This window comes from Panthera leo, chromosome D1 (genome assembly GCF_018350215.1).
Source record: "Panthera leo isolate Ple1 chromosome D1, P.leo_Ple1_pat1.1, whole genome shotgun sequence".
NCBI lineage: Eukaryota > Metazoa > Chordata > Mammalia > Carnivora > Felidae > Panthera > Panthera leo.
In genome coordinates, this window is record NC_056688.1 from 12,705,492 (window position 1) to 12,777,580 (window position 72,089).

Consider the following 72,089-nt stretch of genomic DNA (forward strand, 5'->3'; position numbering starts at 1 on the left):
CTCTTTGACCTTGGCCACAGCAACTTCTTACTCAACACGTCTCTGGAGGCAAGGAAAACAAAAGAAAAAATCAACTATTGGGACCTCATCAAGATAAAAAGCTTCTGCACAGCAAAGGAAAAAATCAGCAAAACTAAAAGTCAACCCACAGAATGGGGGAAGATACTTGCAAACGGCATATCAGATAAAGGGTTAGTATCCAAAATCTATAAAGAACTGATCAAACTCAACACGCAAAAAACAAACATTCCAGTGAAGAAATGGACAAAATACATGAATAGACACTTCTCCAAAGAAGACATCCAGATGGCCAACTGACACATAAAAAAAAATGCTCAACATCAATCATCAGGGAAATACAAATCAAAACCACAATGAGATTTCACCTTACACCTGTCAGAAAGGCTAAAATTAACAACTCAGTCAACAACAGATATTGTTGAGGGTGTGGAGAAAAACGATCTCTTTTGCACTGCTGGTGGGAATGCAAACTGGTACAGTCACTCTGGAAAACAGTATGGAAATTCATCAAAAAATTAAAAGTAGAACTACCCTATGACATAGCAATTGCACTACTAGGTATTCGTCTAATGGATACAGGTGTGCTGTTTCAAAGGGACACAGGCACCCCAATGTTTATAGTAGCATTATCAACAATAGCCAAAGAATACAAACAGCCCAAATGTCCATGAACTGATGAATGGATAATGATGTGGTATATTATATATATACATACATACATATACATATATATGTACACATGCATGTATGTGTGTATATATGTATAGATACATATATATGCATAGATATGGATACATATACATGTATATGTATGTGTGTATATGTATACATATACACGCATATATATGTATACATACACACATACATACAATGTAGTATTACTCAGCAATCAAGAAGAATGAAATCTTGGGGCTCTTGGGTGGCTCAGTTGGTTAGGCATCCAACTTCGGCTCAGGTCATGATTTCCCGGTTTGTGAGTTCAAGCCATGCATTGGGCTCTGTGCTGACAGCTCAGAGCCTGTAGCCTGCTTCAGATTCTGTGTCTCCCTGTCCCCGCCCCTCTCCCAATCGCACTCTGTCTCTCTCTCTCTCTCTCTCTCAAAAATAAACAAAATTAAAAAAAAAAAGAATGAAATCTTGTCATTTGCAACAATGTGGATGGAACTAGAGGGTGTTATGCTAAGCGAAATTAGCCACAGAAAGGCAAATATCATATCACTTCATTCATATGAATAATTTAATATACAAAACAGATAAACATAGGGAAAGGGCAACAAAAATAACATAAAAACAAGGAGGGGACAAAATTCTTAAAGAGAACAAACTGAGGGTTGCTGGAAGGGTTGTGGGTGGGGGATGGGCTAAATGGGTGAGGAGCATTAAGGAAGACACTTGGGATAAGCACTGGGTGTTATACATAGGGAATGAATCACTGGAATCTACTTCTGAAATCATTGCACTATATGCTAGCTAACTTGGATATAAAAGGAAGGAGGAAGGAAGGAAGGAAGGAAGGAAGGATAGAAGGAAGGATAGAAGGAAGGAAGGAAGGAAGGAAGGAAGGAAGGAAGGAAGGAAGGATAGATTGCTGTGGGTAGTATTGACATTTTAACAATATTTGTTCTTCAAATCCATGAGCATGGGGTGTGTTTCCAATTCTTTATGTCGTCTTCAATTTCTTTTATAAGTTTTCTATAGTTTTCAGCATAGAGATCTTTTACCTTTTTCGTTATGTTTATTCCTAGGTATTTTATGGTTCTTGGTGCAATTTTAAATGGGATCTTGCACTGTGGTGGGAATGCAATCTAGCAGCTACTATGGAAAACAGTATGGAGGTTCCTCAAAATATTAAAAATAGAATTACCCTATGACCCATCAACAGCACTACTAGGAATTTATCCAAAGGAGATGGAGTGCTGATTCACAGGGGCACATATATCCTATGTTTACAGCAGCACTATCAATAATAACAAAATTATGGAAAGGGCCCAAATGTCTATCAACCGATGAATGGATAAAGAATATGTGTTTTATATATACAATGGAATACTACTCGGCAATGATAAAGAATGAAATCTTGCCATTTACAACAATGTGGATGGAAATGGAGGGTATTATGCCAAGTGAAGTCAGTCAGAGAAAGACAGATACTGTATGTTCTCACTCCTACGTAGAACTTGAGGAACCTAACAGAAACCATGGGGGGAAGGGGAGGGGAAAAATAGTTTCAAACAGAGAAGGAGGCAAACCGTAAGCGATTCTTAAACACAGAAAACAAACTGAGGGTTGATAGGGGTGTGCGGGGGGAGGGGAAAATGGTTGTTGGGCACTGAGGAGGGCACTTGTTGGGATGAGCACAGGGTGTTGTATGTAAGCGATGAATCATGGCAATCTCTCAAAGCCTAGAGCATATTGTACACACTATGTTAGTTAACTTGACAATAAACTGTATTTAAAAATAAACTTTTAAAAGTTAAAAATTTAAAAAGTAAACAGGTAACAGGCAACAATACTGTTATTTACCTAAGCCTTTCTAAAAGCCAACTAATTAGTTACGATGTCACCTTCAGGTCTTTTATCCAGATATCTACAGACTTCTCGTGGGTTTTCATCACAAAACAGTGTTGAGTGCCTTGTTAAGGGATAAAGAGATTATCATTATTCTGATACTCCTGTGTACTCATTCAATTATGTCAAAAGACACACTGTGTTCTGATGTAGTTCAGGCTCTTACAAAAGTGTACCGATAACTTGGTTACATATCCTCCTTTCTGAGATAGACAAAATTAACTTCTTTGCATTGTTTTCAAATGCTTTTTGGAGATACCAACACACAAGTCATTTTAGTGATTAACAGTTGACTCTGTCCCTTCTCAAATTTGACTCACATCATTTCTACAGCTGTGGAACAATTCCTTTGATGACTATAATAAATCAAAGATATCCTTTCCGGGGCGCCTGGGTGGCTCAGTCGGTTAAGCGTCCGACTTCAGCTCAGGTCACGATCTCACGGTCCGTGAGTTCGAGCCCCGCGTCAGGCTCTGGGCTGATGGCTCGGAGCCTGGAGCCTGCTTCTAATTCTGTGTCTCCCTCTCTCTCTGCCCCTCCCCCGTTCATGCTCTGTCTCTCTCTGTCTCAAAAATAAATAAACATTAAAAAAATTAAAAAAAAAAAAAACAAAAAAAAAAAACCAAAGATATCCTTTCCAATAATTTGCTGTCTCATAATCCTGATAAGATTGTTAATCTTCATTACTGCCTGTCTTCACTCTTGCATCTAGGGGTTGATTATGACAAACTTGAATTGTACATTAATCCATCTCTAGTTTGTTTCAAGCTTATTAACTGAAATTTATAAACCAATTTCTGTTTATATGCCCCTAGAACAGTAACCTTACACTGGACTGTCTCAGAGGCTTAAGGTACATAGCAACTGGTGACACATAAAAGACTGGGTAAGTAAAATAAATAAATAAAAATGCAAATACCATAAAACTCAGTAACTTCAATGAAAATGAGAACGCTAATTAAAAAAGTATATGCACTCCTATGTTTATTGCGCCCATATAATTTATTTATTTATTTTTAAAATTTTTTTAATGTTTATTTACTTTTGAGACAGAGAGAGACAGAGCATGAGCAGGGGAGGGGCAGAGAAAGAGGGAGACACAGAATCTGAAACAGGCTCCAGGCTCTGAGCTGTCAGCACAGAGCCCGACACGGGGCTCGAACCCACGAACCGTGAGATCATGACCTGAGCCGAAGTCGGACGCTTAACCGACCGAGCCACCCAGGCGCCCCAACGCCCATATTATTTATAATAGTCAAGATAAGGAAGCAACCCAAGTGTCCATGGATAGATGAATGAAGATGTGATACACACTTACGCAGGCATACGTGTGTACGTACACACACACACACACACACACACACACGAATATTATTTGACCATAAAAAGAAGGATATCTTGCCTTTTGTAACAATATGGATGGATCTCGGGTGGTATAATGCTAAGTGACATAAGACAAAGACAAATACCATATGATTTCACTCACATGTATGATTTATGAAACAAAAAAAGAAGAGAGAAAAAATATACTCTTGAATACAAAGAACAAACTGGTGGTTGTCAGAAGAAATTTGAGAGTCTGAGTGAAATAATTATCAAGAGTACAATTATCTTGAGGGGCACTGAGAAGTGTATAGAATTGCTGCATCATTATACTGTATACTTGAAACTAATGTAATACTATGTACCAATTATACTTCAATAAAAAAACAATTAAAAACCCAGAAAACAATTAACAAGATGGCAAGAAGTACATACTTAACAATAATTATTGTAAGTATAAATGGACTAAATACTCTAATCAAAGACATACAGTGAATAAATGGATAAAAACAAGTCCTTTCTATATGCTGCCTACAAGAGGCTCCCTTCAGACCTAAAGACACATATAACTAAAAGTGAAGAGATGGGAAAAAAATTTCATGCAAATTGAAGCAAAAAAAAAAAAAAAAAAGCTGGAGGAGCAATACTTCTATCAGAAAAAAATAGATTAAAAAAAAGAGGCTGTGTAAGTGATGAATCTCTGAATTCTACTCCTGTAACCAAATTTACACTATATGTTAATTAACTAGAATTTAAATAAAAACTTGAAATGTGAAAAAGAGACTATAACAAGAAACAAAAAGGGCATCACATAATGATAAAGGGAACCATCCCACAAGAGAATAAAGCAATTATAAATACCTATGCACCCAACTTTAGAGTACCTAACTATAAAGTAGATATTAACAAAGGGAAAAATTAACAGTAATACAATGAAGAAGGGGACTTTAACACTTTACTTACATCAATGGATAGATCATCAAGAAAATCAATAAAGAAACAGTGAGTTGAACACCACACTAGATTAGATGAATTTAACAGACATATGTAGAACATTAAATATAAAATACATACTCTTTTCAAATGTACATAAAACATTCTCTAGGATAGATCACAAGTTAGGCCAGAAAAAGTCTCAATACATTTAATAAAACTGAAATTATATCAAGAAGATTTCCTGACCACAATGGTAAGAAACTAAAACTTACAAGAAAAAGATTCTGGAAAAAACACAATCACACAGAGGCTAGAAAACATGCTACTAAACCATCAGTGGGTCAAATAAAGAAAAAACTAAAAAATACCTTGAGATAAATAAAATAAAAATACAATGGTTCAAAATCTTTGGTACAAAGCAAAAGCAGTTCTAAGTTTTAAGAAATACCTGCCTATCTTGAAAAACAAAAATCTCAAACCATCTAATGTTACACTTAAAGGAACTAGAAAAAGAAGAATAAACAAAGCCCAAATATAGTTCAAGGAAAGAAATAACAAAGATCAGAGTGGAAATAAAGTACACACACACACGGGAAAGATCAATAAAACAAAGAGCTGGCTCTTTGAAGATAAAATTGATAAGCTTTTAACCAGAATCATCAAGAAAAGAGGACTTGAAATAAAAAAGTGGAAATTCTACAATTAACACCACAGAAATACACAAGATTATGAGGCAACTACAAAAAATTATATACCAACAAATTAGATAACCTAGAAGAAGATAAATTTCTAGAAACATACAGTCTTCTACAACTAGGAAAAAATAGAAAATCTAAACAGACTGAAACTAGTAATGAAATTGAATTGGTGAGTAAAAACTCCCAACAAATCTAAGTCCAAGACCAAATGGCTTCACAGGTGAATTCTACCAAATATTTGAGGAATTAACACATATTCTTCTCAAATTATTTCACAAAGAGAAGAGGAAAGAAACTTCCAGATTCATTCTACAAGGCCAGCATTACCCTAATACCAAAAACTGAAAAAGGCCTTATGCAAAACGGTGGGGCCAGAGGGAAATTACAGGCTAATGTCCCTGATGAACATAAATGAAAAAGCCTTCAATAAAGTAGTAGCAAACTGAATTCAAAAGTACATTAAAAGGATTGTTCACCAAAATCAATAAACATTTATTTCAGGGATCCAAGGATGGTTTAGTATTCCCAAATCAATCAATATACCAATACTGTGGCATGATGTATCACAGTAACCAAATGAAGGATAAAAATTATCTTCATCGATACAGACAAAGCACTTGACCGAATCAACATTCATTCATGATAAAAACTCTCAACCAACGTGGGTCTAGAGGAGATGTATCTTATCACAATAAAGGCCATATATAAAAAAAAACCCACAGCTAATATCAATAATGAAAAGCCAAAAGCTTTTTCTGTAAGATCAGGAACAAGACAAGGAAGTCCACTCTAGTGACTTTTACTCAACACAGTACTGGGAGTTCTAGCCACAGCAAAAAGGCAAGAAAAAGAAATAATGGTCATCCAAATTGGTAAGGAAGATGTAAAACTATTGCTATTTGCAGAGAATATGACACTATATACAGAAAAACCTAAAGAGTCACAAAAATTATAATAAATTCAGTAAAGTTGCAGGACACAGAAGTTGTTTTCTATACATTATGCCAGGAAGAGAAATTAAGAAAATAATTCCATTTACAAATGCATAAAGAATAGCTAAAAAGAAATTCTCCAGGAAGGTAAAAAATATATATGTATGTATACTGAACACTATAAGACATTGATGAGTGAAATTAAAGACCCCGTGAATAAATGCAAAGATATACCATGCTCATGGATTTGAAGAATAATTATTTTTTAAATATCCATACTACTAAAAGCAATGTATAGATTCAATGCAATCTCTATAAAAATACCAATAGTATTTTTCACAGAATTAGAGTAATCGAATTTATATGAAACCACAAAAGACCATCTTTTGCACAGCAAAGGAAGTCATCAGCAAAATGAAAGGACAGCTTCATGGAATGGAAAAAGATATTTTCAAACGATCTACCTCATAAAGGGTTAATATTCAAAACACAGAGTTCCAGGTGTAGGAATACCCTGAGTTATCTGAATACCCTTGAATAATCTCTTCCATGGATAAGCCAAATCTACATCTATATACAGAGTGATCCTGCTGAAGAAGAACTGAAGGCTTATTGAGCAGCTCATGCCCAACAAAAGATGAAGAGACCACACAGAAAATGGCAAAAGAGACAGATGCATGGTAACAAAGGGAACTTCCACCTCTGATGCTACTAACTGCAGTGAGGAAGAGTAGGACTAAGGGTCTCTGAGCAGATACATATATCCTGGACACAGAAAAATAAAAAGCTGCAGTTTAAAAAAGCAACTAAAATATAAAGGAAAGGAATATAAAGACAGAACCATGCCATATGTCAGGAAAGCTGCTGGAACTCTCTCCAAGTCAGAGCAGCTGGTGAACACCATTGTTTACGTTACCCTCTTCACCTTAATAGTGAAGATACAAGCAGGGTCCCAGTGCCATAGCTGGCTGCTTCCTCAGTGAGCCCTGGTCCCTTAGCCCGTATCAGCTCTGGAGGCCATGAGGCATATAGAAAAGGCCATGATTTAAAAGAGCAAATAGAATATAAAAGATTCAGCCCTAGAACTCTAATAAATGGTAGGGAAACTGCTGAAATTCTGTTCAAATAGGGGGGCTGGTGAGCACTATAGTTATGTTCCCCTTCTACCATGATAGCATGGACAGCAACAGGAGTTAGATGACCTACTTGGCCTCCCACCTCAGTGAGCCCTATTCCCCTAGCCCATCACAATCCCAGAAGTCCCACCAAGGCAGCCCAGCATGGTACACAATGGGACATCCCAGATCAGCTCTCAGTACATTTCCAGCCATCTTGCCAAGGTAACAAGGTGCACGACACACTATAACACTTCAGGCCCACACCATTTTGGCTTCAGACAACTTGCCAGGGCATCCTCAGTGCAGAATGCCCTGGTACTTCCTAGTTTATGTTTGTTTACTTTGACTCCAAACCACTCACCAGAGCATCCCCTGCAAAGCAACCCAAGGATCACCTTGGCCTATACCCACTTCAGCTTCAGGTATTTTGCCAAGATGCTTTCTAAAAAGAGCCCTGAGAATCCTGGTTTGTACCCACTTTAGTTAGCTTCAGCTGTCCTGCCAGGGAGCTCTCTATGTGAAAGCCTTGGGACTGCCTGAGCCTGTGTCCACTTCAGCTCTGGCCATCCCACCAGGGCAGCCCCTGCATGGAGTGATTCTGGCTGGTAGCCCAAATCAGCCACAGCTGCAGCCAGCAAACCAAAGTTGCAAGGCACACATGGACAACCATACATAAGAACACTCCTTCAAGTTTAAGTAGCTATTCCGTCTAATTCATATATAAACCAACACAGAACACAGACAAATGAGACAGAAGACTATGCTCCAAATGAAAGAACAAGGCAAAATCTCAGAAAAAAAAAAGAATAAATTTAATGGAGGTAAGCAATCTACCTGATATAAAGTTCAAAGTAATGGTCATAAAGATGATAACTGGACTGGAGGTAAGAGTGTATGAACTCAGTGAGTACTTTAAGAAAAAATATAGAAAAGAACCAATCAGACTGAAGTATACAATAACTGAAATTAATACCACACTAGAGGGAATCAATACCAGATTACAGAATGTAGAATGGCTCAGTGGTCTGGAAGACAGGGTAATGAAAAGCACCCAAGGTGAACAGCAAAATAAAAAAAAAAAAATTAAATGAGGATAGGTTACAGGATCTCTTGGATAACATTACGTGAACAAACATGGACGTTCATGAAGGAGAAAAGAGAGAAATGGGTTAGGAAACTTACCTGAAGAAATAATAGAAGAAAATTTTTCTAATGTGGGGAAGGAAACAGAATTCCAAACAAGATGAACCCAAGGAAGACCATGCTGAGACACATAGTAATTAAAATGTCAAAAATTAAAGATAAAGGTATTTGGGTAATGATTGCCTCAAAATGAATTTGGAAGTTTTTCTTCCATTTCTATTTTTTTTTTTTTTTGGAATAATTTGAGAAGAATAGGTATTAACCCTTCCTTAAATGTTTGGTAAAATTCACCAAACATAGCTTCACCCATGAAGCTATTTGGCCCTGAACTTTGTTTCTTGGGAGATTTTTGATTACTGATTCAATTTCTTTGCTTGTTATCAGTATGTTCAAGTTTTCTATTTTTTCCTGTTTCAGTTTTGGTAGTTTATATGTTCCTAGGAATTTATCCATTTCTTCCAGCTTGTTCAATCTGTTGGCATACAGATTTTTCATAATATTCTCATAATTGTTTTTATTTCTGTGATGTTGGTTGTTATTTCTCCTCATTTGTGATTTTATTTGAGTCTTTTTTTCTTTTTGTTAAGTCTGGCTAGGGGTTTACAGCATGGTTCTGGAACAAATATAGACAGATCAAGGGAACAGAATAGAGAACCTAGAAATAAACCTACAACTATATGGTCAAGTAATCTCTGACAAATCAAGAAGATATCGAATGGAAAAAAAAAAAAGTCTCTTCAACAAATGGTGCTGGGAAAGCTGGACAGCAACATGTAAAAGACTGGAACTAAACCACTGACTTACACTATAAACAAAAATAAATTCAAAATTGATCAAAGACCCGAATGAGAGACAGAATACCATTACAATCCTAAAAGAAAACAAAGGCAGTGACCACATTGACATTGGCTGTACCAACTTTTTACTAGATAGTCTCTGGAGGCCAGGTAAACAAAAGCAAAAATAAACTATTGGGACTTAAGATAAAAAAGCTCTGTGCAGCAAAGAAACAATAAAACCAAAAGGTCAACTGCAGGATAGGCGAATATATTTGCAAATAACATAATGGATAAAGAGTTAGTATCCAAAGTATATAAAGAACTTATCAAACTCAACACCCAAAAAACAAATAATCCAGTTAAGAAATAGGCAGAAAACATGAATTAACATTTTTCCAAAGATGACATACAGAAGCTAACAGACACATGAAATGGTGTTCAACATCCATCATTTTCAGGGAAATACAAATCAAAACTACAATGAGCTATCACTTTACCTCTGTCAGAATGGCTAAACACAGCAAACATGCTATGCAAGAATGTGGAGAAAGGGGAACCCTCTTATACTGTTGGTGGGAATGCAAACTGGTGCAGCCACTCTGGAATTGAGGTTCCTCAAAAAATTAAAGATAGAACTACGCTATGACCCAGCAATTGCACTACTAGGTAATTATCCAAGGCACACAGGTATGTGGTTTCTAAGGGGCACATGCACTCCAATGTTTATAGCAGCACTATCCACAATAGCCAAAGTATGGAAAGAGCCCAAATGTCCATCGATGGATGAATGGATAAACAAGATGTGGTATGTATGTATATATATATATATATATATATATATACACACACACACACACACATATATATATATATATATATACATATATACACACATACATACATACAATGGAGTATTTCTTGGAAATCAAAAAGAATGAAATCTTGCCATTTGCAACTATGTGGATGAAACTGGAGGGTGTTATGCTAAGTGAAATTAGTCAGAGAAAGACAAAAAAAATCATATGACTTCACTCATCTGAGGACTTTAAGAGACAAAACAGATGAACATAAGGAAAGGGAAACGAAAATAATATAAAACTAATTTGGATGTAAATTAAAAAAAATAAAATAAAATAGAGACTGAAAAACCAATGTAAAAGATCAATGAAACCAAGAGCGGGTTCTTTGGAAAGAGAAATAAGGTTGACAAACTTTTAGAGTCATCAAGGAAAAAAATATAGGACCCAAATAAAATCAGAATTTAAAGAGAAGTAACAACAGATATTACAGATACACAAAGAATTAGAAGAGACTACTTGAAAAATCACATGCCAACAAAGTGCACAAAGTAGAAGAAATAAATTCCTCAAAATGTATAATTTTCCAAACCTGAGTCAGAAAGAAAGAAAAATATGAAATCAATTACCAGTAATGAAATGGAATCAGTAATTAAAACCTCACAGTGATTCCAGGACCAGATGAGTTCACAGATAAATTCTACCAAACATTTAAAAAAAGAGGGATTGCTTGGGTGGCTCAGTTGGTTAAGCATCCAACTTTGGCTTGGGTCATGATCTCACAGTTCCTGAATTCAAACCCTACCTTGAGTTCTGCGCTGACAGCGTGGAGCCTGGAGCCCACTTTGAGTTCACTGTACCCCTGTAACTCTGCCATTCCCCCACTCATGCTCTGTCTCTCTCTCTTTCAAAAATAAAATAAACTTTAAAAGAGTTAATACCTATTCCTTAGACTATTCCAAAAATAAATAAATGAGAAAGGAAAACTTCTAACTGCATTTTACAAGGCCAGCATTTCCCCGATGCCTATGTTAGACACACTATTAAAAAAAAAAAAAGTACTGGCCAATATCTCTGATGAACAGGATGCAAAAATTCTCAACAAAATATCAGCACACTGCATTCAACAATACACTATAAAGATCATTCACAGCAATCAAGTGGGATTTGTTCTGGGGATGCAAGGGTGGTTCAACATCCACAGATCAATTAACATGATAAAACACATTAACAAAATGAAGGATAAAAATCATCTGATGATCTCAATAGATTTAGAAAAAGCACTTGAAAAAATTCATCAGTAGTCATGATAAAATTCTCAATAACGTGGGTTTTAGAGAAAATATATCTCAACATAATAATGGCCATGAATGACAAACCCACAGCTAACATCAAACTTAACGGTGAAAAATAGAGCTCTTCCTGTAAGATTAGGAAGACAGCAAGGATGTCAACTTCTGCCAGTTTTACTCAACATAGTAATAGAAGTCCTAGTCACAGCAATCAGGGAAAAGAAGTAACAGGCGTCCAAATTAGTATAGCAGAAGTAAAACTGTCATTATTTCCAGATGACAGGATACAATACATACAAAACCCTTAAGACTCTATCAAATAAACGATTAAAGTCATAAATGAATTCAGTAAAGTTGCAGGATACAAAATATTCAGAAAATGTATCTTATTCCTATATACTAATAACACATCAGAAATAGAAATTAAGAAAATAATCCTATTTACAAGTATATGAAAAAGAATTAAATTCTAGCAATAAATTTAACCAAGGAGATGACGGACCTATACTCTGAATGCTATAATGATGGAAGCTTCACTCATGAAAGAAATTAAAGAAGACACAAGTGGAAAGATAGTCCAAGCTAAGGAATTGGAAAAATATTGTTAAAATATCTATACTTCCAAAAGCAATCTACACTTTCAATGGAATCCTTATCAAAATATCAATAGCATTTTTCACAGAACTAGAAGAAATAGTATTAAGTTTGTGTGGATCCACCAAAGCCCTGAATAGCCAGAGCAATCTTGAGAAAGAAGAATGAAGCTGCAGGTATCACAATCCCAGATTTCAAGATATGCTAGACAGCTGTGAAAATCACAACACCTTAGTACTAAACCAAAATAGACACACAGATCAATGGAACAAAGTAAAGAGGCAAAAATAAACCCACACTTATTGGTCAATTAATCTACAACCAAGGAGGCAAGGATATACACGGGGAGAAAACAATCTCTTCAATAAATAGTACTGGAAAACTGGGCAGCTATAAGCTAAAGAAATGAAACTGGACCACTCTCATGTCATACACTAAAATAAACTCAAAGTGGATTAAAGACCTAAATGTGAGACCTGAAACCATAAAATTCCTAGAAGAAATAATAGGCATTAATCTCTGACATCAGCTTGAGCAACATTTTCCTAGCTGTGTCTCCTCAGGCAATGGAAAGAAAAACAAAAATAAACTATTGGGACTACAACAAAATAAAAAGGGTTTATAGAGCAAAGGAAACTATGAACAAAACTGAATGGGAGAGGATATCTCTAAATGATACATCCAGTAAGGAGTTAATATCCAAAATACACAAAATTATACAACTCCATCTAACCCCCCCCCCCCAAATAAAAAATGGGCAGATGACCGGAGTAGGTATTTTTTCAAAGAGGACACACAGATGGCCAGCAGACATATGAAAAGATGCTCAACATCACACATTATCAGGCAAATCCAAGTCAAAATCACAATGAAATATCACCTTGCACTCATCAAAATGGCTAGAATAAAAAAGATATGAAGTAGTGTGTTGGTGAGGATATGGAAAAAATGTATCCCTTGTGAGCTGTTGCTGGGAATGCAAACTGGTACAGCCACTGTGGAAAACAGTATGGAGGTTTCTCAAAAAATTAATGGTATCTTCCATGAATTTCTGTTTATAATGCAAGGAAAAGGTTGTCTGTTTAATTCTGAGTATTATCATTAGCAAGAAGTCTGAGCTTCTGGTGACCTGATAAACCTAACAGTAAGATTTTTAGCATCAAGAAATTTTTGGATCATGTTTACATTAGCTAGAATAGGAAAAAAACTTAGATTTCTGTTGCCCACAATTTTCTACATAATAGAAAAGGTGCTCACACTAAGAATCAAGAACAAACATGGTCTCATAACAACATTCTGTTTACAAATTTGATTCCTGGTATTAACATATTTAAAGTGGGTTTTCTATTATCATTTTAGGAAACTTATATTTGATGGAGGGGGATATGTGAGATAGCTTTTACATGTGTCGTCACTGTATAAATGAAATTTATCTCTTTTTTAAAAATTAAAACACAGTTCAAAACAATAGAAATACTTTATGATTTACTAATTCCACTACTGGGTTTTACCCAAAGAAAACCAAAACTCTAATTAAAGAAGATACATGCATCCCTATGTTTAATGTAGCATTATTTACAATACTCAAGATACGGAAGCAACTTAAGTGTACATCAACAAATTAATGAATAAAGATGTGGTATATTATAAGTGAAATATTTAGCCATTAAAAAAGAATGAAGTCTTTCCAGTCATGAAAACACAGAGGGACCTAGAAGATATTATAATTAGTAAAATGTTAGAGAAAGACATACAATTTTACTTATATGCAGAATATAAAAAACAAGTCAACAAACAAAACAAAAATAACCCAGAAATGGACATAAATACAGAAAACTGGTGGTTGCCAGAAGGAAGGGGGTGAAGGATGGACAAAATAGGTGAAGGATATGAAGAGGTAAAAACTTTCATTTATGAAATCAGTCATGAAGATGAAAAGTATGGCATAGTTAATACAGTTATTAATATTGTAATAAATTTGTATGGTGACATATGATAACCATACTTACTGTGGTGAGCATTTTGTAATGTATAGAATTGTTGTATTACTATGCTATACACCTGAAATATAGTATTGTTCAACTCGAATAAAAAATCACTTATTAAATGCTAAGAGCAATTTGTAAATTAAACTTAAGAACTTATTCTGTATGTGGATAAAATGATAGTTTATTCTTATGCCTTTATAAATGAGTATTCATCTTTTATGATTCATTCTCAAGTACACATAGATTAAACAATATGATTTTTTGGAAATAACCCAGTAAGAAGAGAATGGGAGGTGAATAGCAGTATAAATGAGCTAGGATTGGTCACCATACGACAACTAACTGGACAAAGTAGAAGAAATGGATAAATCCCTCAAAACATACAACTTCCCAAACCGGAGTCAGAAAGAAATAGAAGAATCTTAAATCAATTGCTAGCAATGAAATGGAATCAATAATTAAAAACTTACAACAATTCCAGGACTAGATGAGTTCACAGATACATTCTACCAAACGTTTAAAAAACAGTTAATACCCTTTCTTCTCAAACTATTCCAAAAAATAGAAGAGAAAGGAAAACTTCTAAATACATCCTACAAGGCCAGCGTTACCTTGATACCCAAGCCAGACAAACACTACAAAAAAAGAAAACTACAGGGTATTGTCTCTGATGAACAAGATGCAAAAATTCTTCACAAAATATTAGCAAACTGCATTCAACAATGCACTGCAAGGATCATTCATGGTGATCAAGTGGAATTTATTATGGGGATGCAGAAACACATTTCTGAAGCTAAGTGATGAGTACATTGCAGGAGTAAGAGTTGCTTACACTACTCTCTGCTTCTGTATGCTTTTAAAATCCATAATCAAAAGCTAAAATATCTTAAAAATGATAACATATGGCTTAAAATGTGTAATGCCACTAGATTGTACACTTTTTTGTATGTATGTTTTAACACAAAGAAAAATGGCCCAAAGGAAAAAAAATTTAAGAAGATGATCCAGTGATTTGCTATTTATAAGGCATATGCGGAATTGAATAGATGCATTCTATTTTTTTTATTTCAACACCAAGGTCTCCTGTGTAAAGAAGCCTGCTTTAACAGTGAGGAAATGGAACCTTGTCTAATGCATTATCACACAGGTAGTAATTGGTGATACCAGGAATCAAAACTCAGTGTTTTTACTGGAGCATATAATCACTATATCTGTGATGAAGGAAAAAAAATCCTGTTTTCTTGGAATAGCAGATGTCTTAAACTGTCTATTCTGAGTCCTTGGCAATCTCATTCTCAATAATACTGAGTTGGATTTTGAAGTTTCAGGTATGACCACTGGCTAATGGAAGAGATCCCAACTCTTCAACTTCAGAGTTTGTCCCATGTATCATTTAGGACCCAGTGTTAGGAAAGGGGTCCTGAAGCCAAGAATTTTAACAAGCTCAGGAATATATGTTAGCCCTTAGTAATCAGATGAACATTCTGATCTTGAAGTTGTGTGTCAAGAATAAGTTACAATTCTTTTTCAAAAACACTAGCGAAAATATATATGCATCCCTATGTTTATTGTAGCATTATTTACAACAGTCAAGATATGGAAGCAGCCCAAATGTCCATCAATAGATGGATAAAGAAGATGTGGTGTGTGTGTGTGCGCGCCATATGCCAAATATATGCCATACAAATAGTATGTGTGTATTATATAAAGGAATATTGCTCAGCCACAGAAAGGAATGAGATCTTGCCATTTGCAATGGCATGAATGGGTCTAGGGGGCATAATGCTAAATGAAATAAGTTAGACAAAGACACATACCGTATGCTTTCATTTGTACGTGGGATTTAAAAAACACAACAAATGAGCAAACAAAAGAGACAAAAAAAAATGAACTTTTTAATACAAAGAAAAAACTGGTAATTGCCAGAGGGGAGATGGGGGTGAGGTAAAGAGTGAAATAAAAGGGATTAAGGTTACACTTATGGTGATGATCACTGAGTATAGAATTATTAAATTATATTGTACTTTTGAAATTAGTTTAACACTGTATGTTATCCTTCAATTAAAAAAAAAGTTACCATTCTTCAAAACCAACCAGAATGTCTTTATCACCTGTTAGCCTAGACTCTTCTTTAATTTGGTTATTACTTGTATCTTTTTAATGTAAGAACATTAGGATATTCGCTAGTATTTTTTTCATGTTTATTTTTTTTGAGAGAGAGAGAGAGAGCTGGGGAGGGACATGGAGAGAAAGAGAGAGAAAATCCCAGGCAGGCTCCACTCTGTCAGCACAGAGCCAGAAGCGGGGCTCCATCTCACGAACCATGAGATCATGACCTGAGCCAGAATCCAGAGTCCAACATTTAACTGAGTCAACCAGGTGCCCCAGAGGATATTTATTACTATAAAAGGATCAGGGAGCAGAACTGCCTAGTTCTGCCTAGTTATAATCAATGACTGTCCGTGTCAGATACAAGGAAACCAAGATAGCTGACTGTCTTTATTAAGTTTGCTCCTCAGAGCTTCTCCAATCCTTTCAAAATTTTTAGATTAACCCCTCATTTTTGAACACTAATAGCCTTCTTGCCTCAAGAAATTGTTCTTAAAGCAAGGTTGACAGTTCTGGACTTATGGACACACAGTTTACAGTGCGGAAGTTACAGCTACACAGTTCACAGATACAGTGAAATTAAGATTTTTTAAAAAGAAAAATCCCATGGCAAATATAGATTTCCCTACCTAAAAGATGGTTTTTTCCTCCCCTCTGATCATCTCCTTGTAGTCTTTTTAGAATCAAAGGGCATCAGTCCTGTACAGTCATTCTTTCAAGGAAAAAAAAGTTTTGATAAATTGTTTACCTACTATATAATTCTCATTTAAAGTCTATAATTCTATAGTTTATGGTACATTATATTATTAATTATAAAAATTATGGTTATAGAAGCCCCTGGGTGACTCAGTCAGTTAAGCATCTGACTCTTGGTTTAGGCTCAAGTCATGATCTTGCAGTTGTGAGACTGAACCCTGCATCATACTCTGCTCTGGGCATGAAGTCTGCTTAAGATTCTCTTTCTCCCACTGCCTCCCCCCACCTCAAAAATATTATGGTTATAGATAACATAAAACTTTTCTCTTTTAACCATTGAAGTGTATAAAACAATGGCATTAATTACATTGACAGTATTATGCAACCATCACCACTATCCTTTTCATCACTCCACATGGAGACTCCCATGACCACTAAACTATAACTTCCATTCCCCCACCCCCTTGAAGCCATTCTTAACTGTCCCAGGCCAAGTTTGCTACAATCTTTTAGGTACCCATGAAATTTTGCTTATGTATCTTTCAAGTTACTCACTTTTTTGTAATAAGTATACATGTTTGTTCTTCTCATGAGATTGGCTTCCCTGAGGGTATAATCATATCAGCTAAAAACAACAATTGTAGGTCCCTTTCATAATTAGTAATAATTAAGATTATTATAAAGATCAGTAAGAGAGCAGAGAGTATCTTTATCATAATAACCAGTAGAGTTTCTATCCAATTGGCTGAATCTAGGTACACAAAAGAATAAAAAATCCAATGACAGAAGATATTTAAAAAATAAAATTAAATATTCAGAAATAAAAGTGTGGTGAACAGTCTAAATTTAGAAGCAATAGAAATAGGTCACAAAGGAATTCTTCACTGCTTTAACTCTAAATATTAAATATTTCTAAAATGTTGAATTAATAAAATATTTTCTGCAAAATTGAGAGACTGAGTGTTAAGATGTTTGTTATATAAGAATTGTCAACTAAGAAAGTGAAAACATTGACATCAAAATTAAAACAATGGGCAAAGGAAATAGATGATTTAGCTGAAATACCCTGGTACTAAAAGTCATTTAAAATAGGAAGTCTCCATTTTCGTCTGTAATATTGGCAAATATTTTTAATAGCATTTTATAATTTAACCAAAATACTTAAATTGAGAACAGTTATCCAAGTGCAATCTTGGTGATCATTCATTCAGCTATTCATTCACCAATCAGAAGATGGATTTTCTAAGGATCTTTCTTTCAGGCAACTATCTAATTAGTAGCATATAATATAGGAGGTGTTTTAATTTTGGCATAATTAAATATCTTATTTCAGAAGGATCTTTAACAATTATGACAGAGGAAATAGTGTAACTAGGCTTCAAGCCTTTCTGTATAAATATTAAACAGCAGTTTAATTTAATTTGTAGATCTTGTTTCTTAAGTTCCACACAGGAGTGCAATGACATGGTGTTCGTCCTTTTCTGACTGACTTATTTTATTTAGCATTATACCCTCTAGGTCCATCGATACTGTTTTAAATGGCAAGATCTCATTCTTTTTTATGGCTCAGTAATATTCCATTGTGTATATGTACCACGTCTTCTTTATCCAATCATTTATCAATGGACACTTGAATTGATGCCATATATTAGCTAATATAAGTAATGTTGCAATGAATATAGGAGTACAAAGATCTTTTTGCAGTACTGTTTTTATTTTGTTTGGGTAAATACCTAGTAATGGAATTACTGGATCCTATGGTAATTTTTTTTATTTTCTTGGAGAAACCTCCATATTGTTTTCTACAGCAGCTGTACCAATTGGCATCCCCACTAACAGCACATGATATGTCCTCATCAACACTTGTTATTTCCTGTATTTTTCATTTTAGCCATTCTGACAGGGTGTAAGGTGTTATGTGGAATTTAAAAGCAAAGACCAAAAACCAGATGGTTAAACACAGAGAACAAACCGGTGGTTTCCAGGAGGAAAGGGGATAGGAGGATAGGTAAGATAGATACAAGAGATTAAGAATGAACTTATTTTGATAAGCAAGGAGAAATGTATAGCATTTTTGAATCATTATATTGTACACCTGAAACACTGTGTGTTCTACTTCAATAAAGACAATAAACACATTTTCGGCTGAACAAAAAAAAAGGCAATTTAAAAAAATAAAGGAAAAAACAGGCCAATTAACAAACAGGAGATTTCCAACTTTGGCTTCACCTGTATCATTTTAGGCCATGGCTAAATGTACCTCCATGGGGTTAGGAGACGCCTGGGACCGTAACAGATGAACAGACTTTAATATATATGCTGCCAAAGGGAGCACAAGATGAACAGAATTTAAACTGGTGATGACATTCTCTTTAGTTACTTTGTTGTCCAAGTGAACACAATGACATTCAGTGTCAGTTAAACGAATATTTTTTATTAAATATTTGTCTTAGTATTCTTGTTGAGGAACACTATATGCAACTTTTGTGCTTTGTGTGTTGAGAAGCTGGAATGGTGTACCAAAATGAGAACATGTAGATTATGACCCGATGAATGAGGGGGCACATGCCACACACGTTGGATCAGCAGGTAGTTCCCTCAGCATCCGAATTCCAAGTTTTTGGGGGGAGTAATAAGATCCACAGAGTCCTTTTGATTAAAGGTGCAGTTTCAATATACTCACACAAAGGAAGTAGAGTTACAGGATTTATTCTTACAGAGAGCTCCCAATTTACAGTGGTTAGATTTATGATTCTTTGACTTTATGATGGTGTAAAAGCAGTAAGCCTTCAGCAGAAACCATACTTTGGATTTTGAACTTGAAGCTTTTCCCAAGGCTAGGAATAAATAGTACAACACACTCTTGAGACCCTCTGCAGCAAGAGTGAACCACAGCCTACGGGCAGCCATGGGATCATGGGAGTCAACAACCCACACACTGACAATCATTCCATACATACAAGCATTCTGTTGTTCACTTTCAGTACAGTATGCAATTAAGTTACCTGAGATATTCAACATTCTTATAAAATAGGCTTTGGATTAGATGATTTTGCCCCACTGTAGGATAATAGAAGTGGTTCACATTTAGGGTGGGGTGGGTAAAGTAAGCTATGTTTTGTAGGTTACATGTATTAAATGCCTTTTTGTCTTATGGTATTTATTATTTTTTAAAATATTTTTTTTTATTTTGAGAGAGCACGCAGACAAGTGTGGAAAAGCGGGGAAGGGGTGGACAGAGACGGAGAGAGAGAATCCCAAGCAAACTCTGTACTGCCAGTTCACAGACTGATCTCATCAACAGTGAGATCATGACCTGGGCTGCAATTAAGAGTTGGATGTTTAACTGACTGAGTCACCCAGGTGCCCTGGCTTATGGTATTTTTTTCTAACTTAAAATGGACTTATTGGGATATACACCCTATTATTAACTCAAGGAAAATCTGTACTTAGAAATCCCAGAAGGGAAGAGGGGTAATTGAGGGGGTGGGGAGTCCTCCATCAAGTAACCAGCAAGCGGGAGATAGGAAAGCAGGGTAGCAAGCACCTATTACTTATAAAGTGGTTGGGGTGGAGATTACTGACTTTTCATGGGCTCAAGCCTAAGTGGTTATTTTACTTTTTTAAGTTTATTTATTTTTGAAAGCAAGAGAGAGAGAGAAGGAGAGAGAGAATCTCTGTGCTGTCAGCACAAAGCCCGATGCAGGACTTCATCTCACAAACCATGAGATCATGACCTGAGGTGAAATCAAGAGTTGGATGCTTAAACGACTGAGCCGCCCAGCCGCCCCTCTAAGTGGTTATTTTAAAAGGTGTCCAGGAAAAGTAAAAGGTGAACCTGGGGCAGGCACCCCAAACTCAAGTCCTTATCTAAAAGTCCAGACTCGTATAGAGCAGGGTTATACTGTAAAATGTCTGAATAGCAACTCAGAAGAACAAAGTTATTTTCCTCAAAAGTTATTTTCCTCATCACAGTTTGCTACAAAGACCAATGAGACACCTGTGTATTGTAACAGTCTTCCATACTGCTGGTGGCACTGTAAACTCTTACCTCGAGAGTATGTTTGACAGTCAAGAAGAATAAAAACACATACGTGCTTTGGCTGATTATTTAATTCAATAATATATAATCTGGTACTTCCACCCCTAGGTATTGATCATTAAAAGTCACGTAAAATAGCTATACTCCCGTTGTCCAATATCATTGGCTCCACAAGCCATTTCACATCCTCCTGTAGACTATTATGTGATTATAAATGATCACGAAAACTGATTAACTGTATTAAAATGTTTATACTGGGGTGCCTGTGTGGTTCAGTTCCTTAAGCATCTGACTTCGGCTCAGGTCATGATGTCATAGTTCATGGGTTCGAATCCCAGGTCAGGCTCTGTGCTGACAGCTCAGAACCTGAAGCCTGCTTCTGATTATGTGTCTCCCTCACTCTCTCTGCCCCTCCTCACTCATGCTGTCTCTCCCTCTCTCAAAAATAAATAAATATTAACAAATTTAAAAACTGTTTATAATGGTATTACTGCAAAAGGTACTAGTACTAATTTTAACGTGATTAGTAAACAAAATACATACATGAAAGAAAAAAGGAAAAGGCGACAATAAATAAAAAATACCATAAAAACAGCAAAGCGTAGGCAGGATCGTGTTTTTAAAAGTTTGCTGTTTTCCGTATTGTCTATAACATGGCTATGTGATTTTTATAAAGAAGAAGTAAGTGAGGATACGGCAAAGGGGCACACTTCAAAATTCAATCACAAAATGATATATACTTATTTTATGTAGTTAATTTCTAAGCCAATGACTTCCAAAAAATCATCTGTTGGTAACAGAGGAAGTCACATTTCATGGAAATTGATTCTTAGGATTCCAAAATTGAAAACCGTTAGAATCCGTTTTTGGTATGTGTTTACGCCAACTGAAATGTGTATAAGCCGGGCCATAATAATTTATATTGAAAGCAAACTATATTGTTTGTTGATAGTACCTTCCTTTTCCCTCAATACTTCAGTTCTTGTTCAGTTTGAGAAGCCCTATTGCCCTGAATCAATGGAACATCTTAATAAAGACCTTACATCTTGAAGTACCACTGGATCCAGCAGTTTGACGAACAGACTGAGTTGAGAATAAAGGGAATCATGGAGAAAGTAAACCAGCTGATCTGACCCAGACGTTTCACCCACATGAACACCACCACCAGGGCTGCACATGGCACAGCCACCATCCTCCAACCTCGAGACACCTATTGCAGGAGGAAGCAGCTAGATATCCTACTGGAGGCAAGGGACCAGTTGGGACACAGGAAGATGTATGGTGGGGATTTCCTGAGGGCCAGGATGTCCTCCCCAGCCCTGAAGGTAGGCGCTTCAGAACAGGTGACAGACTTCAACAACAGCACCTACCTTGTCAGCTGCATTTTGTTTAGGGAGGGCTGGGTCTCTGTCTCTCCTGCTCATCCACCCCAGGGAAGGGATGTCTGCTCTCTGGAGGGCAAGGAACCAATGACCGAATGATCGCCACAGGCCAGTTTGACAACGGCACCTCCTAGTCTTCGCTCTGTGTGGTCTGAACCTGAACTCGACTGCTCAACTGTGTAAAGACCTGGACTACCAAGACCAAGAGGCCTTCTACCGCATGAAGCCTCCACATATTCCCTGTAGGTATGACTCACATGACCACCAGCGAGGGAAATATTTGCTATCTTAGAAAGGAAGAACCAAGTCTTTTCCACAGGTAACAGGCCTTCACATTCAATAGGCAATACAAAGAGGTAGGCTTAGGTTCAGACCAACCCTGCCTAGAAACTTTTCCTAATCAAGCTCCCTAACACCAAATAAATGTTGATTTGGTTATAATCCTATCGGAGTCGGTTCAGCTGCTGGTATACTCACAGGCCCCATACAGGTCATCTCTACACCTGTGGTTTTAAGGAGTATAACCGATGAAGCACTTTACATATCCCGATTGTTATCCATTGGTTTGTAATACTTCCAGAGTTGGTAAGAGACCAACTTTTTAAGAGACCAGTATTTTCTGTAACATATTCTATAGAACAACAATCCTACAGAATATTAGATGCCATGTCAAAAAAAAGGGGGGGGGGTGATGAATAATATCATTGGTCTACTTCACCCTGTACACTAAATAAATCACCAAATTCTATGCACTGTACCTCCCACAGAGTTACTGAACCCAGTCATCACTCCATTGCTGTTGCCTCTGTGGAGAAACTATCATTGTACCTCAATTAGATTATTCCACCCATCCCCAGAGCTGGTTTCCTTGTCCACAGTCTTGTTTCCTTCAATCTACTGTATCCAAACTAAGGTTTCTAAAATCTGGATGACTTTTACTTTTCCTTGCTTAAATTCCTGTATGTGACCCCATTGCTCTAAGGGTAAAATCCATACTCTGTAATGTTTACAAGGACTTGCCTAGCTCTAAACCTTGTTGTCTCACCCTTATGCTGCCTTGCTCTGTCAGACAAGCTAAACGTTCATTTCACAAATGGACCATGTGCTCCTTCAACTCTGTAATTTTACAAGTCTTGGTTTAAATAGTACTCTTCCACCTTTGGATAAAGTGCTATTCGCATATTCTTTCAGTACATTCTGATTTTTTTTCCAATGATAACACTCATTATACTGTTAAATTTCACACATATTTTTATATCTTCTGCTACATTGTAAGTTCTGTGAAGCAATAACCATAATTTTTTTGCCATTTATTTATTCAATTTTTAAATAGTTAGGATTTTCTATGTTCCAGACATAACTCTGGGTTGTGGGGAATAAGTTTAGGAATTCCCTGAGTTTGCACCAATGGGTTAACAAGGTTTAGGATGAAAGAATCCAAGATTAGGTAAACAGGGCACCCCAGTATAGAAGTATAGGAGTAGGAACCCACAGGATGAATGCATCCAAGATTAGGTAATAGACTGCTGGTGAAATTGCCTGGAGCAGAGGTAATTAGCAAAAGAAAGGTGCCATGTTGACCCTGGGGTAGCATGCTCTGTCTTATCCCCTAGGCAAGTTGAGATAAACAGACTCACTCAGCACCTGATACTCACACCAGGATTTTGTTTTGTATTGACCCAAACCCCTAACACTGCATATCTTTGAAAGCCCCTTTCTTTCACACACATGAATTCATGATTACTGTTTCATTGTCTCTTTCTGCACACCCATCACGTTTGTAAGCCTTCTGATCCTAATAAAAACTGAGCAAGGACCCTTACTCGGGGCTCTTATCTCCTCCCAGACATTATTAGCCTCTCTCACATTTAATTTTGCATCTGCTTTCTTGCTGGACAAGAGAGAACTCCAGACTCATTCTGTAACACTGGGTATTTGGAATTCTATATTCTAGTGGAGTAAAAAAACGGCAAACAACAAGTTGTAACAAAGTCACTAGAATAAGGATTGTTAATGAAATGGTGAGTGCTATTTTAGAAGAGGCAGGTGAGACCTGTTTTGAATACCAACCTGAGAACAGGTGAGTTGAGCAACACCTTGAATGAAGTGAGGAAGTGAGCCAGATGAATTTTGGGGGAAATACCATTCCCAAGAGAGAGTATATGAACTGAGGTGAGAACATGCTGGAATGTTTCAGAAATGGTGAGGGGAACCACTGAGGCTCGAATGCAATGGATGAAGGAGCAAGGAAGTCAGATGGGTAGGCAGAGCTTAGAGGCCATCTATATATGATAGGAAGCCATTAAGAGCCACCACTTTGTCTCCTAGCCCAGTGATGCCTAACACGTGGAAGGTTCTCAACTGCGGAACGGAAAATAAGTGAAATACAATCAGGAAAATAATTAAATAGGTTTATTTTCAGCTGGCTTATTCAGTAACTTTAGTATGTATCCCTTCAAGTGGGGATGGAAGACAGGGGTTCAAAATTATTTGACCATGGAACAGTTATACCATTTTAAGAGACTTTGGCTCCATAGTTTGGTAATTGCTGCTATAGAAAGGCCTTGTTTTGTGATGTGGGTTCAAAAAAGCAAGTGGAATAATATAGTATCCTGAAAATTTAAGTTCAAATACATTTCAAACATTATGACGACACCAGGGCAGGGGGCAGGGCACAACTGACCCTAGGTTTCTACAAAATGTCCCTTTCACGCTCTGTCACCTTCACTTTTTTGTTTTCCTGATAAAGGTATGGAACAATTCCTTTATCCTATGGCTCAGACAAAAGAGGCTGGGCTTTTCCAAAAAACTATTTTAACTAATACCTAAAGGAGGTATACTCATGAAGATGTAGAGCCCTTTTCATTTTGAAGGCCATGTTTTAACTCTACAGGCAGAGTCTTCCTGTGCTGATTCCATTTTCCCTGTTGGCCACATACAGCTCCCTCTTGAGATGGTCTTCAACGCAGCCTGTGTTGGGGGAGCTCTCCCTACACACTTTCTTCCTTGTTCTCAGGAAACCCTAAATTCCTGGTCTAGCTAACGTACATGTATTTTTGGCCCTATCATGCTTCCAAAGTGGACTATATTTATGACAATTTGCCTGACCCTGTTTTACTTTCCAACACACACATTTACTTCTGGATTCCAAGCTTCATTAAAAAATGTCTTTTTTTCTCCTCTTGCATGGAAGTAGACATACATTTCCTCACAGGTGAATAGTCAGTTTCACAGTTGATTCCATATCCAAGAACTCTTGCAGATTATTCTAATACAAAACTCTAAGCCCCATTCTTAGGCCCAAGTCAGGTGCTAGGACATTTCTTCCCACAAGTCCAAGGACTAAATTGGTTTCTTTCATTTGTAACATAGTAAATACAGTTTCTCCCTCATATTCTCTCATCCCTAGCTACCCAATCAGATGCTACCTCCTCAAATACTCACTTCTTCCAAGTTAAAAAAATATTTTTAATTTTAGTATTTTTTTTGATAATCATGGTGGGAAAATAAGCAAGTGGTTGCCACCTGAGAAGACTTCATACAGGAAACACAGTTGTTAAGAAATCTTTCAGTTTCTGTCATGGTCTGTTACAGACTCCCTTCTGAAACGTAATATGCATGTGTGTGTGAGTGTGTGTGAATGTGTGTGCGCGCATATGTATATATACACGTGTGTGTATGTATATGTGTGTGTGTATATATATACACACACATATATAATGTGTGTGTGTATATATATATATACACACACATTTATATACATACACATACATGCACACTTAATACTAAGACAAGACACATTGACATGAACGTCATACTGTGTTTTTAATTCTACTTTTTTATATATTTATAAATGTTTATTTTTGAGAGAGCAAGAGAGAGCAAGCACACACAAGCAGGGGAGGGGCAGAGAGACAGGGAGACAGAGAATCCCAAGTAGGCTCTGCACTGTCAGCACAGAGCCTGACAGTGGGCTCATACTCACTAACCGTGAGATCATGACCTGAGCCTAAGTTAGATGTCTAACCAACTGAGCCAACCAGGGGCCCCCTTTTAATCCTATTTTTAATGTCCCAAAGTTTGGCTTTGGTAATCCAATTCAAAAGGTTGTCTCTTGACAACTTCAACTTTACCTTAAATAGATGTGGGAGAATAAATATTTCAAATTTCAGAAATCCAGGTTCTGCAACGAGACAAATTTTAACCTTGTGCCAAAGATAGGTCTGACAGGATCCTCAGTAAAAATAATCTGGAGTGACTATTATGCTTATTTAACATATGTGGAAATTTCCACCCAAATATATTAAATAGCTTGGCCAAAGTAAGTTACACCTAGCAAGATGCAGTCAGAACCTGTATCCCAATCTACTTTATGCGAAAGTCAAGAGGCTATATATAACACTGTCTCCCATGACTCCACCACTCCCGACAGCTGTTACTGTCCAAATACCCTGACCCCTCACCTCTGCAACCCTATGATGCCCGTGATGAAGGATTATTCTCATTTGACTCCAAAATTCAGACAATCTTTTTCAATTTTGGAAAATACTTCCTTTGTCCTTCCTGGAGGTCTCTGTGGATCTGGCCCCTGAAGTCCTTCCTTTCCCAAGATGGATACTATGTTGATGGAATGAATTCAGTTGACCAGATATACTCACCAACTTAATTTGTAAGACCTATATACCTCGAGGTGAAGTTCACTGTGCTAGGCCACTAAAACATTATAATGAATAAGACTGACCCAAATGCTACTCTCAAGGAGATGACAAAGTACAGAAAATAACCTCTGGGGATCTTGTGAAGGTCAAAAGTGCATGAATAGGAGGCTGGACAAATGGATTTTCATAGAAGGTTGTAAGCCAGTCAAGGAGCTTGGTTCTTATCCTGTAGGTTGATGATGGAAAGTCATGGAAGTATTTTGTCTAGGGGAAAACAGGCAGCACAGAGGATGTTTTAGTTGGGATAAACCAAAGGAGCAGAAATACACATATACCTTGTAGAATAGTTACCATAATCAAGTTGAATAACATATCCATCACCTCACATAGTTTGCATTTTTGTGTGTGTTTTATTTTGTCTTTTTAAGTAATCTCTGCACTCAATGTGGGGCTTATAATCTTGAGACCAAGAGATGCATGCTCTACTGACTGAGCCAGCCAGGTGCTCGTGTGTGTGTGTGTGTGTGTGTGTGTGTGTGTGTGTGTGTGTGTTGTGTAAGGACACTTAAGATCTGCTTTCACAGCCAATTTTAAACCTACATTAACTATAGTTATCATGCTGTACATTAGATCCCCAGACCTTAGTCATCTTATAACTGAAAGTTTATACCCCTTAACCAACATCTCCCCATTTCTCCCACCCCCAAACTCTGAAAACTACCATTCTACTGTTTCTATGAATTTGACTTGTTTAGATTTCATATATAAGTGAAATTTATCTTTCTGTATCTGACTTATTTTACTTAGCATGTCCTCCAGGTTTATCCATGTTATTGCAAATGGCAAGCTATTTTTCTCTTTTAAGTCTGAATGATATTGCATTGTATATTTAGACTACATCTGTATTCATTCATCCATCAATGGACACTTAGGTTCTTTCCATAGCGTGGCTACTGTGAATTAATGAGGCTATGAATATGGGGTGTAGGTATCTCTTCAAGTGCCCCAGAACTATTGAATCAGAAGCCCTGGGGATACAGTTCAGTAAGCGGAGTTATAATAAGCTCTCCAGATAATCCTGATGTACACTCAAGTTTGAGAAGTACTGCCATAGGAAAATGTTGATGAAGGCCTGAATTACCACAGGTGGTAAAGATGCAAAGGCTGGCTTGCAGTAGAAAATCATTTAGAAGATAAAACCAAAGATATATGTTTTATGAATTCCACATGGCCCTCTTTCTGGATCTTTGGATCCCTTCCCTTACCAGGAGAATGATTTTCCAGAATCCTAACCCATTTACTTTCTCAGAATATCTTAAATATATCAAAGTAAAGGAAAATAAAGCATTTGTAGAGAGTGAAGAGTGGCTCAATCTCTCTCAGCTAGTGATTCATTTTTTACTTTAATATCTGGGCAGATATCTGGCTAATTTATTTTCCCATTTTTTTGAAGATCAAACATGGGGGTTGAAATGATAAAGAACTTTACCTACATTGAAGTCTTACCACATAATAGTAAGTCTATTGTGCTATTGCTTGCCGTGTTCACAATTTATCCATTTAAATGACTTACTTTGAGAAATTTCTTAGACATTAACTATTTCAAACTTTCATTTCCTCGGACAAAGAGTATCAATCATCTTGGGTTTTACAGGGGGGACTTTATTATTCTTAGAAATTATTTTCATATCAATTTAAATCAATTTTAATACTAAGTCAGATCTAAATGCCTAACCAACTCTTAATTTCAGCTGCCTGCTCTCAAAATGTACATGTTATTTTTATTCTTAAAAATCCAATAATTAGGTAATGTGAAAATGTCTCAGATAAGCTACAGAGTTAGATAATTTCTTTGGTGGTTTCTCATATCTGTTTCAGCCAAACCATCTTAATTAAAGTTCTATGAACTAGCAATTTCTGTGGATATTTTCATTTTATCACAGGAAATTCAGTGGTCAATACACAGCCATCTAACTCATAAAAGCAATGGTTTTGCTATACCGGAATTTAAGTGAATTTCAGAAAAGCAAATGACTTCTGTTATAACAATCAATGCTGTATGCATTTGCACACTGCCCATTTTTCATATATTCAGTAAAAGTTTATGGAGGGCCTACTGTAGGCAAAGTACTTTGCTAAACCTTGTGGAGAACATATAAATAAATCATGAACCCACTGAAAGCTCAGTCTATGGAAAAGACAGATCCCTTATCTCTGCCATGGCAACCATCATTCATACCAACTATTACACCAAAAAAAGTTGTTAGACTTGAAGCAACTGGAGGCCTTTTAACACCTCTGTGGTTTCCCTATTTCCTGGACCATAATTTTTAATACAATTACGTGGTTCCTTAGATGATAACGCCAGATTGTTATTTTTAGATCCATTTATAAATCTGATATAATTCAATATACATAAATTTAATTGTCTTAACATATACCACAAATCCCAACAATGTAGAGAGATGACAAAGAAGGTATATTGTTTAAGCGGCAAAATATATAAATGACCTCCATCTTGAAAGAGAGAAGACAGTGGATTAGGAAAATCCTGAGCTCACCTCATCCCATGGACACTATGAGGCAACAACTATACATATTGCAACTAACTCCAAAAACAATCTGAAGTCCAGGAGAACATATCTTCCAGAGCTAGTTGTAGAGAGAAGGCCACATCAAAAAGGGTAGAAAGGGTACAGCTGGAAACCAAAACCCTGGTATAGTATAACTGACCACAAATGGGAGGGACATAACATGTATAGAGGAACAAGAGAATCAGACTCCATGGCAGACATCCCCGGTCCCGGGGACCTGCACTGAGAAGACCAGTCCCCATAGTATCTGGTTTTGAAAATCAGCAGGGTTAACTCCAGGAGAGCCAGTGGGCAAAAGGAAACTGAGTCCCATCCCTTCAAGAGCTAGCCACTAAATAACTCAGCCTGAGACATAGTACAGGAGCAGCAATTTGAAAAGTGTATGGAGTATATGTGAAGGAGATTTATTGACTAATTTTAGGATGTGTTCTGGGGGAGGGCAAGTGTCTGCAGGAGCTTTCTACAAGAATGAAAGTGCTTGTGGGTGCCATTTTTCTTACCCTCCCCAAGCCTAGATAGCCAAATGCTTTCTGGACCCAGTTCTTTTTTTTATTGAAAAAAAAAATTTTTTTTAATGTTTTTTTTTGAGAGAGAGAGAGACAGTACATAAGCAGGGGAGGGGCAGACAGAGAGGAAGACATAGAATCCTGTAGCAGGCTCCAGGCTCTGAGCTGTCAGCAAAGAGCCCGGTGTGGGGCTCAAACTCACAACCTGAGATCACAGCCTGAGCCGAAGTCAGATGCTTAACCAACTGAGCCATCCAGGTGCCCCTCTGGAGCCAGTTTTAATACTCTCCATTCACCTTGCTGGCACTGCATGCCCCACCCCAGCATTTCCCTGTAGACCTGCCTCACCCAACCCACTTGCCCCAGCAGGTACCCCTCTAAAGCACCCTGTCACATCTATTGGGCAGGCCATTCTGCCCTGTGGAGGTGGCAAACTAACCCCACACACCAGCACCCTCCAGTGCTTGCAGCTGGGCCTCTCACCTGGCTTTGCAGGGAGCAAGCCCTGCCCTTTGATGTACCCACAGATGTCACAGGGGCTAATGGTGAACAGATAGTCTGAGGTCCGGTCCTACCCACCAGTGGGTCTGGGCTGAGCCTCTTACCAGCACAAGGAGCAAACTTGGCTGCCCAGGGCTCCTACAACAAGCAAAGAGGGTAATTACAGCAAGTAGGGCTGAGCACCAGCTTAACCCACCCAGCATCCTTACAGCAATTGTGGGTCAGCCATAACAAGATGGCATATGTAGCCTACATAGGGGAGACCCATGGAGGGCCTAGCTGTGGTGACCAAAGGGGATTATGCTACAGAGCACCAAAGGAATCCTTCTACACAAGGCCACTACTTTTAAGACCAGTAGACATACCTGACCTACCAAATATATAGAAACAAATACAAAGATAAACAAAATGAAGAAACAGAGGACTATGATCCAAATGAAGAAAAAAAACCACAGAAAAACAGGTAAATGAAACAAAGATAAGCAATATGGCTGTTAAAGAGTTCAAATTAATGGTCATAAAAATACTTTACTTGACAATAGAGTTGATAAACTCAGTAAAAACTTCAACAAAGAGATAGTAAATATAAAAAATAACCTGTCAGAGCTGAAGAATATGTAACTGAAATAAAAAATACACAAGAGGGAATCAATAGAAAATTAGAGGATGCAGAAGAATGGATAATTGATATTGAAGAAAGGGTAGTGGAAAGCAACCATGCTGAAAAGAAAAAAGAAAAAATGAGAATACATTAAGGGACCCTGTGACATCATTAAGCATAATAACATTCACAGTACAGAGATCTCTGGAGGAGCGAGAGAGAGTGAGCAAAAGGGAAGGGGGAAGATCACTTAAAGAAATAGCTGAAAACTTGCCTAATCTGGGAGGAAGGGAACAGATATCCAGGTTCTGGACAGATGAGCCCAAATTAGATGAACCCATGGAGGTCCATACCAATTTAAACACATAACAATTTTAAAAGCAAGAATCCTGGGTGGCTGAGTCAGTTAACCATCTACCTTCAGCTCAGGTCACGATCTCATGGTTTATGAGTTCAAGCCCCACATAGGACTCTCTGCTGTCAGTGCAGAGCCTGCTTCAGATCCTGTGTCCCCCTCTCTTGCTGCTCCTGCCCCACTCATGCTCGTGCCCTCTGTCAAAAATAAATTAAGAAAAAAAAGCAAAAAAAAAAGATAGAGAATATTAAAAGCAGGAAGAGCAAAGATACTAGTTATAGGCCAGAGAAACTCTATAAGGCTATGAAGTGATTTTTGAGTGGAAAGTTTGCAGGCCAGAAAGGAGTTGCATGGTATCTTCAAAGTGCTGAAAGCAAAAAACCTGCAACAAACAATAGCCTACAAGATCATCTATCAGTATTGAAGGAGATCTAAAGAAATTTCCAGACAACTAAAAGTGAAAGGAGTTCATCATCACTAAATTTGCCTTTCAAGAAATGTTAAGGGGAAATTTTTAAATGGAAAGAAAAGACCTTAACTAGAAGAAAATTATGAAAAAAAATTTCACTGGTTAAAGCAAACATAGTAAATGTAGTAGAATAATCACTTATAAAGCCAATACAGAAGTTAAAACATAAAAATAATAAAATCAATTATGTCTACAAAAAATACTCAAAAGATATACAAAGTAAAAAGATGTAAAGTGACCTATATATAAAACATGGAGGGAGCAGTAAAAATGTAGTTCTTTTAGAATATGTTTGAAAAATTTTAATGTTTATTTATTTATTTTGAGAGAGAGAGAGAGAGAGAGAGAGAGAGAGAGAAAACGAGCAGAGGAGGGACAGAGAGAGAATCCTGAGTGGGCTCTGTATTATCGGTACAGAGCTTGACATGGAGCTTGAACCCACGAACCATGAAATCATGACCCGAGGTGAAATCAAAAGTCAGATGCTCAACCAACTGAACCACCCAGGTGACCCAGAATGTGTTTAAATTTAAGGGGTCATCAACTTAATGTAGATTTCTATATATATAAGATGTTACATATGAATCCGATGGTAACTATAAATCATAACTTATTAATAGATACAAAAAAATAATGAGAAAGTAATCCAAGCACAAAACTAAAGAAAGCCATCAAAACAGAATAGACAAGGGAAGAAGAAATCAACAGAACTACAAAAACAACAAAAACCATAACAAAATGACAATATATATAGTTATCAATAGTTATTGTCAATATAAGTGGTCTAAATGCTCTCATCAAAAGACACAGTGTGTCTGAGTGATTAAACAAACTTGACCCATCTATATGCTGCCTACTTGAGATTCCCTTTTGATTTAAAGACATATATAGCCTGAAAGTGTAAGGGCTGGAGAAAGATATTCCATGCAAACAGAAGCAAAAAAAAAAAAAAAAAGAAAAAAAAAAAAGAAAAGAAAAGAAAAGAAAAAAAAAAAAAGCTGTGATAACAATACTTATATCAGACAAAATAGACTTTAAAATGGAAACTGTAACCAGAGATAAAGCAGGGCATTACATAATGATAAAAGGATTATTCTAACAGGAGGATTATAAAAACTAGAAATGTCTAGCACCTATGTAGGAGCACCTAAATGCATAAAGCAATTATTAACAGACAGATGGAGAAATTGACATTAACACAATACTACTATGGGACTTTATACTTCTATCAATGGATAGATCATTCAGACAGGAAAATCAGTGAAGAAACAGGGACTTTGAATGACGCATTATACCAGATAGACTCAAAAGATACATAGAGGACCTTTTATCCCAAAACAGAATACATATTCCTTTCAAGTGCACATGGAATATTCTATAGCACATATCACATATTAGGCCATAAAACAAGTCTCAATAAATTTAAGATTGAAATCATATTGAGCATTTTTTTCTGATGAAAATGGTATGAAATGAGCAATTAATTACGAGAAAAAAAACTGGCAAAAACACAAACACACAGAAGCTAAACGACACACTACTAAACAACCAATAGGTTAAAGAAGACATCAAAGTGGAAATAAAATACCTGCAGACAAATGAAAATAGAAACAATGGTCCAAAATCTTTGGGACACAACCAAATCAGTTCAATGAGGAAAATTTACAGCAATACAGGTATACTGCATAAAACAAAAATCTTAAAAAGGAGGTGGGTGGGAGAAGAGCTAGATGGGTGATGGATATTAGGGAGAGCACTTGTCGTGAGGAGCACTGGGTATTGTATGTGAGTGATAAACCACTGCATTCTATTCCAGAACCAGTACTGCACTGTGTTAACTAAAGTTTAAAAATAAAATAAAATAATCCAATCTTATACCTCAAGGAACTAAAGAAAGGAAGAATATCCAACATCTGTAGAAGAAAGGAAATAATAAAGATCAGAGTATAAGTTGAAACTTAAAAAAAGTAAAAAAAAAAACAAACCCAAAAACCAAAAAACAAAGAAAAAAAACAAAAAACAAAAAACAAAAAAAGACGCCCAAAACAACCCCCCCCCCACTAAAAAACAATAGATAAAAACAATGAAACTAAGAGCTGATTCTTTGAAAGGATAAATAAAAATGATAAACCTTTAGCCAGATTCATCAAGAACAAAAGAGAGAGGACTCAAACAAATAGAATAAAAAATTAAAGGGGAGAAATAACAACCAATATCACCAATACAGAAAGGATTATAAGAATACTATTAAAAATTACATGTGAACAGGGGCATCTGGGTGGCTCAGTTAGCTAAGCTTCTGACTCTTGATTTCAGCTCAGGTCATGATCTCACAGTTGGTGAAATCAACTCCCTTTGGGCTCTGTGCTGACAGCATGGGGCCTGTTTGGGATTCTTTCTCTCTCCCCCTCCTCTGCTCCTCCCCTGCTCATCCTGTCTCTCTCCCTCCTTCCCTCCTTCTCTCTCTGAAAATAAATCAACTTAAAAAATGTCGTGTATAAACAAATTAGACAACCTAGAAAAAAAATGGATAAATACCTTGAAATTGGGTGAATTGGTAATCAAAACTCTTAAGCAATAAAAGTCCAATACCAAATGGTTTCACAGGTGAATTCTACCAAACATTTAAAGAAGAGTTAATACCTAGTCTCCTCAAAGTAGTCCAAAAAGAAGAGGAAGGAAAATTTCCAGACTCATTCTACCTGTCTGGCATTCCCATGCTAGCAAAACCAGATAAAGACACTTAAGGGGGGGGAAAAAAATAAAGTTCAATATCCCTGATCAATATATATGCAAAATTCTTAATATTGGCAAACCAAATTCAATGGTACATTTTTAAAAATATTTATTTTTTAAAATTTACATCCAAATTAGTTACCACATAGTGAAACAATGATTTCAGGAGTAGATTCCTTAATGTCTCTTACCCATTTAGCCCATCCCCCCCTCCCACAACCCCTCCAGTAACCCTCAATTTGTTCTCCATATTTATGAGTCTCCTCTGTTTTGTTCCCCTTCCTGTTTTTGTTATTTTTGTTTCCGTTCCCTTATGTTCATCTGTTTTGTCTCTTAAAGTCCTCAGATGAGTGAGGTCATATGATTTTTGTCTTTCTCTAATTTCACTAAGCATAATACCTTACAGTTCTATCCATGTAGTTGCAAATGGCAAGATTTCATTCTGATTGCCAAGTAATACTCCATTGTATGTATGTATGTGTGTGTGTGTGTGTGTATACACACACACACACACACACACACACACACACACACCACATCTTCTTTATCCATTCATCCATCGATGGACATTTGGGCTCTTTCCATACTTTGGCTATTGTGGATAGTGCTGCTATAAACATGGGGGTGCATGTGTCCTTCTGAAACAGCACACCTGTATCCCATGGATAAATGCCTAGCAGTGCAATTGCTGGATTGTAGGGTAGTTCTATGTTTAGTTTTTTGAGGAACCTCCATACTGTTTTCCAGAGTGGCTACACCAGCTTGCATTCCCACCAACAATGCAAAAGAGATCCTCTTTCTCCACATCCTCACCAACATCTGTTGTTGCCTGAGTTGTCAATGTTAGCCATTCTGACAGGTGTAACGTGGTATCTGATTGTGGTTTTGATTTCTATTTCTCTGATGATGACTGATGTGGAGCATGTTTTCATGTGTTGGTTGGCCATCTTGATGTCTTCTTTGGAGAAGTGTCTATTCGTGTCTTTTGTCCATTTCTTCATTGGATGATTTGTTTTTGGGGTGTTGAGTTTGATCAGTTCTTTATAGATTTTGGGTACCAACCCTTTATCAGATATGTCGTTTGCAAATATCTTCTCCCATTCTGTCAGTTGCCTTTTAGTTTTGCTGATTGTTTCCTTTGCTGTGCAGAAGCTTTTTATTTTGATGAGGTTCCAGTAGTTCATTTTTGCTTTTCTTTCCCTTGCCTCCAGAGATGCAATGATACATTTTTTTAAATTACTCTTTTGTGTGTAGCTGTCTGGTTTTCCCAATGCCATTTATCAAAGAGACTGTCTTTTCCCCGTTGTGTAATCTTGCTTCCTGTCATAAATTAACTGACAATACAAGTTTGGGTTTATTTCTGTGATGTCTCCTGTGATACCAATCCACATATCTATTTTGTGCCAGTAGCATACAGTTTTGAATACTATAGCTTTCTAGTATATTTTTACATCTGAGATTGTGATACCTGAAGTTTTGGTCTCCTTTCTCAAGATTGCTTTGGCTATTCAGCATCTTCTATGCTCCAAACCAATTTTAGAATTATTTGTTCTAGTTCTGTGAAAAGTCCTATTGTAACTCTGATAAGGATTGCATTAAATCTGTAAATTATTTGTGGTAATATGGACATGTGAACAGTATTAATTATTCTGATTATGAGCATGGAATACTTTTCCACTTACTTGTGTCCTCTTCAATTCTTTAATCAATGTTTTACAGGTTTCAGAGTACAGGTCTTTCACCTCCTTGGTTAAGTTTATTTCTAGGTATTTTATTTTTTGTTGCAATTTTAAATGGGATTGTTTTCTTGATTTCTTTCAGCTATGTTATTATTAAATTGGGCCACTTTCTATACCACACACAAAAATGAACTAAAATGGATTAACAACACAATTTTGAGACCTAAAACCCTAGAACTCCTGCAGGAAAACAGGCAGTAATCGCTTTGACACAGCCTCAGTAACAGTTTTCTAAACAAACCAACTATTGAGGGTACACAAAGTAAAAAGCTTTTGCACAGGAAAGAAAAACAACAAAATGAAAAGACAACCTACTTAACGGGAGAAGGTATTTACAAATGATAGATCTTATTAGAGGTTAATATCCAGAATATATAGGGAACTCGTACAACTCAACACCAAAACAAATAATCTGATTAAAAAATGGGCAGAGGACCTGAATAGACATTTTTCCAAATAGATATACAGATGGCCAACAGACACATGGAAAGATGCCCAAAATCAGTGATTATCAGGCAAATGAAAATCAACACAATTAAATATCACCTTATACCTGTCAGAATGGCTCAAATAAAAAAAGACAAGAAACAACAAGTATTGATGAGGATGTAGAAAAAAGAGAAACCCTTCCGTACTGTTGGTGGGAATGTAAATAGATGTTTACTGTGGAAAATAGTTTAGATGTTCCTCAAAAAATTAAGAATAGGATTACCACATGATTCAGTAATCCACTAATGGGTGTTTACCCCCAAACAATAAAAAACACTAATTTGAAAAGATATATGTACCTGTATGTTTTTTGCAGCATTATTTACAATAGCCAAGTTATGGAGGCAACCCAAGCGTCCAATGATAGATGAATGGATAAAGATGTTGTGGTATATAAATACAGTGGGATACTAGTCAGGCATGAAAAAAGAATGCGATCTTGCTATTTGTAACATGGATACACCTAGAGCATTACACTACAAAATAAGTCAGACACAAAGACAAGCATCATGTGATCCATCTTATACGTGTAATCCAAGAAACAAAATAAATGAAGAAATAAAGCATAAACAGACCCATAGAGAACTGATGGTTTCTGGAGGTGAGGGGATGGCCACAAAGGGTGAGGGGAATGGGAGGTACAGGCTTCCAGTTAAGCAATAAATAAATCTCGGGATTAAAGGCACAGCACAGGGAATATATAGTCAATGGTATTTTAATTGTGTTGCATGGTGAACGATGGTGGCTATACTTGTAGTGAACATAGCTGAACATACAGAGTTGTTGAATCACTGTGTTGCTATGCATGTGAACTTCATGTAATATTGTGTCAACTATACTTCATGAAAAAAAAGGATTATTTGCTATAATCAAGTGGGATTCATTCCAGGGATGCAAGAATTTCTAAATATTTGCAAATCAAATCAATTTTATGTATCTCACATTCAGAAGAGGAAGGATTAAAACCATGTGATCATCTGAATAGGAAAAAACACTTGACAAAATTCAACATATATTTATAATAAAAATTCTCAAGGTGGGTTTAGAGGGTACCTACCTCAACATAAAAAAGCTATATGGGACAAACCCACAGCTGACATCATACTCAGCAGTGAAGCTTAGCTTTTCCTCTAAGATCAGGAATAAGACAAAGATGTCCACTCTCATCACATTTAGTTAACATAGTACTGGAAGTCCTAGACAATGTAATCACACATGAAAAAGAATTAAAAGACATCCAAAATGGTAACAAAGAAGTAAAACTCTATTTGCAGATGTGATTCAGTTTATGGTAAACCCTATAGACTCCAAGAAACTACTAGAAATAATAAATGAATTTAGTAAAGTTGCAGGATATAAAATTTACAGAAATAGGTTGCATTTCTATACACTAAAAATGATGTGTCCGAGAAATTAAGAAAACAATTCCATTTACAATTTTACCAAAAAGAATACCTAGGAATAAACTTAACCAAGGATATGAAATAAGTAGACTCAGAAAAATATTAGATATTGATGAAAGAAACTGAATATTTCACAAATATATAAAAAGATATTCCATACTTATGGATTCAAGGAGTATGATTAAAATGTGCTCATTACCCCAAATCTACAGATTCAATGCAATCCCTATCAAAATAGTGAGTGACTATAAGTGAGTGAGTGAGTGAGTGAGTAAGTGAGTGAGTTTGTTTTACAGAACTAGAATAATCCTAAAGTTTGTATGGAGCACAAAAGACCCTGAAGAGCCAAAGCAATCTTGGGAAAAGACCAAAGGTGCAGGTATCAAAATCCTAGATTTCAAGATGTACTAAAAAGCTATAGGAATTAAAACAGTATGCTACTGGCACAAAAGAAGACACATCAATAGAACATGATAAAGAGCCCAGAAATACACCCATACTTACATAATTAATCTATGACAAAGGAGGTAAGAATACATAATAGGGAAAAGGCAGTATCTGCAATAAATGGTACAGGGAAAACTGGACAGCTACATAAAAAATGATACAAGTGGACCACTTTCTCACAGTCATTCACAAAAATAAACTCAAATTGGACTAGAGACCTAAATGTGAGACCTGCAACTATAAAACTCCTAGAAGAAAACAGGCAGTAATCTCTGACACCAACCTTAACATTTTTAGATAGTTCTCCTCAGGGAAGGTAAACAAAAGCAAAAATAAAGTATTGGGACTACACCAAAAATAAATCAATCAACATGAATACACCACATTAATAAGACAAAGGATAAGAACCATATGATCCTCTCAATAGGTACAGAAAAAGCATTTGACAAGATAGAGTAGCCTTTCTTCATAAAACCCTCAAGAAAGTAAAGATAGAAGGAACATACTTCAACATTGTAAAGTCCATATATGAAAGACAGTTAATACCATCCTCAATGGGGAAAAATGAGAGCTTTCCCCCTAATTCAGGAAGACAACAGGGAGGTCCACTCTCACCAGTTGTTGAACATAGTCCTGGAAGTCCTAGCCTCAGCAATCAGACAACGATGAAATAGAAGGCATCCAAATCAGCAAACAAGAGATCAATTTTTCACTCATTGCACAAAACATGATACTTTATGTGGAAAACCCAAAAGACTCCCCCAAAAATCAGGAAAGTTGCAGGATATAAAATCAACATACAGAAATCAGTTGCATTTCTATACACCAATAATGAAGAAGCAGAAAGAGAAATCAAGGAATCAATCCCATTTATAATTGCACCAAAAACCCTATGATACTTAGGAATAAGCCTAGCTAAAAATGTGAAAGATCTGTATGTTGAAAACTGTGTAAAGCTTATTCAAGAAATGTAAAAAGATGCAAAGAAATAGAGAAACATTCCATGCTCATGGATTGGAAGAATACCATCAAAGTGTTGATACTACCCAAAGCAATCTACACATTCAATGCAATCCCTATCAAATAACACCAGTATTCTTCACAGAGCTAGAATAAAAATTCTAAAATTAGTATGCAACCAGAAAATACCCCAAGTAGCCAAAATGATGTTGAAAAAGAAAACCAAAGCTGGAGGCACCAGAATCCCAGACTTCAAGGTATATTACAGAGCTGTAATCATCAAGACAGTATGGTATTGGCACAAAAACAGAAAGTGAGATCAATGGAATAGAATAGAAAACCCAGAAATGGACCCACAAACGTGTGGCCAAGTAATCTTTGACAAAGCAGGAAAGAATATCCATTGGAAAAAAGACAGTCTCTTCAGCAAGTGGTGCTGGGAAAAATGGACAGTGATATGCAGAAAAATGAACCTGGACACTTTATTTCACCATACACAAAAATAAACTCAAAATGGATGAAAGACCTAAACATAAGACAGGAAGCCATAAAAATCCTAGGGGAGAAAGCAGGCAGCAACCTCTTTGATCTCAGCTATAGCAACTTCTTACTAGACAGATCTCTGGATGCAAGGAAAACAAAAGCAAAAATGAACTACTATGACCTCATCAAGATAAAAAGCTTCTGCCTGGTGAAGGAAACAATCAGCAAAACTCAAGGCAACCAATGGAAAGGGATAAGATATTTGAAAATGACATATTGGATAAAGGGTTAGTATCCAAAATCTATAAAGAACTTATCAAACTCAACACCCAAAAAACAAATAATCCAGATAAGAAATCGGCAGAAGAAACACTTTTCCAAAGAAGACATCCAGATGGCTAACACACATTTAAAAAAATGCTCAAAATCACTCATTATCAAGGAACTACAAATCAAAACCATAATGAGATATCACCTCACACTTGCCAGAATGGCTAGAATGAACAACTCAGAAAACAACAGATGTTTGCGAGGATGTGGAGAAAGGGGAACACATTTACCTTGTTGGTGGGAATGCAAACTGGTGCAGCCACTCTGCTAGACAGTGTGGAGTTTCCTCAAAAAATTATAAATAGAACTATGCTACAACCCAGCTATTGCACTACTAGGTATTTATCCAAAGGATATAAAAACACTGATTCAAAAAGGGATATGCACCCCAATGTTTATAATAGTGCTATCAACAAGAGCCAAATTATGGAAAGAGCCCAAATATCCATCAACTGATAAATGGATAAAGATAGGGGCACTTGGGTGGCTCACAGTTAGGTGTTAGACTTGGGCTCAGGTCATGATCTTGCAGACCGTGAGTTTGAGCCCCGCACTGGGCTCTGTGCTGACAACTCAGAGCCTGGAGCCTGCCTCAGATTTGGTGTCTCCCTCTCAGCCCCCCACCCACTTGCACTCTGTCTCTCTCACTCTCTTTCACAAATAAACATTTATAATTTTTTTTTAAAAGATGTGGTATGTGCACGCGCACACACACACAATGGGATACTACTCAGTGATCAACAAGAATGAAATCTTGCCATTTCCAACAACATGGACGGAACTAGAGTGTATTATGCTAAGCAAAGTAAGTCTGAGAAAGACAAATATATGATTTCACTCACATGTGGAACTTAAGCAACAAAACATGTTCATCTGAACATAGGAGATAGGAAGGAAAATAAGATAGAAACAGAAGGGGAGGGAAACCAGAAGAATTTCTTAAATACAGAGAACTGAGGATTGCTGGAGGGCAAGTGGATGGAGAGATGGGCTAAATCAGTGAGGAGCATTAAGGAGGGCACTTGCTGGGATGAGCACTGGGTGTTATATGTGTAAGTGATGAATCACTGGGTTTGACTCCTGAAACCAATACTACGCTGGATGTTAACTAACTTGAATTTAAATAAATTAAACAAAACCCAACAAAAAAGCTTCACACACTGTAGGAAACTGTCAACAAAATTAAAAAGCAACCTACTGAATTACAGTGGATATTTGCAAATGATTTATCTGATAAGGGGTTAAGATCTAAAATATATTACTATCTTTTACAACTCAGCACCAAAACAAACAACCCCATTAAAAAAAAATGAGCAGAGGACCGGAATAGACATTTTTTAAAGAAGACAGATAGCAGACACATGAAAATATCCTCCATATCACAAATCCTCAGGGAAATGCAAATCAAAACCACAAGGAGATGTTACCTTACACCTGTCAAAATGGCTAGAATCAGAAAGACAAGAAATAACAAACTTTGATGAGGCTGTAGATGAAAGGGAACACTTGTACACTGTTTGTGGGAATGTAAATTGGTGCGGCCACTGTGGAAAAGAAGTATGTAGGTTCATCAAAAAATTAAAAATAGAAATACTATGCAATCCAGTAATTTAATTACTGATTATGCAGAGAAACCGAAAACACTAACTGAAAAAGATATATGCACTGCTGTGTTTATTGCAGTATTTATAATAGCCAAGATAGGAAAGTAACCTAGGTGTCCATCAACAGATGAATGGCAACAGAGATGCAGTATATATAAACACAATGGAGCATACTACGCCTTATAAAGAGTGGGATCTTGCCATTTGCAACAAAATGGATGGACTTAGAGGGTATTGTGTTAAATGAGATAAGTCAGAAAGACAAAGACCATAGGATTTCTCCTTTGTGTAGAATCTAAAAATAAAAAATAAAAATAAAAAACCCAGAAAACCAGGAACAGACTCTGAGAACAAAGTGTTTACTGCCAGAGGTATATAAAGCTGGGGAGATGGATCAAATAGGTGAAGGGTATTCAGAGGTACAAACTTCCAGTTATAAAGTAAGTAAGTCATGGGGATGAAAAGTACATCACAGGCAATATAATCAATAATACTGTAACAATGTTGTATGGTGACAGATGACGACTATAGTTATTGTAGTGAGCACTAAGTAATGCACAGAATTGTGGAATCACTATGTTGTACACTTGAAACTAATATAACATTTTGTATCAACTATACTTCAAGGATATTTGTTTAAAAGGCCCAAGTCTTACCTGGATGAAAGCATGATGTGAGTCAATGAATACAGCTGAGGCTACTTTTATAGTGAAGTGTTCAGAATAAGGAGGTATCAGCCCTCCCTTTTTCTACATTTATCAGACCGCACTGTTAAGATGTTCAGCCTGGGCCCAACACTGAAATTTTAACCCGAGAACCGGATTCTGGTGCACACAAAATAAACAATGTGTGTGACATCATTTCATAAACACATTCAAGGTTTCTCCATGGAGAAGAAGAGTTTGAGGGGAAATTTCACAAGTTACCAAGGTCAATGTTATTGGTACAATGTTTAGCTGAGTTACTGAGGCCTGCTATTTCATGGCCACTTATTTCCTCCTCATTTGGCTAGCTGTTGAGTAGCTTGGGGGACTAGGTAAAGCCTGAGGAAAACATTGCAAATGCACAAGAAAAATTATCCCTACTCCAGGACAAACCATTCATTAGTGAGATTATTCAAAAGTGAGACTTTTAAAATATTTGTTGAGGAGAGGAGAGAATAAATAGAGAAGGGTGGAGAGAAAAGAGAAAAAGAAGGGAGAAAATGAGGAATTTGTTTCAAAAATAATTTGTGGTAATAAAAATTGTTTACTGCACGTATTTTTATTGCCAGAGAGTGAGAACATAGGAAAAAGTCAGACTGAAATGAAGACTCCTTTCCCCAGTGGTCATACTGTGAAAAGAAGGTGGATTACAGCATTTTGTAAATAGAGCAAGTTAAACACAAATTAAAAATGACTGCTTGAAGAGAAAACTTAATTTCCTCATTGAAGATTCAACACTGCATCAATGGGTTTACTATTTACAAAAAGTGGTGAAAAGTATGTATTTTTATTTTGAAATTAGTTGATTTATGAGTTTCTTATAAAATAATGTTTGTTTTTTTAATTTGCCAAACATTTGGATTTGGGTTTTTAACTAAAAGTCAAATTTTATTTTTTCATTCATAAATACTAACGTTTTTCTTCCTCTTTCTACACCCATTTTGTTAAGATTTTAATGCATCTGGTAAAGTTGTTTTCTTCCCCTTAGCAGTAATACTATTATCATTAGAAATTATCTTGGTCAGAATTTTACAAATGTGTACATTTAAAAATTATATAATTAATTTCATTTAGTTACAAAGAATTATTGACTTGTTTTCCATCAGACTTAAAATATTTTGATCATCATGGAATTGGGGTCTTTAAAACACGTATACTTCTGCATGCCACAAGACATATTTTGATTCAGTGGAAAAAGCATGGTCCTCCATGTATTACCAAACATCTGTTTGGTAATGAAAACTATATCCCAAGGAAAATTGATCGAGCAGTCAGAGACAATGACACAGCCATTGTCATTACCCCTGGACAGCACCTCAGACCTTCTCCTGTCAAAATTTTCATTCAGAAGGCCATTAATGTTCAAAAGGCCATTGAATGTCTACTCTCGCAAAGCCCAGAGACCAAGTTGATCTTAAAACTGAAAATACCAGAGATGATTAGTGATTTCCATGGTTGTATTAAAAATCTTATTGTGAAGGATATTTTTGTGGATTTCGATGTGGGTATTATTGATGTTTGGGAGAGGACTATTGCATACGGTGCTAATAATGCTCATCCACCTGATTATGTGACTGGAAATCTTATTAACATCTTTTTTTAATTTAAAAAAAATGTTTATTTTTGAGAGACAGAGACAGATTGTGAGTGGGGCAGGGACAGAGAGAAAGGGAGACAGAATCTGGAGCAGGCTCCAGGCTCTGAGCAAGCTCTCAGCACAGAGCCTGACATGGGGCTTGAACTAACAAACTGTGAGATCATGACCTGAGCCAAAGTTGGACACTCAACCAACTGAGCCACCCAGGTACCCTGAAATCATATTAACATGTCCTTATACTCTATTTGCTAGAGGAAAAATACAGAAAAACAGTACTAGCTATTCTCTATAGATGACCTAACTTAGACTACCAGGACAATTTAATGTAATCCAAGAATAAAGAAATGAAATTAAAACAAATTAATGTAATAAGTACAGAATATACAGAACATAAAAATTACCATTGAAACATTTTTTAAAATGTTTACTCATTTTTGAGAGAGAGAGAGAGAGAGAATATGCAAGAATGCACATGAGCAGGGAGGAGCAGAAAGAGAGGGATACAGAGGATCCAAAGTGGCCTCTGAGCCAACAGCAGCAAGCCCAACGCGGGACTCGAACTCACAAACTCTGAGATCATGACCCGAGCTGAAGTTGGATGCTCAAGTGACCAAGCCACCCAGGTATCCCCATTTAAACAATTTTTAAGTGTACAATTCAGTGGCTGTGCAATTCAGATGCATTCATATTCATACTGTTATACAAACATTATCATGATCTAGCTCCAGAACCTTTCATCATCCCAAACAAAAACTCTATGCCCATAAACTAACCCCTCATTCTCTGTTATCCCCCGGACCTGGCAACCACCATTCTAATGTCTCTATCAATTAGAATGTTCTATGTATAGCTCATAAAGTGGAATTATACAGTATTTGTCTTTTGTATCTGCTTATTTCATTTGACATAATGTCAAATTTTATCTATGTTGTTGCCTATGTAAGAATTTCCTTTTTTAAGGCTGAATAATATTTCATTGTATACGTACACACACTTTGTTTATCCACCATCTATCAATTAACACTTGGGTTGTTTCTACTTTTTGGCAATTGTGAATAATGCTGCGATGAAGAGAAAACCAAAGTTGAAAGGAATGTCTCTAGTGCTTAGTGTGAGGACAGAAAAGATCATCATTCATAATTTAATTGTAAGAAATGCATTGCCCAGAAACGAAGAGTCTAAATAATTTAAGTTTAGAGAAAATGGAATTTGGTAACCAGTTGTTCTTTAAATTCCAGTAAGAATCAGAGATCACAAACACCCATCAATGCATTGAGAGAAACCAAGTATCAAGTCAACATAACAGATCCTGAAACCCTGCTTCCTGCTGACCCCAAAATTATGAGACGAGATACCCTCCAGAGGACCCAAAATGACTTTATAAATGTCTCTAAATATTCCTTTCAGCATTAAACTATGCACTTTTCCCATTAACATGTTCAAGGTCTCAAGAGTGGAACTGTTTACTCCACATTTGAAATGTGTTTCTTAGTGAGAGGAAGTGAAACTACAATACTTTAGCATTAATGCCATAGCCCAATCACACAGGTTAGGACTGGGATCCTCTCACCAAAGGAACACACATAGAAAGCTCTTTCTTGTATCAAACTTACCCACTAGTTCTATTTCTTTTTAAAGAAAACTTTTTCTAAAAAAAGATTTTTTTCTTAAGTAATCTCTAAGACCAAACTTGGGCTCGAACTCACAACCCCAGGACCAAGAGTCACATGCTCTACTGAGCGAGGAAGCCAGGAGCCCCTAAAGGAAAGCTTCAAAATAAATGCATTCTTCCATGTACTGCAATCTTACCTGCTTACATGAGTTAGCATTTTCCCTCCAAGGCCACTTCAAATTTCTTCATTCTAGTTCCAATACAACGAAGTTTACAGTTTTCTTACCATGGCTCTTCTCTGAATACACTAAAGTTTGTCTATGTCACTCTATAACATGCTTTCCACCCCATCTCACATGCTCTAATGCAAATGCGATCATTAGTATAAAATAATGAGAATCTATTATTTTTCTTGTTCCAGAGCTGCATCGTACAACAGAATTGCTCTAAGTCACATGTGACTGTTTAAGTGAAGTGAAAAATTAGCTCCTTGGTTGCAACAATCACATTTCAAGTGTTCAACAGACACGTGTACCTAGCGGCACTATAATGACAGCACAGTATTTGCTTTCATTGGTCTCTGGAGAGTTTTTTTTTTTAAGTTTTGTTGTATTTGGATGTATTTTAAAAATAAGTCAGTGGTATTTTATTAATTTTATGATGAGTAAAATAATCAAATGTTAAGTGTTAAGGTCTTGACTTTTAAGTCATTAACTTCTGGCTCAGTTTTTTAGAGAAATTCTGGTGTCTACATATTTTATAATGTTTTGGCCTTGAAGCGATAGTTTCAGGTCACTGCAGATATCGACTATGTTACTAATGTGTAAGACTTGAGTAAGCCATTTGAAATGGTAAAAAGGCTCCTGACTGGAATTATCAGCCTTCTTTCAGAAGAAAGAAGTATACACAATGGATGTATGCACAATGGAATGAAACTAGAAATCATTAGCATAAGGAAAACAGAAAAATACAAATATGTGGAAATTAAACACTGCATTCTTTATCGATACGTCAAAGAATAAATAAAATTTAGAAAATACTTGGAGACAAGTGAAAATAAAAACACAACATATCAAAACTTCTGGGATGCAGCAAAAATAGTACCAAGGAGTCTTTTCAATAAATGGTGCTGAAAAACTGGATAGGACAACAAATTGGACAACCCAGAAGATATGGAAAAATTCCTAGAACCATATAACCTACCAAGACTGACTCAGGAATACATTTAGAAATATATATAATTACATTCAATACAAGGAGTTTATTGAAGCAGTAATCAAAAACCTCCCCCAAAAAGAAAAGTCCCAAACCAGATGGCTTCACTGGAGAATTCTACATAACATTTAAAGAATAATTAACACCAATCCATCCCCAAATCTTACAAAGAATAGAAGACGGGAACACTGACTAACTCATTCTGGGAAGGCAGCTTTACTCTAATACTAAAACCACACAAAGGCACAAAAAGAAAACTACATACCACTATCCCTGATGAATATTAATGCACAAATCCTAAACAAGATACTAATAAAGTGAATTCATCAGCATATTGAAAGGATTGTATGTCATGAACAAGTGGAATTTATATCTGGAAACAAGGATAGCTCAGCTTATTAAAAATCAGTGTAATACACTACATTGACAAAATAAAGGTCAAAAGCCACAGTCTTAGTCAATGCAGAACAAAACATCTGAGAAAATTCTATGTCCTTTTATGAGAAAAACATCTGACAAACTAGGAAGAGAAGAAAACTACCTCCAAATAATAAAGTCTGTATATCAAAAGCCCACAGCTATCATCATATTCAATAGGGAAAGCCTGCAAGCTTTTCCTCCAAGATCAGGAAAAAGCAAGGGCTTGTAGCACATTCACCACTACTATGTAACATAGGACTGGAAGTCCTAGCCAGAGCAATTATATGAGAAAAAGAAATAAGGGGCAAATTGGAAAAGAAGTAAAATTATATGTTTGCAGATGATACTATCTTATATTTAAAAAATCCTAAAGATTCCACAACAGAATTCTTAGAACTAATAAATTTATTAAGTTGCAGGACACAAAATCAACACGTAAAAATCAGTTGTATGTCTATACCTAACTATGACCAATCTGAAAATCAGTCCCATTTTCCATAGCATCAAAAAGAATGAAATACTTTAGAATAAGTTTAACCAAGGAGGTGAAAGACTTGTACACTTGCAATATAAAACATTGTTGAAATAAATTAAAGAAGAGGGGCACCTGGGTGGCTCAGTTGGTTAAGTATCCAACTTCGGCTGAGGTCATGATCTCATGGTTTGGGGGTTCAAGCGCGCATCTGGCTCTGTGCTGACAGCTTGGACCCTGGAGCCTGCTTTGGATTCTATGTCTCCCTCTCTCTCTCTGCCCCTCCCACATACGTACTCTCTCTCTCTCAAAAATAAATAAACATTAAAAAAATTTTAATAAAAAAATTAAAAAATTACACACACAATGAGATAATCACCTCACACACCAGGATGGCCACTATCATAAGAAAACAGTATTAGTGAAGATGTGGAGACGTTAGAACACTTGTGTACTGTTACTGTGAATGTAAACTGATACAGCTATTATGGAAAACCATACGGGGGATCCTCAAAGAGTTAAAACTAGAATTACCATGTGACCCAAAAATTCTACTTCTGGGTATACATCCCAAAGAACTAAAATCAGGTTTTAAAGAGATAATATACACTTTCATGTCCACTGCAGTATTGTTCATGATAGTCAAGACAGGGCAACAACCCGATGTTCATCAACATATGCACAGGTACAGAAAACGGGGTATACACATACACTGTAATACAATACCGTCTCTAAAAAGTGATTCTGTCACATGCTACGTGGATAAATGTTGAGGACTTCTAAGGGAAATAAGCCAGTCAATAAAGGATAAATATTGTATAATTCCAGTCATACAAAGTTTCTAAAATAGTCAAAATCATAAAAACAAAGTAGAAAAGCAAATACCAAATGTTGAGGAGGGGGTATTAATGTTTAGTGGGTATAGAGTATTAGTGTTGCAAGATAGAAGTTCTAGAGATCAATTGCACAACAAAGTGAATATACCTAATGCTACTGCACTGTAAATTTAAAAATGGTTAAGATGGTAAATTTCATGTTATGTTTTTTTTTTGTTACCACACAAATTCCTGATGTATGTTCTTTTCCTTTCGTAGCAAATAAACTTTAATGTGAGAGTCAAGAGTATTTCATTTTTTTTTTTTTTTTTTGCCCAACCTGCTGAAATCAATTTGTGTCAGTTGCTCAGTAACCAATAATGACTTGAATTCCTTACCTTCTTCCATAACAAATCAACATTAGGAAGCACGGTTTTTAAAAACTGTTCCTTTAATAACTGAGCAAGTCAAGTGGCTTCAGGTATGGCACGCTGTACACATAGCTGCTGCTCCATTAGGAATAATCCCAGTGTTCCTTTCCATTTGACACCATAGTTCACAAAATAATGCTCATGAAAATTCCTCCTCTAGAGCAGGAGTTTTCGATGACAACCAGAAGCAAAAAGTCATCAAGTGCTTCCATCTCTTATAAATGTGTACAGATGCCAAGGACTTTTTCATACTCCACATTATCACTTCCACAAAGCAAAATGCGTCTAGTACATACCTTTCAATTGACACTGTATGCTACTGACATAATGTTTGTACAGCACTATCATTTGATGAAAGAATTTTGTCAGTAGTTCATTCAGATTTAGCTCTAACCATGTTTGTCATTAACTCATGACTGGCTTTATAAACTCATCAGTGGTTTGACTTGTACCTTTTCTCTTGATGAGGAATGCAATACGGAGTGATAGCTTGGTAATTCTAGCTTTTCCTTTGACTTTATTGATAGAATTCATCAAATTCATACTGGAAGGCAATATTTTGTTCTTGTCCTAGAGAAAAGCACATTGCTTTAGCAGAGAGAGGACTGTGCTTTGTATGCCAAGTATGAAATCTTTGATGGCTTTCCACTTTTGTGTTAAACAGAACATTTTTTTTTTTTTTACAGGTGATAGAAATCCACCTCAAACTCCTTAATGAGGGATGGGAAGGAATGTATTAACTCGTAACTAGAAAGTACAGAGAGGGCAGAAAAGTTGAGGGGTGTTGCATCCAGATGCTTAAAGTACAATGTTAGTTCTCTGTCTCCCCTTTGCCATCTTTTGGCTCTGTGTTTCTGTGTTGGTTTCATTTTCAGGTGGGATCTTTACATGTCACAGCTGAAAAAGGTAACATGTCCTTGTGAGTTGTAATCCCAGAGACCCTCTCCTAGTGTATACATATAGATAGAAAACAGAGAAGACTCTGGTTGTCCCATTTTGGGTTACATGTCCATGTTGGAACCAGTGCCAATAGCCAAGGGGATAACGGACCTTGATTGTCAAGCCTAGACCATATGCCAACTCTTGGGCCAGAGTCCATTGACAGAAATGAAGGAAACATAGACATCAAATATTTTTCTTCTGCATGTTTGACAAAATCTCATTAAAAAATAGTACCCAAAGGACAAATAGATTATTGATGCCATAAAATTTAATTACCAGAGATTCATGGCTATATTGCCTTTGTATACTTTCTTTACTTAATTGCATAAAATCACCACATTCACAGGTATTTAAAAAGAAGCTCTTTACTTTATGTTTAAAAATTACTTAAGTATTTATGTTACTAATTTTATCACTACCTTTACTTTTAATAATCTATTCTTAAGTCTTTGTTCCATAGTGAGCATAGAAAATCAAATAGAAACCAATAGAATATTAACACATACAAAACAAAACACTTTAATAATGTAAAAATATGTTCAGAAAGATCAAACTGTTAACTGAATATTAGTCAAGAAGGACTTCCAGGGAAGATGGTGGAGTAGGAGGATCCTGGGCTCACCTTGTCCCCATGAACACAATGAGATAAGAGCCACATCGGTGTAAATAAACCAGAAAATGATCTGAAGATTGGCAGGACAGACTCTGTACAGATAAATGTAGAGAAATGGCTACATCAAAGAGGGTAGAAAGGGTGGAGACGCCATCAGGAGACAAACCTTCAGGACTACCCATGGGAGGGAGGGATGCCCCATGTGCAGAGAAGGGAGAGGAGCAGATCCCCATGCCGGCACCCCAGGGTCAAGGACCCACACTGTAAAGACAAATACCCCTAACATTTGGCTTTGAAAACAAGAAGGGCCATCAGTGGAGTTTAACAACTGGACACTAAAAATCAGTTGGCTCTGCTCTGGGAGCACAGAACAAGCAAAGAGAGCCATTATAGATGACTGTACTAAAGGCAAATGCAGCTCAGCCCCAACAATAGGATACATACAACACACATGAGGCATCCCTAAAGTGTCAAGTTCCTGGTGAACAGGGGACATTGCACTGCAGGGCACTACAGGAGCTTTTACTTATGAGGCCACTATTTTCAGGAGCAGGAGATACAGCTGACTTTCCTAACAAAGAGACACCGATAGATTTAGACAAAATGAGGGGACAGAGGAACATGTCCCAAATGAAAAAAGAGGACAAAAATCAGAGCAAAATAGCAAAGCGAAACAGAGATCAGCTATATGCCTGATAGAGAATTTAAAGTAATGGTCAAAGTCCAGGACCAGATGGCTTCACAGGTGAATTCTACCCAACATTTATTATTTTTTTTCTTTTCTTAATATGATATTTATTGTCAAATTGGTTTCCATACAACACCCAGTGCTCATCCCAACAGATGCTTTCCTCAATTCCCATCACCCTCTTTCCCCTCCCTCCCACCCCCATCAACCTTCAGTTTATTCTCAGTTTTTAAGAGTCTCTTATGGTTTGCCTCCCTCCCTAATTTTTTTTCCCTCTTCCCCTCCCCCATGATCTTCTGTTAAGTTTCTCGGGATCCACCTAAGAGTGAAAACATACAGTATCTGTCTTTCTCTGCCTGACTTATTTCACTTAGCATAACACCCCTCAGTTCCATCCATGTTGCTACAAAAGGTCGTATTTCATTCTTTCTCATTGCCAAGTAGTATTCTATTGTATATATAAACCACAACTTCTTTACCCCTTCATCAGTTGATGGACATTTATGGCTCTTTCCATAATTTGGCTATTGTTGAAAGTGCTGCTATAAACATTGGGGTACAAGTGCCCCTATGCATCAGGACTCCTGTATCCCTTGGGCAAATTCCTAGCAGTGCTATTGCTTCTACCAAACCTTTAAGGAAGGGTTAAAATCTATTCTTCTCAAACTATTCTAGAAAAGAGCAAGGAAAACTTCCAAATTCATTCTCTGAGACCAGCATTACCCCTACAGGAAAACCAGATAAAGACACTAAAGAGGGAGAGAGAAAAGAGAACTACAGGCCAAGATCTTTGATGAACATAGATGGAAAATTCCTCAACAAAATATTAGCAAACAAAATCCAACAATACATGAAGAGAATTATTTACCATTATCAAATGGGATTTATTTCTGGGAGGCAAGGGTGGTTCAGTATTTGCAAATCAATGTGATACATCATTTAAGAGAAAGGATAAAAAGCCTATGATTATTTCAATAGATGCAGAAAAAGCATTTGACAGAGTACAATATTCATTCACAATAAAACCCTCAACAAAGTAGATTTAGAGGGAACATACCTGAACATACTAAGGGCTATATAGAAAAAACTCACAGGAAACATTATACTCAATGGTGAGAAACTGAGAGCTTTCCCCCTAAGATTAGGAACAAGAGAATGATGTCCACTCTCACCATTTTTACCCAACATAGTATTGGAAGTCTTAGCCACAGCAATCAGAAAACAAAAAGAAATAAATGGCATCCAAATTGGTGAGGAAAAAGTAAAATATTCACTATTTGCAGATGACATGTTTCTCTATATAGGAAACCCTAAAGACTCCACCAAAAAACTACTAGAACTAATAAATGAACAGACTGAGGTCACTGGATACAAAATCAATATACCGAAGTCCATGCATATCAATACATTAATAATGAAGTAGAAATTTAAAAAAATCCCATTTACAATTACACCAAAAATAATATAATACCTAGCATTAAACTTAACCAAGGGGATAAAAGACCTATACTCTGAAAACTATAAAAGTCTCATGAAAAAAACTGAAGATGACACAAACAAATGGAAAGATATTCCATGCTTATGGATTGGGAAAACAAATAGTGTTAAAATGTCCATACTAACCAAAGTAATATACACATCTAATGCAATCCCTATCAAAACATCAACAACATTCTTCACAGAACTAGAATAATCTGAAGACTAGTATGGAATCACAAAAGATCTCAAATAGCCAAAGCAATCTTGAAAAAGAACAAAACTGGAGGTATCACCATCCTAGATTTCAAGATTCACTACAAACCTGTAATAATGAAAACAGTATGATCTATGTGCCACAAAAAGAGACACATAGATTAATAGAAAAGGATAGAGAACCCAGAAATACACCCACAATTATATGGTCAATTAATCTTCAACACAGCAAGAACATGCAATGGGAAAAAGATGGCCTCTTCAACAAATGGTGTTGGGAAAACAGGACAGCTACATAAAAAAACAATCAAAGTAGACCACTTTCTTATACCACACACAACTATAAACTCAAAAAGAATAAAGGCCTAAAAGTAAGACTTGAAACCTTAAAAATCATAGAAAAGAGCACAGGCAGTAAGGTCTCTGACACTGGCTGCAGCAACATTTTTCTAGATAGGTCTCCTGAAGCAAAGGAAACAAAAGCAAAAATCAACTATCAGGGCTATGTCAAAATAAAAAGCTTCTGTGTAGTAAAGGAAACAATCAACAAAACTAAAAGGCAACCTACTGAATGGGAGAAGATATCTACAAATGAGATCCAATAAAAGGATAGACGTATATATATGTACCCAGATATGCATGTGTATATGTTAATGTGTATCCATGTGTTTGTGTGTATATGTTCTTGTGGATATGCGTGTGTACACACATGTATATGTATGTATGTGTGTATATATGCTTATATACACAATTATACATGTGCATATTATGTCTCCAAAATATATAAAGAACTTTTATCATAGTCAAAAATAAACCAATTAAAAAATGGGCACAAGACATGAATAGACATGTCTCCCAAGAAGGCATACAGATGAGCAATGGACACATAAAAAGATATTCTCCCATCCAAGTACTAACCAGGCCCGACCCTGCTTATAAAAAAATGTTCAATACCACTAATCACAAGGAAATGCAAACAAACCACAATAGGTATTACATCACACCTGTCAAAATACCTAAAACCAAAAACACAAGAAGTGTTGGCGAAGATGTGGAGAAAAAGGAACCCTCTTGCACTGTTGGTGGGAATGCAAACTGGTGCAGCTGCCACTCTGGAAAACAGTATGAAGTTCCCTCAAAAATTTAAAAGTAGAATTACCATATGACCCAGTTACTTCATTAGTGGGTAATTACCCAAAGAATATGAAAACACTAATTCAAAAAGAGATATGCACCATATGTGTATTGTAGTATTATTTACAATAGCCAAATTATGAAAGCAACCCAAGTGTCCGCCAATAATGAATGGGTAAAGATGATGTGGTACCTACATAAATATCATGCAGCCATAAAAAGGAAACGGGGTCTTGCCACTTGCAACAACATGGATGGACAAGAGGATGTTGTGTCAAGTGAAGTAAGTCAAAGAAAGATCCATAAGATTTCACTCATATGTGGACTATAAGAAAACAAATGAAGAAAGAGACAAACAAAAAAACCAGACTCTTACATATGGAGAACAAACTGTTGGTTGCCAGAGGGGAGGTGGGTGGGTAATGGGTGAAAGAGGTGATGGGAATTAAGAGCACATTTATCATGAGTACTGGAGTGATGGATAGAATTGGTGAATCCCTGTATTGTATACCTGAATCTAATATAACTCTATATTTACACTGCAATTAAAATTTAAAAAAATATTAACTGACTCATAATTCATGCCTCACCTTTGAGAAAATATTTTTTAACAAAAATATAGAGGAGTTTTAGGAAAATCATAATTTTGCCTGACAATTATATACATCCTTTCATGGCTTTATTCCTTTGTAGTCAAGACTTTTTTCTTTAAACAGGTGACAGAAACTCACCTTAAAATAGCTTAAGGAGGGGTGTGAAGGAACGTATTTCATTACACGTTTATGAAATGTAACACCAAGTTTAAGTGGTTTTCTTTTTCTTTGTTTTTGAGAACTACCCAAACATCTGAAGACTGCAGGCACACTCTGAGAACTAATGCTTTCTCCTAACAGGGCACCTTTAGAGCAAGCTTCCCCCATTAGCCTGGGTGCCACAGGTACCTCAGGAGCCTTTGGAAGACACGGATTGCTAGATTTAACTTTTGATCAACCCAGATAAGACTTTTCCTGAGAGATTCCCAGTAAGCTATCTTCTCATATAGTCCTCCAATGTAATTCGGCTACATCCACCCTGGCAATAGATCAATTTTAGAATAACACCCTAAACCATCCTCTCCAGTATGTTCCCCAAGGCCCCAAGCTTTTGTATGTACATGTGTCTTGTCCATATCCCTCCTAAGTGCTCATCCAAACCTGTTGTCTGACTTCTCACCATAGGACCCATGGGAAGTGGAGAGAAGCAACTCCCAAAATGGATAATTCACAAACCTTGTGAAAGCTTTGTCAGCATGGTTGACAAGAAAAGCAGACTCTGTGGGGCTCGACGCCAGGAAGCTCGTCTCTACCCTCCCTTACTCTGGATGCAGCCAAAGTAGGTCTCTATGCCTCCTTTTCTATTCCACTTCCTGAAAAAAGGGATTCTGGTGATCAAAATTACATATCCCACTAAGCCAAGTAGAAGCTCTGTGATTAAAAATATCTGTCGTGGGGCACCTGGATGGTTCAGTTGTTTGCGAGTCTGACTCTTGATTTCGGCTCACGTCATGATCCCAGCAGGGTGGGATTGAGCCCCACATGGGGCTCTGTGCTGAGTGTGGAGCCTGCTGGATTTGGTCTCTTCCTCTGCCCCTCTCTCTGTGTCACGTGCTCTACTCAGCAGGCAGTTTGCTATCAGGCTAATGTCCTTTAGTGGGTAGGTAGGTGGTGTTGCAGTGTTCCATGCTCTAAGCAGATGAGGACAGTATTCTTCCCAATCACAAAGAATGCTTTCTCTAAGAGTAATTAAAACAAATAGGCTTGGCTTTTCTATATATCTGGTACTAGTTTATAGCAGGGGTCAGCAAACTAATGGCTGCCAGCCAAATCCAGTCTGCAGCCTGTTTTTATACGGCCTGTGAGAGAAGAATGGTTTTTACCTTTGTCAAGGTTTCCAAAAATAAATACAGGGCCAGCAAAACCTAATACATTTACCATCTGGACCTTTACGGCAAAATTTGCTGGCCTTTGGCATACAGTCCTTTTAGATTGCTTTACTTGGTTACCATTTGGCTGGCTTTCCCTCATTCCACCATGCAAACTAGCTAAGAGTCATTTCTAACCTAGGTCACATGGCAGTTCTCCATTTAACAGATCCCACAGGTGTGCAGGTAAGTGTTCAGCAACCTGAACTAAAAGAGCCCTGATTTGTAACATCTGCCACCTTCTGTGGTATTAAGCACTCCTCCAGGACTGATTTCAAACTACCAACATGGTATCACTGAACGTGGAAATGGAGGAGATACACATAATCACGTAACAGAACTGAGGTTTGCACAGAGTTGTGACAATGAGGCTTTTTTTTTTTTCCCCTAGGAAGCAACTGTATTTGTGCTGCCACAGGCTCAGTGGGTTCATACCTGAAAAACTGAGCCCTGAGCACAGTGGGGTGTAGCCTTTAATAAAATTTCTACTTCTTTGTCTCCCATACCTGGTAACATACAGACATATGGTCTGATTGGGTTGTCTTATGTTACAGAGTCGTGATAAATGGTACATACAGGCTCATAGCTAGGTTGCCTTCCCTGGTCTTAAAGGGTTTTCACCACATTCCTTAGGGAAGGGCCTCTACCACAATCCTATCTCATCAGACTACATGAGCCAACTCCAGCAAACTTGGAAGGCTTGAAGTATCTGCCATAGTGGAAAGAGCATCAGCCTTTGGTTAAACCTTCTTAAATTCAAATGTCATCTTCACTACTTAACTAGTTGGTTGACCTTCAAAAAGCCACTTAGCTTTGATGAGTTTGTTTTCTCATTTGCAAATTTGAAATAATACTACAGGCCTCACAGAGAGAAGTATTTGGGAAGATTAATAATAGGTACAAGTAAATACACCACACACTGCTTGGGGCATACATTCCCTGGTTTCCCTCCACTGTTCTGATAGAGTGGGTTGGTTGGTTTGTTTTTCACTCCCTCTTCTATCTTGTAAATGGCTCTCTCCCCTTAAGCCAGGACTGGGATGTGGGTCCAGTGGGTCCTCCTTCTGGGTCTGTTTTGAGGTAAGGGTCACCTGAATTGTTTGGGCCCCAGGAAAGTTTAAGTTCTCAAAGAGTTGGCTGGAGACTTTGGAACAGGACAAACTTAAAAGCTTGGATGAATTGTCCTAAAGATAAGTCTGTCAAGGAAAAAGTGCTCACTAGATTCCACTTTAAGGGAAGAGTTCTGGTCTTATTTTTCTATCTATAATGCCTAGCATAATTGTGTGGGATACAAGCACTCAATATGTAACTACTGGATCAATGAACGAATGGATGGTTGTTTGAATGATGAATGTATCTGACAATAAATGATCACAATCATAGTCAAATAGTGATTAAGAGCTCGAGTTCTCAACAGCCTGGATTTGAATCCCAGCTTTGTCCTTTACTAGCCGTGCATCCTCGGACAAGTTACTTAACCTCTCCGTACCTCAGCTGCACCATCTACAAAATGGATAATTATCTACTTGCTAGGATTAAACTAAAGTACTTAGTAAAATAAGTCTGGAACAATGTAAGCGCTCCATGTAAGCTGTTACTGTCTTTATCAAAATCAACATTAACAACCGATACTTGGAGATATATACTATGGATTATGTTCTTTGTTCAATCTGTTGTTCAGATTGGCATTTCAAGGAAAAGATGCATGCCTCAGGATAGTTCTACTCTAAAATGTTAAAAGGCCTAATTTTAATAAACCAAATGCATCATAGCCCAGTTTTTCTATTTATTCACTCATGCTCATCAGATTCAAGGAGCAAAGAGTGCAGCGCAGTCCAACCAACTCTGAATTATAGTATCAAAAGAATATTTTAAGTCCCTATGGCCCACTCTTGACAGAGAGGTGCTCTGCTTCAGACATGTCCACCCCTCCCCCATCTGTGTAACTGTGCTCAGTTCTTAGGTTTCAGAGCTTTATGAGACATAAGCAAGATAATGGTTAAGAAATAGTAAAATTTTGATGCAGACATTATGATTCGGTCATTTTTTATCCTTTTCAGAGGTGGTGGTCTGGGGTAGCATTCACTTTTTACATTTTATTGCTGCTTATTAGGTGATGTAAAAAACGTATGCCCTCAAATCATTGCCAGCATTTACCCTACTTCTGAACATAATCTCATTGCCAACATGTCATCCAAATATTTTACTTTACTAACATTTACTAACTTTATTATGGACATTTTCCTGTTAGGTCCTACAATTAAACTTTGGTTTTACAATTAAGCAACAAGATTTAGATTCTGGCTTAAATGTTGGCTTCACTGCTTTTGAATTGAGCTGTAACTTAGGTAACATCTGTTGTCATACGAGGTTGTGCCAGTATATCAGTAACCAATGTTGGGATTGGACTGGCCCTTGTGGTTAGGATTGCAAGACATCCTCAGGTAAGAACCATTGGGAAACTTTGAAAAAAAAATAAATGTTTTACTTATAAGGCCTGAAAATTACACAGCACAGCAAGATCACGAGTGGAACAAAAGTTGCTAGGGGCACCTGGGTGGCTCAGTCGGTTGAGCGTCCAACTTCAGCTCAGGTCATGATATCACAGTCTGTGAGTTCAAGCCCCGCGTCAGGCTTTGTGCTGACAGCTCGGAGCCTGGAGCCTGCTTCGGATTCTGTGTCCCTCCCTCTCTCTGCCCCTCCCCGGCTCATGCTCTGTCTCTGTCTCAAAAATAAATAAGAACACTTAAAAAAAAAGTTCCTATAGACCTAGGGTTCTGCCTATATTGGGATTGAGGGTGAAGGCTTTGGATCTTGCAGTCTTGCTCTTCATTTTAAGTTTCAACAGAAGAACAATCAAGTGTGAGAATAAAAAAAAAAAACACTGGTGAAACCAGCCAAGATCTCTAAAACAAAGGAGCCTCAGTTGGGGGAGGTGCTCTGCCTCTTTATGCACATGGCGGTCAATATACTTATTCAAAAAAAGCCCCCTTCATTCATTAGGAAGATGTGGTAACTCTCACACACTCTCACACACACAGAGGCATGAAGCAAAATGTTTATAGCAGTGTTTTCACCAACAGCCATATTATGGAAAGATCCTAAATGTCCATTAACTGATCAATGGATAAAGAAGATGAGGTTTATATATACACAATGTAATACTACTTTGCAATGAGAAAAAATGAAATACTGTCATTTGCAGCAAGGTGTATGGAACTGGAGGGTATTACACTAAGTGAAATAAGTGCAAGAAAGATGTAGGTTTTCAGTCATATGTGGAACTTTAGAAACTTAACACAAGACCATGAGGGAAGGATAGGGGAAAATAGTCACAAACCAAAGGAGGGAGGTAATTGTAAGAGACTCTTAAATACAGAGAACAAACTGAAGATTGACGGGAGTGAGGAGGGGAAAATGGGTGATGGGCACTGAGGAGGGTACTTGTTGGGATGAGCACTGGGTGTTGTATGTAAGTGGTAAATCATGGCAATCTACCCCCACAACCAAGAGCACACTGTATATACTGGATGTTAGCCAACCTGACAATAAATTATATTTAAAAAATAAAATACAAGGGCACAAGGAAACTTTGAAGTGATGGACAGATTTATTACCTCGATTGTAATGATGGTTTCATGGGCATATGCACGTGTCCAAACTCCAGTTGTATATTTCTTTATTATGCCTCAATAAGCCTCTCTTAAAAGGAGACCAAAAAGCTTTAGGTGGTAGAATATCCAATTATTGGAATGTGTGATCATTTATTGGATCCTGGTTTGACTAAAGAGGTTTTGGAAGCAACTGGGGAACTTTGAATATGAATAGGATTTTAGATGAACTTAAGGCATTACTATAAATCTTAGAAATGCTAAAGACATTGTCCTTATGTGAGAAATGCCAATTTTTTTAAAAAAAGAGACATACATATATATTTGGAGGTAAAAATGTCATTCGTCTGACATTTACCTTAAAATACTTCAGCCAACACAGAACAAAATAGATGGATAAATAAATTAAAATGTTATTCATTGTTAAAACCAGATAATAAGTATTCAAGGATTCATTATATTATTCCATTCTACCCACTTATAGAAATATTTTAAAATGTTCAAAACAAAAAGTGAAAAAGAATTTGAGTGCCCAGAATTCCTGTGGTACAGGGAAATGGAGGAGGTCACATCCATCATGACTGCTTCTCTCTAGGTCAGCTGAAATTCCTAATAAGGGTATAAATCTGGTCACATTTCCAGTGAAATTGCTGTGATTATAGTTACCTATAATCATTAGTGTGACTAGAATGTTCAGGCTTTAAGAATCTCTGACAAAACTAAAGGTCACAAAATTTTTTTTTTTTTTTAAGAATATATATGTGAAAGCAAGCCCAAGTACAATGCATGGTATTACATAGAAAGTGCTTTGCTGTAGCCCCTCCCTCTAAAGAGGTAATCATTTCTGTTTAGATCATCAGGTAGTTAAAATATGAATTCAATTTTATACTTCTGCTTACTGATCACACAGACAATACAATCTACTGAGTAGCCATTGGGAAAGAAGAGAAATCTAGATCACTTCCAGCTTCTCTCCATTACTGTGAAATGTTGTTTTATGATTGCTTTTAGTGCTTCCGTTCATCTTTTATGTTACATTAGTTTATACAGTTAACTCCTAAATAACGCAGTGGTTAGGAACACTGACCCCCATGAACGGTTGAAAGTCCATGTTCAGGGGTGCCTGGGTGGCTCGGTCGGTTAAGTGTCCGGCTTGGGCTCAGGTCATGATCTCACGGTCTGTGAGTTCGAGCCCCACATCGGGCTCTGTACTGACAGCTCAGAGCCTGGAGCCTGCTTCAGATTCTGTGTCTCCCTCTTTCTCTGCCCCTCCCCTATTCACGCTCTGTCTCTCTCGGTCTCGAAAATAAATAAATGTTAAAAAAAAAATAAAAAAACAAAAGAAAATCCATGTTCAACTTTTGATTCTTCCCCCAAATTTTAATTGTCTCTTATTGACTTATCAACAGTTAACACATTTGATATGTTGTATTACATATTGTATTCTTAAACTAGAAAAAAGGTTAATAAAATCCTAAGAGGAAGTACATTTCGAATACTTTAGAGGAAAAAAAAAAAAATTGGTGTGAGTGGACCTGTGCAGTTCAAACCCATGTTGTTCAAAGGTCAACTGTACATTTCATGTTCAATTGACTGTAGTCAGGTCTTTCCTACCAGCATGTAACATAAATGGTACACCTCTGCTACTTCATCCTTCCTTTGACCACCCTCGCCCCCCAAAATGACAGTGTTTTTAAAGAATAATTTAGGGGAGCACCTGGGTCGCTTAGTTGGTTAAGCATCCAACTCTTGGTTTCAGCTCAGGTCATGAGCTCGTGATTTCAGGAGGTCAAGCACCGTGTCATGAGGTCAAGCCCCTAAGCCCTTGCTTAGGACTCTGTCTTCCTTTCTCTCTGACCCTCACCCAACTCCTACAGTCTCTGTCTCTCTCAAAATAAACTTAAAAAAATAATCTAGGAAATAAGAATACCAATAGCAGATAAGAAATAGTAATTTCTGAAACTCAGAAAACTTTGCATCAGGGTGGGTATGGGGAAGCTCTCAAGTTGTGACTCTGTTCTCCACATTGTTTGGGGTGGACTGTTAACCATTTTCTTGTTACTGTAGCTCTCGGTTATTAATCAGAGGTGGTAGAGACTATCAGAACTATTGGATCCATACATGCAAAGAGAGTTTACAAGTGAAACAGAGGGAGTCTTAACCTCCCCAGGCTTGGTGGAGGGTCTGCAAAAACCACCGCTGCCAGCCTTAGGCTTTTGATGGCTGTGGCACTGGGGGGGGTGGGGGTCTCAAGGCACAACAGGAGTATCTTGTGTCTTCTCTCAAGTAGTTTCCTGGTCTCATTCCTCTGCTGAGAATCTTTTAAGGTAAGTGGGGTTTGAAGGTCAGTCCAGAGTACCCAGCCTCTGGCCCCGGCTCTCTAAAGCCATCCCCTTCCATAGGTCCTGCTGGAAGCTGCATATTTCTCAGCATACAGAAACTACACCCCAACAAAGATGGCAAACTGGGAGAACACTCAGCTGTGAGCCAGACTGTGTCATGTCTGACCCCTCAAGACTGTGCATCATTCCTGGTAAAGGAGGAACCTGCAAGGTCAAGAGGCTGCCAAAGATGTTGAGGAGTTTAGGCCATGGGCAGCCAGAGTCCACTCTCATTTCCCTCCTCCTGGGAAACCTAGAAGTTTTTTTTAGAGTTCCATTCCTTTCTCCAAAACCTCAATGTCCCTTATCCCTGAAAAGGGAAGATTCTCTGGCTGGTGATCAGAGCTCCACAGACCCTGTCCTGATTCCCCTCCATCATTCTGCTACACCAACCACTTCCAAATCATTGTTCCCTTCCATTCTCATGCTGTTACTTCCTTAAAACCCAGTTCAAGTGCTCTCTTCTTCCTGAACTCACACGGACACACTTGTCTGTCTCACCTGTCATCGAGGCCACATTGTGTCTGCCTCACAGGCTGGGGTGCTGTTGGGGTGGTCTCAGACTTCAGCAACGATCCAAGCTCAGGTCTTTTCTTACCCATCAACGGGATTTGAGAGTTTAATAGTGTCTCCTCCTTGAAACCCTCTTCCAGGGAGGTTGCTTTTCTGGGTGTTCTCCTTTTCAAGACCCTTTCAGGGAAAGGAGGTTGGAGCAGTGCAAGTAAAATGAACAGTTTTCTGTAAATAGACTCCCTAAGAGCAGTTGACCTGGAGGCCACAGAGCTGATGGATCTGACTGCTGAACTCCACATTAATAGCAGAGCAACTCGGCTAGGAAAAGACCCACCTGAGGGAGTCTGACCTGGCTCTAGTCTCATCTTTCTGCATATCTTCATGAAGGCCTATTTATCTGTGGAGCAAATGTTTTCTCTGAAACTAAGAAAAGACACTTTGCTGTTCCTGTTCTTTCGTATGGGTCAGGGAACAGGTCAGGTTTCATGCAGAAGGCTTCTTGGTCGAAAGCTACAGTGTCCACTTCAGTAGCTATCAACCACATGTGGCTACTAAGCACTTGAGAAGTGGCTGGCCCAAATGAGGTAGGCTGTAGGCATAAAAGGCACACATTTCAAAGACTTAGTATAAAAAAAATAAATCCCAGAATGTAAGCTAGCTCATTAATAACTTTATGTTTTATGTTGAAATAGGTGTTGGGTTGAACGTATTAAAGTCAATTCCATCTAAGTCTTTTAAACAGGTATGGCTCTCCTGTTTCTGTTTTTAATGCATCCAGGTCCAGGCACTGTTGAGATCATTTTGTACTCAGGTCACACTCAGGATTTTGAGAGGATGTAGCAAAGTGTTTGTAGTTCTCTAGAAAACAGAAGAGCCCCTCGTTCCCAGGGAGGGATGAGCAAAAGAAACATAGTGACCAGGCCTTCCCAGAGCCAGGTAAGCTTGACAAGGTAGGTCCCATCTTTGGAGTTGGTTCCCCTTCCTGAGGTACCTTCCTTCATGTCCTGGCCTTTTGAAAATATCCACCTTATGTCTATGTTCTCCTGACACCCTAATGTTCTCTCAGCTCTAGCAGGACATTTAGGGGACTCCTCTGAAGTAGAAGTTGATTACTGGGAGTACATGGAGGTATGAGCTGACAGCAGTGTTAAGATCTTCTGGTTTAGCTGGTTCATGATTTTTCACAATTCTCAAGTTGGTTATCCTGACTCTGTGCTTCAAAGTACAATAAATGATTCCTTAGAGCAGGACCATAACGGAATAAGAAACTTACTTTAGTGTTCTATGCAAATCACACACTGTCTCTACATTATCTACATTGGTAGGTTTGTTACTATCCTGTTGCTGTTCTTGTCTGCAATAGGTCCCATTTCTAGGTACCCATGGGTTGGAAAAACACAGCCTGAAGGCACCCACAGAAGAAATTAAGGGGGCTGTGGGGCACCTGGGTGGCTCAGTCGAGTGTTCAACATCAGCTCAGGTCAGGATCTCACGGTCCATGAGTTCAAGCCCCACGTCGGTCGGGCTCTGTGCTGACAGCTCAGAGCCTGGAGCCTGTTTCTGTGTCTCTCTCTCTGCCCCTTCCCCGCTCATGCTCTGTCTCTGTCTTTCAAAAATGAATAAACTTCAAAAAAAATTTAGAAGAGAAATTAAGGGAGCGAAAGGAAGCCAGGGGAGTAAAAACAAGTGACAATTACCTGACAAAAGATAGAAAAGGATGGCAAATAGAGTAAAATGTGGTGATGGGTATTTAATAGCTTTGGAGAAAGGACTAGGTATCAGTCACATACAACAAGTTTCGGGTATTGATGTTTTTCTTTTACTTCCCATAACCCCTGTGGAAGGTACTAAATACAGGGAACTCAATTTAACCTAGGAGGTGAAAGAACTGTACCCTAAAAACTACAAGATACTGATGAAGTAAATTGAAGAGGACACAAATAAACAGAAGGATATATGATAATCATGGATTCCAAGAATGTTGTTAAAACATCCATAGTACCACTAGCCAAAGCAATGTACATCTTCAATGCAATCACATTCCAAGATTTTAAACTATATAGCAAATCTTGGGTAACTAAAACAGTATGGTATGGATACAAAAATAAGCACCTAGGATATACAGCTAGAAATAAACTCAAACCTCTATGGTCAATTAGTCTATGACAAAGGAGGCAAGAATATGCAGTGGGGGAAAAGACAATCTCTTAAGTGGTGCTGGGAAAACTGGACAGTCACATGCAAAAGAATCAAAGTGGAGCCCTTTCTTACACCCTAAAATAACTTCAACAAGGATTAAAGACCTAAATGTCAGGTCTGAAGCCATAAAACTCTTACAAAAAAAATTAAAAAAACAGAGACAGTAAACTCTCTGACATCAGTCTTAGCAGATGAATTGACAAGGTAGGTTCTGTCTTTGGAGTTGTTTCCCCTTCCTGAGGGACCTTCCTTCATGTCCTGGCCTTTTGAAAAAAAAATGAATTCATTTTTTGGATTCATCTCAGGCAAGGACAACAGAAGCAAAAACAATTGAAACTATATCGAACTAAAAAACTTTTGCACAGAGAAGGAAACCATCAACAAAGTGGAAAGACAACCTACTCAAAGTGAGAAGATGCTTACAATAGATATTCGATAAGGGGTTAATATCCAAAATATACAGTTGACCCTTGAACACGGATTGAAATTGCACATGTCCACTGAACATGGATTTTTAAAATACAGTATTGTAAGTCTATTTTTCTTTATGATTTTCTTAACATTTTCTTTTCTCTGGTTTGTTATAAAAATACATTATACTCAATTTATTTAAATTGACTTATTAGTAAAGCTTACAGTTCACAGTAGGCTATTGGTAAAGTTTTAGAGACAACCAGAAGTCACAGGCAGATTTGACTGTGTAGAGGGGTGGGCCCTTAACCTCCACGTTTTTCAAGGATACACTGTATAAAGAACTCCTACAACTTAATACCAAAAAACCAAGCAAGCCGATTTAAAAAGTGGACAGAAGACCTGAATAGAGATTTTTCCAAAGACATACAGGCAGCAAATAAGAAAATGCTCATTGCTAATGATCAGTAAAATGCAAATCAAAACCACAATGAGATTATCACCTCACTCCTGTTAGAACAGCTAGTATCAAAATGACAAGAAAAAAGCTTTGGTGAAGATGTGGAGAAAAAGGAATCCTCATGAACTGTTGGCAGAAATATGAAATTGGTATAGCCACTATGGAAACAGAATGGAGATTTCTCGAAAATTAAAAACAAAGGTACCATATGATCTATAAGAACAACTACCATATGATCTATACTTCTGGGTTTTTATCCAAAGAAAGTAAGTGTTCATCAATAAATGGGAAGATAAAGAAGATGTGGTGTATATAGTCAAAGGAATATTCCTCAACCGTAAAAAGCAATCTTACCATTTGCAACAGCATGGATGGATACAGAAAGCATTATGCTAAGTGAAGTAAGTCACAAGAAGACAAATACTCTATGATTCCACTTAGGTGGAATTTAACAAAATAGACTCCAAAAACAGAGAACTTGTCTTTGCTGAAGAGAAGGGAAATGAGAAGATGGGTGAAATAGGTCAAAGAGACTGACATACAAACTTCCGGTTATAAATAAATAAGTCACAGGATGTACAGTATAGGGAATGTAGTCCAATATTTTAAATTTGGTATGCTATATTACACACAGTAGCTAGCCTCATTGGGGTGATCAATTTGTAATAGATGTAAATATTGAATTACCAGGTTATACACCTGAAACTAATTTTGCATGTACATAATTCAATTAATAAATAAGAAAAGGTAGAAAGAAAAAGAAGCTTTAAGTTTTTCTTTATACACTTGGCAAATCTTATTCTCACCTTTACCAGCTAAGCCTCTAAGCTATTTTTTTCCTGTATGGTTTAGGGAGTTCTGCTTGACACAATTTATGTGGGTGCTACTACAGCAAATTGTGAAGAGAGACGTGGAGTCTTTGTCAGAGGGGACACGGATTCTTCAAGTCAGTCTTCTGGGGTTGGGGGTGGGAGTGGGGAAAAGCACTTTTCAAGAGTATGAGTGTTTCTCCCAGAGAGAGAAACACAAGGGAGCCATGGTCTGCATGAAGACAAAAGGTACCTTGGATATTAGCTCCAAGTTAGGCCTCTCAAATGTTGTCCTGCTTTTCTTGCCTAGTGTTCTGTAGATCCTCAGAAGCATGCAGAGCCTTGAAGATGCTAGCAAGGATGGGCAGAGATGCACTTACACGTTGCTGGACGGCACCCTCTTCTCAGCTTGGGAGGACGTTTCTGTCAGTCCAAGGTTCAATAGGAAAGGAAAACTGATACAGTACCTTACGTAAGGTAAGTATACACCATTTAAGAAAAATGTCAAAATGTTGGCTCATTCGTGGGTCACCTTTCATCAAAGACAGACAAGTGTATCATCGTCTTTAAAATGTCCTTTTGGTGAATAAAAAAAATTGAAAACCATCTCCAACAAAATTTTGAGCCAAATGCAACAAAAGGAAGTTTCAGAATAGAAGTCATAGGCTCTGAGCTGTCAGCACAGAGCCCAACTGAGGGCTTGAACCTACGAACCTCGAGATCATGACCTGAGCACGGTGGGACATGTAACCAACTGAGCCACCTAGGCACCCCTGCAGTTTTAAAACCTACAAACAGTACCTATATGTACTATAGTTACATACCTATGTGGTAAAATTCTATCATCACCAGAATGAGAAACATTACATTGTGTGGATGCTTTTAGTAGTGGGAGCAAAGAGTAGCTGGATTGCAGAGGGTATCCAAGGAACTTTATTTTATTTCTTAAACTGGGAAAGGAGTACATGGGTGTTCAATACATTATTCCCTAACCTTTACAGAAGGTTTGCCGTTTACTGAAAAACTCCAAGGAAAAAAGAAAAGACAGAGTTTAAGAAAGAATGGAGGGAGGTAGGGATAAGAAGGTATGGAAGGCAAGAGAGAAGGGAAGGATTACTCATTTTGAAATCCCAAGGGTGGAAAGCATAGAATTTAAAAGGGCTATAAAAAAAAAAAACCAACACAGTAATAAAGGATATATTTGGGCAAGAAGAGAGGAAAAACTCAAGGTTACACCATATGGCAAAATTCTGTGGGGCATTCAGAAGGAAAGATCCTCAGGATGGAATTCATGTTTGTGTGCAGTTATAAATTCCTCTGAGCATGCACCAGCTGTATCCCCAAATGTGAGTTATCCTTATAAGGAGATGACTTTTCATGAAATGACGCCTTTACCTAATATAGGGAGTGAGCAAACACTTCCTAGCTTTACAGAGTCTTTTGCAAGGTGGTCACAAAAATGATCCAAGTGAGTACAAACAGCAATATAGAAAATGATGTAGGGTCTTTCCTCCAAATCTAAAATATATAGCATGAACCTTATGATAGGTAGATATCATAGGGAAATTCATGTTGAATCACAAGCAATATAGCACCCCTGGGTGCTCACACTGTTCACTCAATCTTTTGTGCTCAGAAACTTCTCCTGGCTGGCATTCCAGATTTTTTCCAGCTGTCATTTCTTTGTAGCTCAGCATTCGTCAACAGTAGTTCCTAATTTTTCCCTCTACAGTAACCAGGAACCTTCCTAAATTTCCTCCAAAAACTCAAACATCAAACTGGTTGGAGATAACAATAGCAATTTTTAATATTTTTAATGTTTGTTTATTTTTGAGACACAGACAGAGTGTGAGCAGGGGAGGGGCAGAGATAGAGAGGAAGACACAGAATCTTAAACAGGCTCCAGGCTCTGAACTATCAGCACAGAGCTTGACATGGGTCTCGAACCCACGAGCTGTGAGATCCTGGCCTGAGCCGAAGTTGGACGCTTAACAGACTGAGCCACCCAGGCACCCCAACAATAGCAATTATCTTATCCTATGGGTCAAGTCTAGGATTACCTCCACTTTACAAATGAGGAACCTGAAGTTCAAAGAGAAGTGCAACATTCAAAGTCATGTGAAGGTTATACTGGTATCGAGCTTTAATGCCAGATCTATATGGATCCCTAAACCAGATCCTAATTACAACACGATACTGCCTCTCATGCCGCCAACAAAAGCCCACATTCTAATTAGATTCTCCTCCTCGACCCTCAAGTGAAGGGCAGAATAGAAGTCTCTTTCCCCTTATCCCACCAGACGGTGGCCACAGAGCATCAACAGGTGGACACTGAAAACATTACACTCACTTCTGCCTGGTAATGAGCAATGTTATAACCAACAGTGTGTCAATGCTTACTTTCAAAACTGATGGTCACAGTTGACATTCTTTTCCATCACCTTTTTCCTAAAACTTGACTATTCCCTTGCCACACACACACACACACACACACACACCTTTGAAGTACCTATTAGCTGGAGACACCAAAGACAGTGGTTTACTCCATCATGTTTTAAGTGACTGTGAGACTCCTACAAGCTCAAGCAAAACTATGCAATGCTTTATTACACTTGGTCTTCCTATTTGCTACTCCCCACAAAACAGTTTTCCTCGTTATTTCTGATCATTTCCAAAAGGGTGCCTCCTGTATGCCTCTGAACCAGTCTGTTGGCCATTACTTTGTCTGTCTCCTCCACACCTCCTTACTCGGGTTTATGCCTGCTGACAAACAGGGAGTGCAAAGTTACTTGTGGCTTCCATGGCTTTATTTTACACTGTAGGTAACATGAGCTTCAGAAACTGTTGCCTCCTAATGCTAACAAAGGCAGTGATGCTCAGGGTCCCATGATAGTGCTAGAGTTCAGGCAGTGGTTGGAGAATACTCTCTCAAACTCTATGCTGCGCTTCTATACTGAGCATTGCTTGTACCCGAGCTCATGAAAGCTACCGTCCATCCTAAAAGTACCTGAGGCATGTCTCAGGCAACCACAGTTCCTTACTCTATGTTCTTCAGTCATACAATCCTACAACTTCAAGGGAATGGTAAAAATTTAGGTTCACCTTGTACAAAGCACCAAATTTCTACTTTACATCCTTGATTTTCAATACCTAACATGTATCCGAATCACCAGGGAGGCTTGTTGAAATCACACGTGTTTCTTGAAGTGTATACCCATTGACAAGTGCTTTTAGTTTATCTGTATAGATTTATATATTCAAATAACTAAGTTGTTCTTTTTTTAATGATTTAACTTTACTTGCCTTGGAAATCTTAATTGCCACTTCAGTTGAACAGAAATCTAAGAACTGTTGCACAATTACCCATGATCCTGTTTCATCAAGTGTTTTTAGCATTTTGCCATTTGTAACAACTTGCCCAAATCCAACTCTGAAGTAAAGAAAATATAAGAAGCGCTCATCTATCTGGACTTGATACATTAAGTTGTATGGGAAACATCATGAAATAAAATATTTAACCTTTCGGATCACATTGATGTGAGATGTAGGTCATTAAAATAAGCAATTCAGAAATTATAGCCAAGTCCTAGAAATCTGGCATGTCCTGGTATACTGCCATCAGTCATAATTGTAGCCATTATCTTAAGATATTGTTTATCACAAAAATCAAACTTCCTTGTCAATTGCATTATGTCATTGTATATATGTAAACTCTCACCAGATCTTTAACTGTGGCTATTTTTAAAAGAGTTTGTCACTCACAGGAAGTTATGTTTCTACTCTGATGCTTTTCCAAAAGTGAAAAGTCAGTTTCTATACCTGACACGTCTGGAGCTGGTTTCTTAGCCTCAAGGGACTTTAAAAGGTCCAATCTGAGATTCCTTATTACCAACAATTTTAAACAACTAAGGTTGACTTTATGGAGCTGGTAAAACTCCATGGATATTCTCAAAGCTTTGACTTAAACATACTATTTGAGATCACACATAGATTCACTATTCTTACTATAATCATGTAAATCATCAAGGCAGTTCAGTAAGACTAGACCTCTTTTACCATCAGATTAGTTTCACCATATTTTTAATAAAAAAAGGACTACTAGAATGTTTCAATAGAAAATACAGCATATCCACAATCAGATTCTAGTAACCAGCACCACAGGTCACACAGGGACAACCTTCGTGGCTATTGCTGTATGGACCACTCAAGAAAAAAGTCAACAGAACACCTACTGACAAAGACAGACTACAACCTAGGACAATCTGCCACACTGAAACAGCCATCTTCATTCTACCATCTGGAGGTACTTCCAATTCAAATCTAAAAGTCTTCTCAACAAACTGTGCCCCAATCTTCGAAACGGAGTTCATAATTTGCTTTATCTATGAACACTTTTCTTTTGTCCCAGTAGAAATGCTTCATCAACTTACCTGATTGCTCACATCATACACAGGAGCCTAATTCAGATCAAAGTTCACCTGCAACACTGCGTTCTGGAATAAAACATCCTCACATCCTGAGTCATCAGGAGAATACGTGTTTGCTAATGCATCACGTTGTGCCTATGTAAAGAACTTAAGAACTTGAAACCCAAATTGCACATAATCCAAAACAACTGTAGATGTGTTAGAAAGGTAAAACCTTATTCTGAGAATAACCCATTTGAGTTATTGAGTTGTTTCAATCTTGATTCCTGGAGATCTCTTGCTTTGGGGAATTTTTGAATTCTGGGCTGCTGTTCTCTAAGTCCTCATGTGAGCCCATTTAGTACAGTGTATATTCTCAGGGGTTTTAAATACCTATTGGCAGGCACTCATAGACCAAATGGGATCCATGGACATCAGGCCGCTGAATGATATCAACAATAATTATGTAAGGGATGAGCGTGACCACATGGCCCTCAGGCCCAATAGATCAATTCGTGGAAACCGTGCCTATGTGATTCTTCAGCTGGACCACATTAATGGTGGTAACTTAGAATAATGCTATACTGGTTGGTCATATTCTCAGAATGGGGGATAAAGACCAAAAGGAGGGAAATGGTTAACAACAACAACAACAAAAACAAAAAAACAAAACGAAAAACCCAAAAACAAGTGGAGACCAGCCTTGACAAT

The 72,089-nt window shown here is 37.3% G+C and overlaps 1 pseudogene; it reads left to right on the forward strand.

Annotated features, from left to right (window-relative positions):
- Positions 1-22,124: 22,124 nt before the first annotated feature.
- Positions 22,125-44,600, forward strand: LOC122200397 (annotated as a pseudogene).
- Positions 44,601-72,089: the final 27,489 nt, after the last annotated feature.